The following is a 72089-nucleotide window of genomic DNA, read 5'->3' on the forward strand; positions in this document are numbered from 1 at the left end:
CAGTCGGAAAGGTGTCCTCATAGTTTTAGCTTTTCTTTTTGTTAAAAAAATCCTCTCTGCCTTTTCTCCAAATCTGAATGCTAAATTTCAGACAGTAAAATGGAGTTCCCGCAAAAGGTACCTTGAGCCTGTAAGACTAGAAGGGCGGCCTGGGGACAGCAGGCAACTCCCAGCCCCAGGTCTTCATAAACATGAATAGCACAGACGACAGAGAAGGGAAGGAAGGGGGGTGGAAGAGGAAAAGTGAAGGCTCTCAGTGAACAGGGAGGATTGGAAGTTCACAAAGAAACCTTCAGTCTTCCCCCATTGAAATTGATCTCTGGTTTGGTTGCCGTTGAATTGGCATTTCATTTTTCTTGAAATAAATTTTAAATGAATTATTTTTTTACTGAATAAAACCAAAATTTTTACCATTGCAAGTACTCAAGGAGATGACATTTCCTGTAGTCTTGTTCAGCCATAGTTGTTTTCTCAGTGAGCATTCTGATGGACCCAGCCTGGGGGGAAACTGCATTAAGGAAAAGTTGTCATTTTTGGTTATGCGTTGCAAACACTGCCCACTGTACCTTCAGTATTTTATCATCGAGGCTTCTGAAACTTGATAAACACTGACTTTTTTGGTGTCACAGCACTGAAGGCACTTCTGTTGTAATGCAGAGATGTCTTTGGTCTCCTCCCCTTTTCTGCCTGCAGTCCTTCTTCTACCAATGGGAGCTCTGCCTATGTCAGCAATCACATGAACATGCAATTTGCGCTGACAACCAAGCCGTGTTGCTTTGTTAATTAGTAGAAATTACCCTGTGGTATTTATGGTAGTGGAACACTCCTGACTACAAAGCCCAATTGCTGATCAGAGACTATTGGGGGGGGGGCACAAGCCCCCAAAATGCAAATTCAAAGCGGGTGGCAAGCTAGGATTGAGGAGGAAGAGAAGTCATAGAGCACAGCAACAATTTTAAATGGGGGGGGGGAGGCAGTGGGCACAGCTGCAGAGCAGAAAAACTCAAAATTGAAAGAGACAAAACTTGTTCCCTCCCTTGTGCTGCGTCAAGAATGCCCACTGCAAACCAAGAGAGACACAATGGAGCTGCAATGGAGAATTCAGCATCTCTGCTTAACTCCTATTAGTATCTCTGCTTAACTCCTATTTCTCATCAGTCTTCTCGTGAGGGAAAGAGTGCTTAGTGTGGCAAAAACGAAACACAACATGGGGGCCTGGAATGGTGGCCTGGATCACTGTTGGAGTAGTCCACAAACACCTAGTTTCTTTAAATGAAACAAAGTCTTCTGGGCCAGATGAACTGCACCCAAGGGTACTAAAGAACTTGCAGATGTCATCTCTGAACCTCTGTCCATTATTTTTGACACTTCTTGGAGAACAGGTGAGGTGCCAGACGATTGGAGGTGAGCAAAAGTTGTCCCCATCTTCAAGAAAGGGGAAAAGGAGGATGTCAGCTTGACATCTGTAGCTGGCAAAATTTTGGAACAAATCATCAAATAGTCGATCAAGCAGTTAGAACAGAGAGCTGTGATTTCTAAAACTCAGCATGGTTTTTGCAAGAACAAGTCATGTCAGACCAAATGTATCTCTTTTTTTTGAGAAAGTGACTACCTTGCTGGATCAGGGGAATGCTGCAGACATAGTTTATCTGGATTTCATTAAAGCTTTTGTTAAGGTTCCTCATGATAGTCTTGTTGACAAGTTGGTAAAATGAGATACGAATCCTAATTCTGACAGGTAGATAGACAACTGGTTGACAGATCATACCTAAAGTGTCCTTGTTAATGGTTCAGCATCCTCTTGGAGAAGAGTAACAAGTGGAGTGTCCCAGGATCTGTCCTGGGGCCTGTGTTGTTCAATATATTTATAAATTAGAATTAAAGCCCGTTGTGGCTGATACAACAAGTGCTAGCGGGGGGGGGGAGGAGAGAAATAGCAAAGAGGGAGGTAGAAAAGAAGAGAGTGATTAAGACAGAGAGAACTTGGCATTGGGAAGAGTGAGAGGGGGGGTTGTCCAGTCTGTAAGGTTGAATATATGTGTTGGGGGGGGGTTGTGATGGTGTGGTGAGAAATGAGGGTGTGGGTGTGAAGAGATGGGTGTCAAGAACTTGTGGTTTGAAATGTTAGTTGAGTGTGGGAGAGGACTGACCTTTGGGAATTATGGCATAGTGGATACAGATGAGCTTTCAAAAGCCATGTCTTCATATATGTGAAGGGAAAATCAGACTGGAGACTATTCTTTGGGGGAGATTACATGGCAACCAATTCCTCCCAGTTCTGCGTTCAACCTCATTTCTCTTCTTGTGTGAATTAGGCCACAGACACCTAAATGTTCCCCTGCCCTTATTCACAGTACACAGGTGCCCACCCCGCTCCTTCTGTCTCAATTTTTTTACTGTTGATATAATGCTATGTGCCCACTAGCTTATTTCATGGTTGCTCCTTAGAAGAAGAAGAGATGGATTTTTGTATCCTCCTGTTTATTACCAAAAGGAGTCTCAAAGTGGTTTACAAATACCTTTTCCCTTTGTTACCCATCTTCCCACAATAGACAACCTGTGAGGGATGTGGGGCTGTGAGTGTCAGGATCAGTGCCTGCTCGCTGCCATGAATAGTCCATGAACAAGGGTCCCTCCATCTTGTCAGTATTCTTGTACTAACTCCGGGCTTTTTGTGTAACCCAAGCCCACTATTTTCCTCTATTTGCTTGTAACCAAAGCCTGTCTGCTGTTCCCATGTTATCATGATTTGTAGTGCCCGCTCTGAACTGTTTGTCTTTTGATCCCTGTAAGCTAGCTCTGCTTTGTGTAACAATAACATTGTATCTTGTCAATAGGCGCCAGGCAGTCCAAAGACGCGCTAAATGTAACACCCCTGGCCGGATGCCTGGGCTGGCACCTGGGAAGGAGGGAATCCTCCCCCTGGGAACATTCAAGTTTTGGGCAGGAGATTGTATTGAAAAGGACTTGCATTTTCATTGTAGGTTAGATTTGACTTCGCTAGTTATAGTGACTGAAGTAAACTTCCATTAAAACTTTCTTACTATAGAAGTTTTGTTGTGAGTTCTTTTAGCGCTTGACATTAAGTCAAATCTCACAACGCTTTTCCTCCTGCACAATGGCTGAGCGGGGAGAAGGCACACTTTTTAGCAATCAGGAGGACAAGGGAGATGAATACTCAAGCGACATCGGGGACAACCTTGTGGCGATGGGTTCCCTCGGCCTCAGTGGTGCCTCCGGGGTGTCGAAAGCTTTGGGAAGCTTTACACCGGGGCACGCAGACTTTTTGGAGCGGCACGTCACTGAGCGGCGGCGGCTGGCCAAATATGACAAACCCAGGGGGGACAAATACTGGCCAGAGGTCCTGCCCAAGGGTGTTCCGGACCGTGGAACCGCAACAGCATTTGAGGTGCTGGAGCTCCAGGACCAGATGAGTCATGTGGGAGAGTGGCTGAACTCGGTGGCCGGGGAACTGAAGCCGGAGTCTCAGAGACTCAGAGCACGACGCCTGCTCCGGGATTTACAGGCAACCTCCGGGCAACCTGGAGTCAAGCAACCTCCTGCTCTCATGGCCCGTTCGACGTGTGGAGCACAGATGGCTGCAGCGGGGACCTCCATGGGAGCGGGAGTGGGACCTGGTGCTGGCGGAGCCAGGGGAACGGCTAGTTCGTCGGACTCCGAAGACGAGGTGCAGCAAGGCGCGGGTGCAGCCGGCGCGGGTGCAGCCGGAGGCCAACCAGAACCGTGACCCAATGGCCAATGCAGCGGCACAGGTGGCGACGGGGATGGTCCCAGTAATGGTGGTGACAGAGACGGCCAAGGTGGCGGAGTAGGTGACAGCGCAGGGGCTGGAGATGGAGCCGGACCTGATGCCGGACGGGGAAGAAGGCACAGAGGAGCACGTCCCCGACCCCGTGGGCAAGACCGTGACTTGGCGAATGCCCCACCGGGGAGGCTGCCCCCGCAGCTGAGAGGAGCAGAGATCCGGCGCCTCTACCGTTTCAAGACTCGCTTCACCGGGGACCCCGGAACCTTTCCTGGTTTCCTCGTTCACCTCCAGGCGTACATGGTGGATGTGGGCTTCACCTTCCAGGATGATGCAGACTGCATTCGCTTTGTGGGAGATTGCATGGATAGAGAGGCGGCCAAATGGTTCATCAACCTTTACCGCTACAATCCCAGGGCGGTCCGAAGCTATGACCGGTTCATGCGAGCCATGCGCGAGATGTTTGTGGACCTGTTCGAGTGCGAGACGGCAGAAAACCAACTGAAGGCAATCAAGCAAGGCTCGAAAACGGTGGCCCAATATTCGTGGGAGTTCAGAAAATTATCTGCGTCAGTACCTGACTGGACTGGACCGCAGAGGGTGCACACTTTCCGGGATGGACTGAACGAGAATTTGGCCCGCAAGTGCTTGCACCTCGACGACCCGAAAACGACCCTGGACATCTCCAGTCCTTAAAGAGGTCCCGAAGATGATTGACAAGGGTCCTTAAAGAGGTCCCAAAGACGATGGACAAGGTCATATTGCAACATAGCACAGAATTAAGCAAAAGAAAGGCAAAAAAAACTGGATGAAATGCAATCCTTCTATCCCTCTGCTAAAACATGTCCTATCTGATGTTAAATACTAGCAGTGGATCCTTTTGCACTTTCCCTTCTTATATTGTACTTTTATATGCTATTAAAGGCTTGTTGTTGTCTATCTGATGTTAAATACAGGTCAGGGGACTTTGTTTAAGAGGTTCTAAGTTCTCATCTTGAGCCTCTTGTGGCGCAGAGTGGTAAGGCAGCGATATGCTGTCTGGAGCTTTCTGCCCATGAGGTTGGGAGTTTGATCCCAGCAGCCGGCTCAAGGTTGACTCAGCCTTCCATCCTTCCGAGGTCGGTAAAATGAGTACCCAGCTTGCTGGGGGGTAAACGGTCATGACTGGGGAAGGCACTGGCAAACCACCCCGTATTGAGTCTGCCATGAAAACGCTAGAGGGCGTCACCCCAAGGGTCAGACATGACTCGGTGCTTGCACAGGGGATACCTTTACCTTTACCTTTTAAGTTCTCATCGCATTATCAGCTCACATTTCCAAGATGTCTGCTCACCTCTTCTCCTCTTCCCATGGTCAGCAGGCATAAGATCCCTCTTCCTCTGGTCAGCAGCAAAAATATCCTCCTGTCCCCTCCCATAGGAAGCCCATCTCCTTGGAATACTGGGAAGAAAACTCTCTCCCCCCTCCAATGCTCCAGGTGTCTCCTTCCTGGCCAGGCCAATTAACGTTTGGAAGGGAGGCGAGCAAAGGATTAGCTGCCCCTTCCTTCTCTCCACAGCACAGAGGGAAAAAACTGTGTCCTTTTGAAATAGCAGGGGGGCATTTCAACACCCCCCTTTCAAAGATTCCATCTTTTCCCTAAAGGATGACCTGTAGCAAATCTCTCCAACCTAACGTAAGAAACCCCCAAGATACCATTTTCCAACACACACACAAAACATAACAGTAGAACCCCACACTTAGGAAAGAGTCCATTTCAAGTCTTTCTGACTTTCCTGGAAAGACAATCTGCAACCACCTTGTTGCTGCCTGATAGAGGCTGATGCCCTTGGGGTTCCCAGCCTTGATGCCACCTCCCAGTAGCCTAGCTGGCCAGGGGACTTGGGGATCCAGGCAGGGGCTGCTGGACGGATCCCTGTGGTTGCAGTCTGTGGGCTGTGAGCTTCCTTGTGGTCCGCTGGCCACAAGAGGGCAGAATCCACCTATGCAGCACCTACACTGCATTACCTCAATCAAAGCCGTGACCAGTTTATGCCAAAAGAAATTCAACGGTGCAGATGTCCTCCTTTTGGTGAAGGCAAGTGTCACCCTGCCATGAAGATGCGATAATCACAGAGGACTGGAACATGAAGGTAGGAAAGAAAGCAAACTCAAATATTGTTGGAGGATTTGAGATAGGAGCATAAAATGAAGCAGGAGAGAGACTCATAGAATTATGTATATAGTTTTTTCATTACAAAAACATATTTCAGGTAACCCCTTCCTCTCCACCTCCCTACTATCTGAAGACAAATGTAACACCAATGCCTGAATCTCTCTGACACATGTGGCCAGAATCAGAGCACTATATTGGGGAGTTTAGTTTAAATTTTATACTCCTGTTTTGTAAATGTTTTTATATCTACTTTGTATCTGTTTTATCGTTGTCAGCCACCCCGAGCCTGTCACCAGGAAGGGATGGCAAATAAATCTTAATAATAATAATAATAATAATAATAATAATAATAATAATAATAATAATATAGAATCATAGAATACTAGAGTTGGAAGGGACCTCATGGGTCCGGTTTGTCTACATCCCTCTTCAACTGGGGTGCCCAAAACTGAACACAGTACTCCAAGTGAGGCTGAACCAGAGCAGAGTAAAGCGGTACCATCACCTCCCATGATCTGGACATGATACTCCGTTTGATATATCCCAAAATCCCATTTGCCTTTTTTAGCCACTGAGTCACACTGCTGACTCATGTTCAGTGTATGGTCTACTAAGACTCCTAGATCCTTTTTGCACATGCTACTGCCAAGATCTTATATTAGTGTATTTGGTTTTTCCTACCTAAATGCAGAACTTTACATTTGTCCCTATTGAACTTCGTTTTATTCACTTCTCAAGCCTATCAAGATCATCCTGTATTCTGTTGCTGTCTTCAGTTGTGTTTGCTACCCCTCCCAGTTTAGTATCGTCTGCAAATTTAATAAGTATCCCATCTAATCCCTCATCCAAATCATTTATAAATATGTTGAACAACACAGGGCCCAGGAAAGATCCTTGGGGCACTCCACTTGTCACTCTTGTCCAAGAAGATGCTGAACCATTAACAAGTACCCTCTCGGTACGATTTATCAACCAGTTATTGATTCACCTGACAGAACTAGGATCCATACTGCATTTTACCAACTTGTGAACAAGAATATCATGTGGAACCTTATCAAAAGCTTTACAGAAATCCAGATAAATTATGTCCACGGCATTCCCCCTAGTCACTTTCTCAAAAAAAGAGATAAGGTTGGTCTGACATGACTTATTCTTGCAAAATCTGTGCTGAGTCTTAGAAATCACAGCTCTCAGTTCCAGCTGCTCAAGGACCGAGTGTTTTATTATCTGTTCCACAATTTTGCCAGCAACAGATATCAAGGTGACGGGTCGATAATTAATGAGATCCTCCTTTTTCCCTTTCTTGAAGATGGAGACAACATTTGCTCACCTCCAATCGTCTGGCACCTCACCTGTTCTCCAAAAGTATCAAAATAATGGACAGAGGTCCAGAGATGACATCTGCATGCTCTTTTAGTAACCTTGGATGCAGTTCATCAGGCCCATAAGACTTTGTTTCATTTAAAGAAACTAGGTGTTTGTGGACTGGTCCAACAGTGATCCTAGGCCATCATTCCTGTCCCCCGTGTTGTGTTACGTTTTGCCACATTGATCACTATTTCCCTCACAAGAGAAGACCGAGGAGAAATAGGAGTTAAGCAGTTCAGCCTTCTCTTCATCATCATCTGTTATAATTTCACTTTCTTGTCCCTGCAGTGGTCCTAGGGTGTCCCTATTATTTTTCTTGCTTGAAATATAACGAAAGAAGCCTTTTTTTGTTATGTTTAGCATTTCTTGCTAGCCTAAGCTCATATTAAGCTTTAGCTTTTCGAACACTCCCCCTACAATTATTGGTTATTTGTTTATACTCATCCTTGGTAATAAGGCCTTCCGTTTCCTAAATGACTTTTTTTTTTATTCCTCAAATCTTCTGACAAATGCTTATGGAGCCAACTTGGCTTCCTTAGGCTCCTTCCACCTTTTCTTCTCAAGGGAATTGTTTGTGATTGAGCCTTCTGTATTTCACTCTTAAGAAACTCCCAGCCCTCTTGGACTCCCATCTCTTTAAGTCTTTCTGACCACTGGACTCTATCCAACATACCTTTAAGTCTGTGAAAATCAGCTTTCCTGAAGTCCAGTCTATATGTACGACTACGTAAATGTTTTCTATTTCCTATAAAAGCACATGGTCACTACTACCAAGTGTGCTCACTACTTCCACCTCATCTATCAGTTCTTCCATATTGATGAGAATCAAGTCTAAAATAGCAGAGCCCCTGGTTCCCCTCTCTACTTTCTGGGGAATGAAGCTGTCGGCAAGACAAGTTAAGAATTTAACGGAGTATGCATATTTAGCAGAGTTGGTCTTCCAACAGATTGAAGTCACCCATGACCATTGTTTCCCCCTTTTTTGAAAATTGTGTAATTTGGTCTAGCAGTATCTCATTCAAGTCCTCTGACTGGCTTGGTGGTCTATAGCAGACCCCCACAATAATACCACTCTCATTTCCTACTCCTTTCATATTTACCCAAATATACTCAACTGAACTTTCATGCTCGGGTACCTCTTCACAAGTATAAAGATTCCAAACATATATTGCTACACCTCTCCCCTTCTTTTCTTGTCTGTCCCTTCTGAATAGATTGTACCCCTCAATTTTAGTATTCCAATTGTGAGTATTATCCCACCAAGTTTCTGTGATTCCTATTAGGTCATAGCCCCCTTCCTCTATTTTGACTACTAGTTCCTCCTGCTTGTTTCCCATACTCTGTGCATTAGTGTAGAGACATCGTAATCCATCCTTTGTGTGCCTCATGGCTTTGGTTTTTGAATTTCTTTGTAAACTAGTAGTTCCTTGCTTATGTAACATTCCCTGTAGATTTGAGATCTTCTCATGTTCAGATCTTGCCATCACTCAAAGTGCTGAATTTACGTCTCACTTCCCCGTTGTGTATAGTTAAAAGCCCTCTTGACCAGGTGTGCAAGGGTTCTCCCAAAAATACTTCTTCCATCCCTTGTGAGGTGCACACTGTCTCCTGATAATAGCCCCTTGTATTGACATCGTTGACCATGATCCAGAAATCCAAATTGTTCCCGTCAACACCACTGACGTAGCCAGTCATTTATTGCATAATTTTTCTCTCTCGTCCTATGCCTTGGCCACTTACAGGAAGGACTGATGAAAACACAACCTGTTATAATAGTAATAGTAATAGTAATAGTAATAGTAATAGTAATAGTAATAGTAATAGTAATAGTAATAGTAATAGTAATAGTAATAGTAATAGTAATAGTAATAGTAATAGTAATAGTAATAGATATCTGTTAGACATTGTCTCTTAGCAAGAGCCAGCCACAGACTGTCAGTCAAAGGGTTAAACTGTTTGTTTACACTTGTTGCTAGTAGGGACAGGCAGAGTGGGTCTGTTCATAGATATGCAGATTTGTTTATCAGGAGCCATTGCCTCATGCTTGTTTACTACATCCACAAGATTAGCAGGAAGAGGAGAATTCTCCTTCCTCCCTTTGTTTGAGAAGAGATCTGCTTTAGGTAGAGAGTCAGTTCCATCTTGAATCTTCACCATGTAACAGCTAAGGTGTAGAGCTCCTGAATGAGCTATAGGAAGCTATACATTTTCCTGTTTTGTCTTCCAGTTTCCCCCTATCCTGTTTAGCTAGTGAAATTGTTCTTTTTATATACAGTATACCTGCCTTGTCTGGTCTCATCATCACTGCCAGATACATTATCACTGCCAGATATATTTTTTCAACAATATCACCAAATACAGAAATTAAATAGATTGCATAATTTGAAACAGGAAATGGAGAAGCTCTATTCTTGCTAAAGATAGATGTCAATCAAAAACAAAAGGGGACAGAAATAGAATCAGAAGTTTAAATGCATTGTTTCAGTAACCTGCACATCAAGATAGAGAATTACTACAAACAGAAGGGGACAACAAAAAAGGAAGAAAAAGAAAACTGCTTCATAGGGTCCAAGAAATCAAAGGGAGCTTTAAAGCATGGCTAGGTTAGCTGAAAGAATAACATGGAAAGACATTAACTGAACAGGGCAAAATAAAGAAAAGTTGGGAACAATACACTGAAAAACTATACAAAAGAGATGAAAGGATTCCAAAAGGAATCTTTTGAAGAATAACAAATTTTAGAAAGTGAAACGAAAGTTGTTTCGAGAATGAGAGAAATATCACCAAGGGGTGGACCGATCAACAGACCTATTCCACAGAAACAGACTCTTTCAAATCTTATCAAGACTATTTCAACAATATGGAAAACAAGCAAAAGGCCCACAATCTGGAAATGCTCAATTTAGATTCTGATTCTAGAAAAAAGCAGACATCAAGGATTGCAGCAAATATTGGATCATTTCATTAATTCCTCACACAGCTGAAATGAAACTCAAAATTTTACAATGACTATTCCCACATATGTAATGAGAAATACCAGATGCTTAAGTGGATTTAGAAAAAGAGTTATTTTAATTTTATAACAGTCTCAGTTTTTCACATTCTATCACTTGTATAATTGTCAGGCAACTGAGAATGTATTAGAGACTGCCTTCGTGTTAGAGATATAATTGAAATTTTATCTCATTTTGTATTTAGTTGTTTGCATTCATCTGTAAGAGCTAAATTAATACTACATTTATTGAGTGAGTTTCTTCACATCAGTTCACATGATGTCCATTTGTTATAAGTTTTGGCTGGTAATGAAAGATGTGTTACATTGTCTGGTAAATTGTATATATTTATGCTCTTAGAATTAGACAGGGACATGTCAAAATATTTCTTTTGTTGTTATTTTATTAATTTTGCTAGGGTGTTTGGGGGCAAGTAAGTTTTCAGATTTTTAATATTGCCAATCTGTGTTGTTTACTGGAGCATATGAGAGAATTTCAGGGGGATGAAACCAGCTTGTGTGTCACAGATGATAGAAAAGATTTTGAAAAAAAATTGAGTCCAGTGGCACTTTTAAGACTAACAAAGTTTAGTTATGGATATAAATGGTCATGTGCATGCACCTTGCTTCAGTTTTCAACTGCGTGGATCATAAAAAATTCTGGCTGGTTTTAAAAGAAATTGATGTACCACAGGCTCTGGTTGGTTTGATGTGCAACGCATTGAACAGAATATGGAGCAACAGAATGATTTCCAATTTGCAAAGGCATCAGAAAAGGATACATTTTGTCCCCCTAACTCTTCAGTCTGTATGCAGAACATATCATATGGTCCTATCATACATGACTTAACTTTAGATGAAGGTGGACATCCTGAATAAGTAAGTACATATCATAGATTGGGGGGAGGGGTTACATAAATATCCACAAACTTGATCTTTGGTTTAGCCTAATTTTTTCCTTCATGGTTGTCAGTTTGCCCCAGCAAGACCCCCTGGATTTTTAACCCCCTGAGCCTGGCAGCCCCTGTTTAGACTCTGTGACATTATTTTAAGCTATAGACTCACTGAGTCAAAAATATAGATATTCTTGAGAATTCATTGGTTGCACCCTGGACCTGAAATAGACCAGCAGTATTGTCTCCATATGGGCTTTGAGGGTTCAGGGCTGAGAGGAATCACTTGCCTAAAGTTGCCTGCTAAATGGTGGAAAGAGGTTTGTTGTCAGCTACAGGACTACACTATTGAAACTGCAACACTGCAAGATCCCCACCAGATCCAGTCAGCTCCTCCAGCAATGAAAAATAAGAACTGAACGGCCCCTGGGTGTGGGATGCCTACGTACCTAGTTGCACCAGAAGGCTTTCAGTGGCACTGTGACATAATGCTCCACCACTAAACCCACCATGAGCCATTTGCTGACTTGGCTCCCACCAGTGGCAGATGCCTTTGAAGTCTGGGGTAGGGTTTGGATGCAGACTGTGAGGGGGAAAATAGCAGGGGGGAAAGTGCTGGAGTGCCGGATGCCCCTTGGTTTCCAGTTTGATTTGGGGAAGACATCCATCTCTGCCTGAACTGCCTGCTGAACAGGGCTGCTCCTGCTCCCAGCAGCACCCGAAGAAAAGGAGGTGGACCAATATGGTAGGTGCGGCAGCCCTTACAAAGGTACTGTGGGGCACCAAGAACGTAATGAAGGGACCATGGAATGCTTTGTGCATGGTGGACCTTGAAGTGTGTGCTCCAACAAATGTGATACTGTGGGCTGTATTCAGTTCTGAAATGTCGCTGTGCATTTTGAAACTGCTCACAAACAAGATTGCTTTTCTCCTCTATTCTTCCTCCTCCTTCCCAGACTTCATAACACTTTTGCAACACAAGCTGTCATTGTGTGCCATGGAAGTGAGTTTCCAAAGGTCTCTTGATGAATTCTTCTGGCATGTCTCTTAAAACCCAACTGATGACAGCCTATACTTGCCCTGGTGCTTTACATTTGGTCCTCCTAAATATCTTGCTGAGTTAATGCATCAGTTTTGTGAACTCTGAGTCCACTTGTCAAGGGGGGAAATGATTTCTTTTTTGACATCTGGTAATGATGGAACATTTGACTCAAACATTCTTAAGTCCGTAAACCCCTGTTCACGCAAGTGCATCATATCGTTGGGAAACGTCCATCTGCTCGGGTGGAAGAAGCAGAGCAAAGCAGAAATCTCTTTGCCTACCTGCTGTTCAGGGATCACACTGCACTGGTCCAGGGCACTGATTATTCATCTTTTTTTAAAAAATTGTCTTATTGGTCATTTTAATTCAGCAAGAAATACAGTAATTTCTTTCTCTTTTTAAACTTGTGATGTTACCTGACCAGATAAATCTGGCATATTTGGGATTATTCATTCAATGCAATTCCATTTAAAATCCATATCGTCTGACTGACAGTAGCTGAGGCATCCCACTATAAAACAAGATTTTCAGTCATTTCAAATGCTCATTAATACTTTGTTTCCTTTGTCCTCATTTTCCAAATTCTGTTGAAAACCTTGCTTCTGAGAAAGAACTGGAAAGAAATGAGATGAACCACAACCTGGGTATCATTCCGGATGGTGCTTACAGGATGTTGAGGAAACAGCTTTGCAACCTCTTGAAGCCATTTCTTTTTAGACAGCTACAAACACTCAGACTTGTACACATTTATAACTAGTCAGTCCTGGGACACAAGAAGCAGATGCGAAATACTGAGGGGAATTGTGGAAGAAGTAGACCAGGGGTAGTCAAACTGCAGCCCTCCAGATGTCCATGGACTACAATTCCCAGGAGCCCCTGCCAGCATTCGCTGGCATGGGCTCCTGGGAATTGTAGTCCATGGACATCTGGAGGGCCGCAGTTTGACTACCCCTGAAGTAGACCATCGCTAGCAAAGCAGTATAAAAAATGCAACCCCAGTAGCCCATTTTTAAAATGTTGTTCACTAAATATTATAATAAATCAGAAATGATAAGTGCCTGGGGGGTCAAGTGGTGCAAACTGTGTGGCTCAGCCTCCTCACCAGCACTTGAAGAGGGCGGCAGCCTGTGAGCTTCTCCTCAGCTCCTGTCGCTGGGCAAGCTGAGCATCTGGGTGTGGCACACTGGAGCAGGATGCGCATGATGTTACCTGTCTCTGCAGTGCTTTTCAAAACCTCCCCTGTGCATTCCTCACAGATCTTGCAGATCTGGGGGGACCGGATGTTCTCTTTTCTTCTTCTTGGTGCCAGTCAGTCCTCTTTTTAACCTGCACACATTGTATTGGATGGTTTTTAAGACTTGTTGTTACCCGCCCTGAGCCATCCAGAGGAGAACAGGTTATGAGAATAGCATTATTAGGACTAGGACTATGACGGGCATCTTTTAAAGAGTGATGAAAATGTTCTCTTTTGGATTCCGAGCTAATATCCATGTCAGGCCTTAACAAGCAGATTATATAAAAATGAGAATGGCCATAATGGTCACTTGTTTGAAGTCAGGAAATATGTCCTCTTTTTTGATTTCCAGAATGTGGTCACCCTAGGCAGATCGTTTTGCAGGACTTGCCCCCGTGTCCACTTTGAAATCTGCTATTGATGGGCTGAGAAGCCAAAACTCTTTATGAAATGATCTTAAGAATTCTTGTATTTTGTTGGACACTTCTTAACATGTACACTTTTGTGACTGACTGCATCTTGACTGGACCCAAATCTTACTTGAATGAATTCTAATTTTGTTTTTGTTTCTGAAGATCGTACACACCCAAGTGCTCCCTTTCATTCATAGTTTTCTCTCCAATAATGATAACTTCTGCAGAAGTTTTTAAAAAATCCTGTGTTAAAAAGGCAATCCATTTGTCAATCTTAAATTACTACATTGAGTGCATTTCTTTTTTTATTAATCAAAGATGGACAAAAAGTATATTTCAGATGGATCAAAATTATCAATCAAAACAACATATACATTCCTTTTAAATAAAAAGAAAGACTAAACATATGCATTCAATTATATCCTATTCATGTATTTTCTTGTTCTTTTTTTTTAATTTAAATATTATTTTGTAGAAATAAAATGCCCAGAGACATAACCACTCGTGCTTATTCACTTACAGACTTACTTTACTGATTTACACCAAATGTTGCACTCTGTGATACACCTATACAAGTTAATGAAAAACATTTTTTAAATGTCACATAGCCAAATGTTTTGTTTCCCTTAAATGTCCCCCAAAGGGGGGTCATTTAAAACTACTTAGCCAGGACAGTGTGTGATGGGTGGGGGACAGCACGTTCCCTGCAGCTTTTGTCTTGTATTTCCCTACAAAAAAGGTCTAGTGACTAACAACTTCAAAAAAAAAACAAAACCCAAGTCAATCCATATCTGTACTGGTGGACAAGGGGCCTCCAACCGCAAATAATCTGTGGATCCAGATGTTTACTTTTTACAGGATTTTCTACTCGGTAGAACTTTGGGCTTCTTTAAAAACAATAATCACATGAAGTAATTGAGAGAACAAATTGCAGCTGGCAAGTATTTAATTAAGTGACCTTAATCCATGCTTGAATTTCAAACTTTTGGAATTTCATCTAAATAAACTATCGGGTACAATCTGTGAGGTTTTTTTTTAAGCATCCACTTTTATTCAACTTGTATACAGCTAACAAATTGCTATTGGCAGTTGGGAAGAGGGATAAAAGCTCCTAATCCATGCATGGACTGGGTTTCTGTGGATTCTCCCAAACTCCCCAGCCCAGGTTTCCTTGGTTGCATTGCAACATGCTTGTTCAACATCCCAGAGTGTAAAAATGAGCAGTACTGGAAGGGAGAGGGGAAACACAACAGTCAGGAGAAGGCAGATATGAATAAGTGCACAAATGACATATGCACTCCTCCTATTGTGGCCATTAACTAGAGATCAGTCCTTTGGAGAACAAACTCCATTCTGCTGTAAAGCCCCCAATCTGACATCAGGGACTCGTGCATGCAAATCGGTTTCTGCTAATGGTGCTACAAGATTTTAAGCCACAGCTGGAGGTATCTGATCAAGGAAAGCATGAAGAATTCTAGAAAGATTAGAGAAATTGTTCCTGGAGGCTGAGTGTATCCCTGTGCCTGTTCTTTCCTCCAGATTTCCTTCTGAACACATACAGAAGAGTCCTTTGGAGGGGGGAAATCTCCTATCTTCAGCTCCAAAGTGTGTGGTGTGCTGTTGGCTGCTCTGTCAGCTCTGATACTAATTACTGGCTTGGAGGGTAGAGGAATAGGTCCAAGTATGCATAGATACACACATTACAGTTTTATTATTATTATTGTTGTTGTTGTTGTTGTTGTATTTATACCCTGCCTCCCCCCGAAGGCTCGAGGCGGCTTACATAACCCCGTCCCCTAAAACCATAAAATAACAATAAGATCCGATAAATTTCGATAAATTTACAATAGTGGCAACAATGATGGCTTAATCAACTCATTTAGTCTCCGCATCCCCAACTGCAGGAGGGGGGTGACACTCTCTACCGCCAGTTTGTGAGGGGGGGGCTGATCTTCTTTCCGCCCGGCCTCAGTTATAAGCCTGGCGGAAGAGCTCCGTCTTACAGGCCCTACGGAATGCTGGTAATTCCCGCAGGGCCCTCAGCTCTTCCGGGAGCTCATTCCACCAGGTTGGGGCCAGGACCAAAAAGGCCCTGGCCCTGGTCCTGGCCCCAACCTGGTGGAATGAACTCCCTTGCTTCTCCCGCCAATCACAGAACTCCACACTCCATTGCAGCCCAGTTCCAGTCCGTGTGGGGTAGTGGCTACAACACCAGACTAGGATCTTTCCTCAGCCATGCAAGATTGCTGGGTGACCTTGGGATACTCACACACTCACAGCCTATCATTCCCCACAAGGTTGCTGCACAGAGAAAATGGCAAAGGGGGAAACCTTGTGAACCTCAGTGGGTCCACTTGGGGGTGAAAGGTGAAGCGTAAATTTTTTAAATTGCTTTCACAAATACATGCTGGTATTCGGCAAAGGCTGAGGCGGGGAGGTTTGCAGCAAAATGGTGGGACAGTGAAGATGATACCGGGCTGCCTTTGCCCACCTCTCTGCTGGGGCGGGTAGCCTCTTCCCCAGTGTGCCTTTTCCTGCAAGAGGCAGCTTGTCCAAATATGCACATTCTAACATTCAGTTTGGGGCTGTTTTGGGGTCCCGGAGTGAAGACGGCTGCTGGTTTTAGTTGGGAAAACGAGTGTCCCCCTGCTGCCAGAAGTCTGACCTACATCAATTGAATGCCAACAAATGTCCTCTAGACATCAGACCTGAGTTCTGTTTTATGAAAAAATACCTCCAGGCCTGCTAATGAAGATCTCCTTGAACGATGCCTGGGCCCATATGGATGCCATTTGGAATGAGCACTGAGAACGCCCAGGTCAGCTTGCACTTTAGTGTCTGTCGATCCATCTGTTTTCACATTACTTGCAAATTATAGAATCCTCCAGACCCAAATGATCATAAATCAGGGCTATGAGCATGTACGTTTTCCCCATCTGTCATAAAACAATGAATTAAATTCAGGGCTGTCAAAATAACGGGGCTGCAGTTTTGCCTTCTTCTGAGCAGAAGGAATACAAAGCTCCATCTCATTGCTGTAATTTATTGCCTCCTTGGGAGATGTGGGCGATTAGGGCTTGGCCCACCAACACACAGAAAAACAGTAGGAACTCCAATAACTCCAAATGGAAATCTTGGGTCAAATTTATCAAACCAATCAGAGAGAAATCTATTTCTGTTTGGAGAAGGAGGAGATATATTGCATGTTTAGCATACGAGGAGAGCTTTGGAACATTTGGCTATTCGGTATTTGTGAGTTTTGGAATTCTTAGCTTAAATAGTATCACCAAAGGGCCATGTGATGTATTAGACATAGGCACCTTTTTTAGCCAAATAAAATATACAACGGCAAGCAAAGAGGTTTTTCAATGTTAACAACAACATATTTGTGCAAATGATGTAACTGAAAATTTTCTAGGTAGAACTTAAAAAAAAAACCCACTGGAAAAACACACCAGTCCCCCCCCCAAAAAAAATGAAATAAGAAAAGATCAGCAGCAACGGAGCCCCCAAATAGGCAAATATGTCACGTCGTTTTGCCACCCAAAGAAATGCATAGCTCCTTGTAAGTGTAATTTACACCATAGAGATGGGAGGAAAATAAATATTTTTCTTTTCATTTTTAAAAGATCAATGTCAACCCCCCCCCAAAAAAAAAAACACTTGAGCTTCCATTCCCCCTGTGTTTCCGAGCTCTGCTCCATCCTTATGCTGGGCAGCTGGACATGGTCCTTGCTGCTTCTCTCAGGCCCAACCTGGCTTCTGCACCATCAGAGACCCGGGTGGCAGGCCCCTTTGCAGCTGGGTGTCTTCAGTGTTGCCAGGGTGATGCTTCTTGTGTGCTGTCCTGAAGCTCCCATGTCACTTGCGTCTGGTTGCTGGACTGGAAGGCTCAGCTGGCAGTCTTCTGGGCTGCGGGACTTCTTGGGATCTTTGGGATGGGGATGTTTGGGAAAATCACGCAGAAGATATTGTTACGAGGCGTTAGTGATGGGCCTTTGTCCTTTCTCATATCATATAGCTTTGTCCCTTCCCTTTTGTATGGGTCCAGAAGCAGGCCTTGCTTTTAGTTTTCTTGCTAAAACGCAGCTTTAAGCAGCAAGTATTGTTCATATGTAAACATATTTATCTCAACCTTTTGAACCTGGACACAGGAAGCTGGGAGAAGTTTCACATGATCTCAGCTCGTTAACAACAGGTGGTGCGTTATAATTGGGAGACATCATGGGCCTTTGTTTTCCTTATGAAAAATATTCCTAATATGACTACTGGGAAGTAAGAGGACCCCCCTCCCCCCGTTTGGGGCTTTTAGTTGTAGTTTAAAAACTAGTTGTTAGCTGAACACTGGGAGCTCTGTGTAGGTCAGGCCCAGACGCTGCACATCCCTGGCCAGGGGTCACAATTCCTGCTGCTGATGGGGCTCCCAGTGGCTGATTAGAAACTAGAGACTGCTTATTAGGTGAGTATGAAAGGGTGGGGTTGGATTTGATGTCGATTGATGCAACTGTGAAACTTGATGCAACTGCATTGCAATTGCCTGCTAATTATACTAAATTATACTAAACTATATATTAAGCCCGCTGTAGTCAAAATACAGCGGGCGCTAGGAAGGTGGGTGGGCGGAGGGGTAGAAGGAAGGGGGAAATAGAGCCAGAAAGATAGAAAGGAAGAAAGCGAGGAAGAGAAAAAGAGATGAAGGAAGAGTGAGAGAAAAAGAGTAAGGAAGTAACGAAGGAGGTAGGAAGGAAGGGAGGACCAAGGGAACAGCGGGAGGAAGGAAGGCAGGAAGGGAGGGGGTGAGGTGCAGTGAACGGTGGGGGGCCAGGGGTGCGAGAGGGGAGGCTTGGGAGGGGGAGGAGACAGTAGCGAAGAGTGGGTGGGTGCGGGAAAGCGGCGGCGTGTTCGGGGAGGAGAAAGCGGGTGGGGGAAGGAGTCCCCCCCTGCCTGCTCAGTGCACCAGCGACCCATCTACGAGGACCTACACCACTGTGGGCTGCACGCGTCGTCTGGTTTGGCTGGCGTGCATTCCGGGTGCAGCCAGCGACGCTGGGGTGGGGAGGGGGCGAGGGCAGGGTGAGCGGCGGCGGTGGGCATGATGACACAGGCATGGAACTCCGCGCCTGTGTGCTTGTAGCCGCCATAGGGGTGCGGGGCGCATTTTAGAGGTGGCTTTGTAGGCGTGCGGCGGCAGCAGCACTCCCAGGGCCACATGGGAGGGTAAGCCGGCCAGCTGGCTACCTGCCTCGGTAGCTGGCTGGCTTGAAATGGCGGGTGGCAAGCGAAGGCAGGCTACGTCGGGAGGTGGGCGGTTCGGGAGGCAGGGTGACCAGGCTTCACGGCAGTCGATTGGCTCCTCTGCTGGTCAGTTCGGGGGAAGGTGTCGTGGTTCGGTCCTTGGTGGCTTGGGAACCGGACCGAACCCCGCCATCAGAGGCGCCCGCGATCACGGAGGTAGGGCATGGTGATCATAGGCAAGCCGGCAGCTGGGCGCCCCACCCGATCGTTGAGGTGGCAATGGCCGCTAAAGAACCTCAATGTCCCCCTCCACCTTTTGACAAGGGCCCGGAGATGGCCCTTTGTTCCAGGAAAATGGGCCATCAGGAACCCCGGAAAACCTCGCATATGTGCATGAGTCATGATTGTATCAGCATGTTCCCTCCGCAAGTACTGGGTGGGGCAATACAGCCTAAGGAGGTGGGTTTTGTATAAAAGGGAGCTTCCACCTGGAGTTCGGTGGAAGCTCTTACTCCATACCAGCGGACTCCACGTTGCTGAAATAAAGCTTGTTCCTGTTGTATCGTTCACCAGGCCTGGCGTGACGTTTTCTTCAAAAGGGCACCCTGTTTTTTCAGTTAGCAAGCGGGTCCCGACAGAAGGAGGCGAATCATCTCCCTTCCCCATCCCGGACTGACTCCTCCGAGGGAGCCCTTACTTTTTTATTTTTAATGCGGAGCGGTTAAATATTATACTTTGGGACCTCTTTAAGGACTGCAGATGTCCCGGAGGACTGGAAGAAAGCAAATGTTATTCCGATCTTCAAAAAAGGGAGGAAGGATGACCCGGGAAAGTACAGACCAGTGAGTCTGACCTGTGTTGTGGGGAAGATAATGGAACAGATATTAAAGGGAGTGACCTGCAAATATCTGGAGGACAATTTGGTGATCCAAGGAAGTCAGCATGGATTTGTCTCCCACAGGTCCTGCCAGACCAACCTGGTTTCCTTTACTGACCAAGTAACAGGTTTGCTGGATCGTGGAAATTCGGTTGATGTTGTTTACTTGGATTTTAGTAAAGCTTTTGATAAGATTCCCCATGATGTTCTGATGGATAAATTGAAGGACTGCAATCTGGACTTTCAGATAGTTAGGTGGATAGGGAATTGGTTAGAGAACCGCACTCAAAGAGTTGTTGTCAATGGTGTTTCATCAGACTGGAGAGAGGTGAGTAGCGGGGTACCTCAGGGCTCGGGGCTCGGTCCAGTACTTTTTAACATATTTATTAATGATCTAGATGAGGGGGTGGAAGGACTACTCATCAAGTTTGCAGATGACACTAAATTGGGAGGACTGGCAAATACTCCAGAAGATAGAGACAGAGTTCAACGAGATCTGAACACAATGGAAAAATGGGCAAATGAGAACAAGATGCAATTTAATAAAGATAAGTGTAAAGTTCTGCATCTGGGTCAGAAAAATGAAAAGCATGCCTACTGGATGGGGGATACGCTTCTAGGTAACACTGTGTGTGAACGAGACCTTGGGGTACTTGTGGATTGTAAGCTAAACATGAGCAGGCAGTGTGATGCAGCGGTAAAAAAGGCAAATGCCATTTTGGGCTGTATCAACAGGGGCATCACATCAAAATCACAAGATGGCATAGTCCCATATGTATACGGCACTGGTCAGACCACACCTGGAGTACTGTGTGCAGTTCTGGAGGCCTCACTTCAAGAAGAATGTAGATAAAATTGAAAGGGTACAGAGGAGAGTGATGAGGATGATCTGGGGCCAAGGGACCAAGCCCTATGAAAATAGGTTGAGGGACTTGGGAATGTTCAGCCAGGAGAAAAGGAGGTTGAGAGGAGACATGATAGCCCTCTTTAAGTATTTGAAAGGTTGTCATTTGGAGGAGGGCAGGATGCTGTTCCCATTGGCTGCAGAGGAAAGGACACGCAGTAATGACTTTAAACTACAAGTACAACGATATAGGCTAGACATCAGGAAAAACTTTTTCACAGTCAGAATAGTTCAGCAGTGGAATAGGCTGCCTAAGGAGGTGGTGAGCTCCCCCTCACTGGCAGTCTTCAAGCAAAGGTTGGATACACACTTTTCTTGGATGCTTTAGGATGCTTTGAGCTGATCCTCCATTGAGAAGGGGGTTGGACTAGATGGCCTGTATGGCCCCTTCCTACTCTATGATTCTATGATTCTATGATTCTATATCTGCTCTGACAATGGGGATTGCAGCATCGCTCCTGGTGGCAGAAAACCCACCCACCAAAGGGTCAAAGAAGGCCTGCCCCAGTTGCTGAACAATGGCTCAGGAGGACCAATGGGGAGCAACACAACCTTGGTCAGGTGGCTTCAGAGGGTTTCCACTCGAGGCCCAAGCCACCTGCAAGAATCTTTGAAGGCCAGGAACCCACCAAGGAAGGGAACAAGGGGGTGAAGTCCTCAATGGGCCAGCTACGCTATTTAAAGGCTAAAGGTTGTCTGGGCATCCCAGACTGCCCAAAGAGAAGCCAAGAAAGTCTAGAGTAGGATGCAGAAAGATTTGGGAAGCCTGAGGTGATGTGAACTCTTCTCCCTCCCATTCTGAGGCCCACGGAAGTGGGGCAATGTTTGAACCCAACCATTTCCTAACCGCACCTGAGGACCAAGGACAGTTGTTTCCAGGTATGTGGAGCGGGCCCCTTTCACATCCATTCAGAGTAAAACACTGCTGAAAACATGATGAAAGATGTTAAGTGAAAGCAATGATATTTAAAAAAAAAAATCCAGGAGTGACCTGTACACAATACACATGTCTGTTCCATATATCTAACTTCTATATCAAGGGCAGACCGAAACTATTGCTTAAAGTCAAGTCAAATGTCCATTTTTCAGATTTAATTAAGACATCATTTTGAAGAAGGCCAAGCTAACATAAACAAGTTAGGGAAAGGGGGAGATGAAAAATGAACTGAAGGCAAAACCTGGAATGAGTTTGTATGCCTGAGCTGCATGACTGGAGCAGAAAATGATACGAGCCCCAGCATTCACTCACAAAGGAGTCTTGTGGGGGGAAATATAAAAAATCTTTGGCAAATTCCCATGAGAAATGAACTTGTAGAAGTCAGACTAAGATCCCTTCGGGCAGTGAGTTTCAAACTGTCAACCTTCAGGAGTCCTCCATGCCAATTCAATTGCAATGGGACTCCTGCAAAGGATTCTGGGGAAGGACCTCAGATACGCATCCAGTCCTTGCCGGGATCCTGTCAGGCCTATGTTGGCTCCACCATAGGAGAAGATGATTCGAACCATCTTCAAATTGGTCCGGATCAATTGGACTTAATCGATTCATTCGAATCACCTATAGTGTACTTTTGATGCAGCCAGATCGATTCAGCGCTATTGCCACTAATAGCTCCATTCAAGCCTTTCCCCTAGAGATATAATATTTTGCCTAGGATAGAACAACACCTGGTTGTGAAAAATATATAATAATATCTGAAATTGTGCTCTGCATTTATAATGTATTTTTGACCACTGAGGAAGGCTGCAACCTGTCTGGTTTCGTGTGGTTCAAGGGCATCCTTCTCCACCAGGAATGCTTGTAAATTGTACACTCTGATATTCAGGCTCCTAATGTTTTTAATTTTACATATGTTCAGACTATATAATAAGTACTTAATTTGTTATTTCATTTGTTGGAACCTGACCCTCTTGACAAACTGGCATTGGGAATCAAGTACTAAAGGGAGCAAAACACATGAAGAACTGAAAGGAAAACTCTGGAGGAATAGAAACACGGAAGCAATGAAAATTAGAATTTTGAAAAGCCCAGGGTGCTTGTCTGGTGCTTCATAAAGGCCTTGGGGACTCCTGGAATTGTCTTGTCCATCCATCCGTCCGTCCGTCCGTCCGTTCGTTCGTTTGTTCATTCATCCGTTCATTCATATCCAACAGCAGAACGCTGTATTAGACCAGGGTTTCTCAACCGTGGTACTGAGGTAAAGGGATCTCAATAGTACAATGGAATGTGGTTTTTCTAAATGATGGCAGGGAGAGAGCACTTCCCACTCTATGGAAGAAAAAGGGTTTTATTTTTTTTAAAAAAAGCCTACTCTTATTTGGGCTGGTTGTGGCCAATGATGGCTTGGAGAGGGTGGGAATGGGAGTGGCCCCAGCCATTTAAACCTGCCCAAGGCTTCTCCCTTCCAGGGGGTGTGGCAGGAAGACTTCATCAGCTGATATCACTTCCTGATACTTTGAAGCATTAAAAATATCTCAGTGATATTTGTGTTAGAGCATTGTTGCCCTTTCTGATGTTTCTTGGAAGGGACATCCCAGATCTGGTGGTTGCCTTGCCAAGTCAAAGTGGCAAATGGTTCTTTTATTGGGATTTGGAAGCAATAAGCACACTGGTGTACAGGTAGATGTGATTTATTTAGAATTACAGAATCACAGAATCATAGAGTTGGAAGGGGCCATACAGGCCATCTAGTCCAACCCCCTGCTCAACGCAGGATCAGCCCTAAGCATCCTAAAGCATCCAAGAAAAGTGTGTATCCAACCTTTGCTTGAAGACTGCCAGTGAGGGGGAGCTCACCACCTCCTTAGGCAGCCTATTCCACTGCTGAACTACTCTGACTGTGAAAAACTTTTTCCTGATATCTAGCCTATATCGTTGTACTTGCAGTTTAAACCCATTACTGCGTGTCCTTTCCTCTGCAGCCAACGGAAACAGTCCCTCAACCTATCTTCATAGGGCTTCATCCCTTGGTCCCAGATCATCCTTGTCGCTCTCCTCTGTACCCTTTCAATTTTATCTACGTCCTTCTTGAAGTGATCTTCCTGGGTGTAAACTGCACGGATCTTTTATTCGAATCCCAGGTCTATTCAGTCGCTGCTGTCTACATAGAATGCGATTTCCGTTTTGATTTGGAGTGATTTAAATTTTCCTTCTACAGCAAGGACTGATCCGGAGTGATCCTACCTTTATTGTGCGATATCTTAAATTGCTTTTAATCCTCAATATTTCAAAATTCGGATTAGAGAAAGCCAGGCTGTTTTGAATCTGGGCTCTCTTCCGTTATAGAGACACCCTGATTGGCCAAAGGGGGCCATGTGACAAGTTTGCCTTAAAGGAGAAGCCCCTAATTTCTCTCAACTTCTGTCGGTCTTGGATTTTTTCTCCCTTTTCTGCCTTCTTCGATCCTCTCCCCCCCCCCCATGAAAAGAAAGAGGCTCCCTGCTTGGCTCCTCTCTCCCCCCTTTAAGAACAGAAAGAAAGCAGCTTGGCTCCCCCCCCTTCTGAACTACCCTAACCACGTGCAGAACACTTTCCTGTTTCAATGGGGGAGGGGGAGGGGGAGAGGAAGACCCGAGTTCAAATCGATCTGAATTCAACAGGATTGACAATGGAATAAACAAAGTAAGTGCAGACTCTGCCCTGGATTCACTGTGCTTCCAGTTCCAGCTCCACCCACAGTCAGATTGTGCACAACCCCCCCCCCTTCAGATTAGGCTTGACACTCACCCTGTGTGTGTGGGGGGGATTCTCTTGACTTGCTTTTGCTTCCACCCCCACCCCCCACCCCCGGGCATCCTGAGGAGCTGGTGGGAAAAGGGGGAGGGAACAATGTGCACAGCAAGATCACTTTGACAGAAACCCAAAAGTGACATCACAACTTACTGCATGTGATTTGCTTCTTCTAGGAGTCACTTTGGTATTTAATCACTGTATCACCAGTTCATTCCTGAGCACTTTAAAAGTGTAGGGAAATAAGATGCAGTTATGAAATATCAATGCAATATCAATGCAATGCAAAACATGTGGAGCAGAAAAAACAGGGCATGTGGGCATGCAAGCAACAAAAAAAAGAGGTGTGGGAAAGCCCTTGATAAGAACTTAGGGCAGTGAACAGGAAAGAGGTACAGCTAGATTTTAATCTACTTGAACCTTTGGAGATCAACCAGATTTTTGGGTATAAACCTCCTTATCTGGCCACATCTCAACCACCGTACTTCAGCAGGGGTTTCGGCTGGGTTCACTGAACTTTTAGAATTCCCCTTTCCCTATTGCAGGGGTGACCTAACTGTGGGTCTCCATGTGCTGGCAGAGGTTCATGGTAATTGTAGTCCATGGAGAACCACAGCTTGGCTATCCCTGCCCTATTGGTTTGCTTTTACTTAGTGCAATTTTTGATGGGTGTCTGCAAACCCTGAAGTCTTTTCTGCTTCCACATTTCTCCATCCCTGAATTAGGAGCTACAAATGCAATGAATCCTTCCTACACCTTGTCAGAAGAGGACATTTTGCACGGGTTTCCATGACAAGGACAGCAGTGTTGGATTGTTGCTAATGGCCCTATTCCCAGCCTTGTTCCTTTTCACCTGATCTTCTTACCTGCCCAGACAGTCTCAACTTCTTCCACCTCCCTTGGAAGCCAGCCACAAAATGCTACATCACACATTCACTCTTTGACATGGAATTCCAAATACCACATTCTGGCCAATGCCAGAAACCTCTGCTGGATTTAGCTAGTTCACATTGCTGCTGCTCATATATTTTGTCGATTCTTGTATGGCTGGTCAAGTTTAGCTGCTTTTCATTTGCCCTCTCACTTTTGACTAGAAGAGTAAAGCATGCATGATGACACTACTGAAGATCTGTTCACCAGAACTACATTTGCAAATATTATTAACCAGTGGTGGGGAATTATTTTACGATAAATAAAAGCATCTATAAAATCCAAAGGATCAATGATGAATATAGCCATTCAGCATTGTGGAATAATTATATATGACACAAAATAATACAAAATACAAGCACTGAGTTAGCCATAAGCAAAGCCACATCTGTACAGATGTCACTCAATTAGACTTGAATGTCTGCCTCATTTGCTGAACATGTAATCACTAATTTTTTTCTAATATCTAATGCAGTTTCACATTCAGTTTGATTCTGCCTAGCTTCAAGAGAAGGGGCTTTCCCACATTTTCATTTTCCTCACTTGTGAGTTTCTGTGGGTTTTTTCTCCTGTTCCTCATGCCTTTTCCTCCCTCTAGTGGCTGATTCAATATTACATTGATGTTTGATTGCCATAAAAAACTTGCAAGGAGATATGCTGGGCATAAAGCACTGTAATATTGAATTGACCACTAGAGGGAGCAGAATATATGTGGCACAGAACCCCTCCCCAAAGAAATAGGAACTCACAGTTGAAGGAAAAGAGAATGCAGAAAATCCTCAAGTAAAAGGCTATATCAAGTTTGGCATAGAGAAATTTCTCTGCTTAAGTTTAACACTGACTCAGACTTGCTTAACACCTTCATTTTTAAGTATTCCTCTCCAATGTGAAGTGTGGTGGTTGCTAATTTTGGGACTAGGGGGGCATACCTTGACCTATTTGCATGCATCCAGAATGGCTGGACTTGATGCAGGGCATTTGCCATTAGCACAGAAATGAGACCAAGCAAAGAGGATAGCAAGTGGAGAAGGGGGCAACCTGTCACATGAGCCCACAATGCTGAGGGTTCTAGGTGCATTAGTTCATGTGGCCTAAGGTTAGTGAATAAACAAGAAAGTGCTCACCAAACCTTTCACCTTTGATTTTCAAGACATACAGAAACAAAAAGAAAGACTGTTTTCCTGTCTAGTAAACCCACACTCTCCATTATAATTATTCAACTGTACATATCAGGAATTTGCACTGCACATGATCTTCCCCAATATGTACTGTTGCCACTGTAAGTGAATAGGACAAAACATTTTCCAGCTTTAGTATGTGTGCTCAGAATCCCAGTGTGTGATCATGTCTATCAAAGCTGAAAAATATAAGCATTACCCCATTCACACAAAATGACAACTCAGCAGACTGGGAGGCTTGCAGGCAGCACAATTCTCTCCCCCTCCCATGCCCCCAACAAGAATGCATCACCAAAGTAATCACGAGTGAACAGGGCCATTGACTCAATACTATCTACTGATGGCATTTTCAGGGGTACAAAATGGGAGCCCCAAGCTCTGTGCTGCCTCTTTCCTGCTCTTACCATGCATCTGTGTCTTTTTCAAAACTCTGATTCATCTTTACCTACCTCACAGGGTTGTTGCTGTGAGGCTAAATGGGGGAAGAGAGACTGATGCTAGCCATTTTGGGTGCCCGTTGAGGAGGAAAACAGGCTATTAACAGGTGTAAAAAGTAAAAATATTCAGCCAAAATAGTTCACCTCCATATAGGGCCTAGTGTGGTGTGCTTTCTGGAAAAAAATCCAACAAATGGCTGACAGATTTTTGATCCAGACCATCCTCTCAAGCCGTGGCCTTCCCCATTTTTGGATCAGGGACTCACCTGTAATCTGTAGGGCTTGATACACTGAAAGCATGTGACAGGAAGTGATAACATATCATAGTCCCGTGACAAGAAGAGGGAGAACCACAGTTATGAGGACATAGTCTAGTCATGTGACTAACATGTGTGTTATGGTGTCAAGGTCAGGACCATGGACAGCAAACCAAGCAAGTTGACCACAGGAGACAAAACTACCAGGTCACTCATGATTGAACCATAGTTAGGAATAGATAAGGCTGGTGTCCAGAGCCATGGGGGAATTCTCTTCACCCCCTCAGAGGGAACAGTTGTGGCTCCCTTGCCCTCTCCGCGTTTGCATAGTCAGCTGACTCTTCCAAGAAAACTCAACAGAAGGGCTCTGCAACCAGGGCATGAAGAGCACTGCTCTAGCGGCCTAGAATGGTATAGAGGTCAGTGCTGAAATAAGATGGAGGGGCCCAAGTTGAACTCCCCCCCAGCCATGGAGGACAAACAGGAGGCAAACTGGGATTACTAGCCTGAACCATCTGATGAAACGGCAAGAGAAAAATGAGAGAGAGAGACAACAATGTCAGTTCTCCAGTGAGTCTGGTCCTGAGGCCCCAAGTCAAAGCAGCAGGAGGAGGGAGAGATGTTGAGCCTTCCCTCTCTGGCCTAGTCTCCTCCTGCTGCATTCCCAAATGGTAATTTGCTACTTTGCAAGGAGAAGCTGAGCTGACCTAGACCTGCCCCTGCCAAATTCTCATTCCTCACCAGTCTGGGCATATTTTTCCTTGCCATAGAGCAGCCATGCCCTTGGAATGCTCTGTGCTTGGAAAAGCATCACCTGGTGATCCTTGAACGAGGCATGGCAAGAGGAGCCACTCTGCAGGAGGTGCAGGTGAGCACTCAGGATGTGACAGCCAGTTGGACAGGCCTCTTGTAGAAGGGAAGGTCAAGTCCAGATTAAAAATGCACACCTCTCCCCCACCTTGTAGCAGGAAGTGCCACACAAAATCCCAGATGTGTCAACAGCTTTTCTAGCCAGCCCAGAGCCATGAAAGGCTGCTGTATCAGCCCACATGAGCATCAGAATTGCACCAAGACTTACAAGACTTACAACCTCAGTGGTTCTTCTGAGAGCAAAGTTTCTGTGATTAAACATGTCAGAATTCATGAGTAAACAAATCTGAGTCCACACAATGTCCTGTGAGGGGAAAGCAATTGCTCTTTCTCCAAGATAAAAGGGGAGAGGGCTGCTTGGGGGCAACGTGGAATAGAGCTGGCAACTGTTCCACATTAGCCACCACATTCTTCTCTCCGACCACCCCATTTTCATCTCTTTCCTTGTCTGATTTCATTCCCTAGTGAAGGGTTTCGGCTCTGTAGAGCATGTTGGAAATCTCCAAACTGGAAATAATTAAAATACAGATTTCATTTAGAATAGACCTTGTGTGAGCCAAAGGAAAGACTGCCAAGGTTTCCCAAGTAGATGGTTTGAGTTCTGCATTTCCTGAAATTTCCACATTTAAAAGGCCTTTTTGTTTGGTTTAAAGAAGGAGGAAAGGCTAGAACCTTTAAGAGCTAGCTGAGAATTTCAGTTGTATGTGGACAGGGAAAGTGGGGCAACTTGTAAATCTGATATTTGAACTCTTCATTTCTCTGTTGAGGGGCTAAAAAACAGACATAGGTTGACAAAGGAGCTCTGGGCAGGGATCATCCACAGCAGACATTGGTGACATCTGCCTGATCTAGATCTTCAGGACTTTCACGACTCATCTTCTTCCAAACCAGGCAAAACCTGAGAGTGGCATTTCCAAGAAGAAGGGGGAAATTTCCCTGAGAGTCACAATAACAGACAAGGAATACCACTAAACAGGAGAAAGAGGTGCTAACCTGACTGGCCAATCTGTCTCCCTGCTGCCCCCTGCAGGGACTTCTTTTGACTTACAGGAGGGAAGATTCACACTCAATGAAGACGTAACCGTTGTTGGCATAACAAGGCCACAGCTTTAATATATTGCCAGGAGTGTTGGCATGGCCGGGGGCTAGCAGCTACCCCATGCTCACAGTGGCCCCCAAGAGACCGCACTCGCTGCTGGGAATGTGGGCCCATATGCCGCTGAAGTTCCTACCAAGGTAAGGTGACCAGATTTTAACACTGGTAAAGCGGGACACCATTGACCAGGGGGGGGGGGGTCTTGATTTAAAATCTGGTCTATATAGAGCAACAAAAAGTTTCATAGAACGTACAGAACGCAAAAATAGTATTGTAATATATATTTTTTAATTTCAACATACGTAAAATTTGCCAGGTGCCTCCAGATGTCCCTCCAAAAGTGGGACAATCTGGTCACCTTATACCAAGGGAGGTGCCCACCTGGGATGTCAGAGGGGGCGCAAACCTCCATCTGGTCCCATCCCAGGCCACCCGGCACTGCAAGCCCCCTTGCCTGCCCATCCAGCACCTACTTGTAGGCCATTTGCCTCTTTAAGGAGGCCCCTTCCTGGGGAGCTTTGCCTTGCAGGACAAACTCCCCCCAGAATTGACTCTGCCCCTGCCAACCCGCAAGCTGTAACAAAATTATAAGAAAACACAGCATGTAACCCAAAAGGCTAAAGACCCTAACTCCACCACTGTGGCCGGTAACATAACTGGCAACCCAAAGCCACAACTGTGGGAAACTGTTCTGGTGCCACCCAGCAAACAGGCCGAGCGGAGCACACAGAGCCTATTCAAGCATCACCGCTCCCACCTCTCTCCCAATCCTGGGGCGCCACGTCATCACGGCGACCAGCTATGCGCACCCCAGGCCCCTCCTACCGGATGCATCTTCATCCACTTGTGACTCCGCTGCATCAATTGGCAGCTTGCTGGTGACTCTGCGCCACTATTCTTCTTTGTACCAGACGTTGCCTTTTCAAACATTTTCATGGGCCAGGTCATAAGTCTCAAATCCCAAAAGTTTTCCGCTGACAACCGTAGAAGTCAAATGGAGAGGTCAGTGACAAAACATAGCCTGAGAAGGTGTGCTTGGAGCGGGAGGCAGGAGTGCAGCTTCCCAGATTTCCTGCAGGGGGACAAAATGGATTCTGAGGGAGCCATCCCTGTTGCAAATATGAAACCTGCCAAATTTCTCTTTCTGGTGGTCCCTCCCCCTTGCCAACCTGTTTACTCTTATAGATCACTTTGGAATAATTCCAGATTCATGGCTCAATTCAATCATCATCCCAATTTTTAAAAAAGGTAATCCAAGCCTTCCTGAAAATTTTTGCCCAATTAGTCTACTTTCTATAGTGGGCAAACTTTATGCAAAACACCTCGAACGGCAGCTTAGTACATGGATGCATTCTTCGGGAATTATTGGCCCAGAACAAATTGGTTTTTCCAATCATTGTTTGCTTTTAGCTTCTTTAGCCACAAAATACATGAGTCTCGGAACAAAAAACTATTCATTGCATTCATGGATCTGAAAAATGCCTTTGACTCAGTACCAAGGGAGGCCCTTTGGGAAAAACTGAAGCATCTTAATATTGACCCACGCTTACTGTTTCTACTTAGGGAACTCCATACTGGCACTGCATGTCAAGTTAAATATTCTGCTCAGGGCCATTTAACTGCCAAAGTGCCTGTTACGAAAGGAGTGAAACAAGGCTGTGTTCTTGCCCCACATCTTTTTAATTTGTATTTGTCTGACTTAGTCCAGAAGTTTGATCAGATCAATGGGCACCCTCCAAAGGCTGGCTCCCGTGCAATACCCCTGTTATTATATGCAGATGACACAGCCATCCTCTCGTACTCAAGAGTTGGTCTTATAAGATTTCTTAAGTGTTTTTACTTATATTATCAGCGCAACTCTTTACTGATCAATTTCTCGAAATCTAAAATTCTAGTTTTTTCTAAGAGTTGGACTCCAAGGAAATGGATGTTGGGTAGCAAGACAATTGACCAAGTAAAAAAATTTAGTTATTTAGGCATTACATTCAATTATAACCTTAAATGGTCTATCCACCGGGACCGGTCTTTGAATTTAGCTAAGTGTTCCTCAGCTCAAATTAAACGTTTTTATTTTTTGGAAGGCAACCAATTTGTCCCAGCGGCCATAAGAATCTTTAATGCTAAAACTTTATCCCAGTTGTTTTATGGTATTCCAATTTGGGCAAAGGCTTTCAATAGGAAGATAGAAGGGATTCAGGGAACCTTCTTTCGCCAAATTCTTGGTGCTCCCATGTGTGTGCCCTATAGTGTGCTGTGTGCTGAGCTTGGTCAATATTTTTTAGAAACCAAGGGTTGGCTGATAATTTTGAAATTTTGGCTTAAAATACTTTTCAGAGTAGAGTCACATAGCTTACTCTTTTACTTAAAGATGGCCACACAATGCAGCTCATGGTTTCTCAGTATTAAAGCTAAAATTGTAGAACTAGGATTTTCAACAGACTTTTTTCTTATGTTTAATGAGTCTGAAATTTTTAAATTTTTGAAACAAAGATTAGTGTCGGCCGAACAGTCCATAATGTTTCCAGCACAACCCTATGTATGTTCTCCTGCTGCTCTGGGGATTCGATTAAATCGAGGGGAAATTGTTAATTATTTTTATAATCTTACTAGTCCAGCCCTTCGTAGAGTTTTCATGCTGGCAAGAATGAGTTGTCTTCCCTCAAGTGTCCTTGCAGGAAGATACCAGCATGGCACAAGGAGGGAAAGATTGTGTCCCTGTTCTGCGAATTGCCCTGATTCAACCTCACATATTATTTTAGATAGTGAACTTCATGTGAGTCTTCGCAGAAAACTTCTGGATCCTCTACTTTGTCCCAGAGGTCTAGTAAATGATGAAGCTACACTCCAGTTTCTGCTTAACGATCTTTCTGCAGAGACCACATTGCGTGTAGCTGAATTTTTAATGGCTGTTTATCAAACTAGAATTAAGATGTTTTAATCAGTTGATTTTACTGTATTTTAGTCTATAATATTAGCTTATTTTATTATAATTTTACCCTGCTTGGCTGTACCCCTTATTGTTATGTCAATAAAGGTTTATATATATATATTTGAAACCTGCCAATTAGAATAACTCTTTTTTGTTTTAATCCTAAATATGCATTCCCAATAAATAATTCTAGTACCAGTAAGATTTCCATCTAGGTAAGGACAGCTGCAATCACATTTCTGGGAGGAAGCCCCATTGAAATACACAGGGTTTACTTCTGAGTAGATCTCCTTGGGCTTATGTAGAATTGCAGCATTAAGAAAAGTTCTAATTTAAGGATATTTATTTTTTGTAACTGAAATACAGAAGTACAGAAGCTACTAAAAGTGCACTTAAATTATTATTTTAAATAGTAGAAAAATAGTAGGAGACACTTTCTTGATCAGCATTATGAGAGCAGAACTTGAGCAGGGGAAAAGATTTACATTTAACAACAAACAGGAGATAATTCATCAGGGAAAGGTTTTCTCAGCATGAACACTGGAATATTTGAAAGGCAAACTACTGTGCAATTAAATGTATTCTCCTTTCTTTGCTTGCCTGAAATTTTGCAAATATGTACACTTGTTTCCAAAAGTTAATGTAAGTTTATTTGTGAACTGATCAATCTGTCAAAAGCTTATTTTTAATTATCTGATGAATGGTGGATGAGTAAAAATCAGTCCTTACAAAATGACAGTTTAAAATATTACAAAAAAAATTATATTGACTTTACCCCCTGGAATTATTATTTCAAAAGAAATATACAGCAGGTGGCTATGAATTACATCTTAAACAGTTGGCAAGCTCTGACTTGGAATTTTTTATACTTCCAACTTTCAAGGATATGTGACCACACAGTAGCTGTTTTATTGCAAAGGAACTTCAGGGAAATTACAGCTTTGTAAGTTGTTACAACACACAGAGCAATGGAACCCACAGGACTTAATAGGGATATTGGTTTCTTAGCTGACTACATAAAGGTAAAGGTAAAAGGTATCCCCTGTGCAAGTACCGGATAATGTCTGATCTCTAGCGTTTTCATGGAAGACTCAATACGGAGTGGTTTGCCAGTGCCTCCCCCAGTCATTACCGTTTAACCCCCAGCAAGCTGGGTACTCATTTTACCGACCTCGGAAGGATGGAAGGCTAAGTCAACCTTGAGCCGGCTGCTGGGATTGAACTCCTAGTCTCATGGGCAGAGCTTCAGACTGCATGCCTGCTGCTTTACCACTCTGCGCCACAAGAGGCTCTACATATGCTAACATAATTCAGTCCTTACATCCATATTCTCACCTGTCCCACAGAAGGGATATACATCCTCTTTATTTTATTTCTTTATTGAAATAGCAGATTAGAATAATAGGATGCAATGTAATTTGGAATGGTATGTTAGAATATATTTCTCCAGTCTTGGGGATATAGCCAATTGCCTGACTTCAAAGAAAAGATGCTGTAAGGTAGCCTCCCTGCTTGAGAGAGAGTTTATTGTTTTCCCATGTCCTACTTAAATGCCATCTGTAGGAATTTCCTCATTCAGCTTAAAGGAATTATTTAGCCAACTGAACTGTTCCCTGAGATATTTTCATGTTTATGTATTTCCCTGTGGCAAACAGTGCATTTCCTCAGCAGCCATAAAAGCAAGAGCCACATGAAGGATGATTTGCAAGAAACTAGCTCATTGATTTGTTTCATGGCATTTTTTTTCAGTAGACCACCAAACCTGGGATGGCCTGTCTTGTTTGGAGAAAGCTAAAGACATGCAGGGCAAGAATTAGGAAAATGGAAAAAATTCAGCTAAAAGAAGGCAAAAGAAACAGGAGACTGAGGGCCATAAGATCATAGAATCATAGAATTGGAAGGTATCTCCAGGGTCATCTAGTCCAACCCTCTGCACAATACAGGAACTCACAACTACCTGCCCACCCACAGTTACCCTAATTTCATGCCCAAGTGATCCCTCCACCAAACATCTCCAGAATTCAGCGTGGCCTAGCGGAAATCCACCTACCATCCCACAGCAGTAATTAGCAATTCCTTGGCTATGCAAGAAAGGGCCACCAGAATCAATCACTGGCACATCCCTTCCTTCCCACCCACTCACAATCTGCCTAACTTCATAAAATCAGTCTTTCTGTCAGTTGACTATCTAGCCTCTGCTTTAAAATCCTCCAAAGAAGGAGCTCTCACCACCTCCCGAGGAAGCCTGTTCCACTGAGAAACCGCTTTGTCAGGAACTTCTTCCAGATGTTTAGATGGGATTTCTTTTGAATTAATTTAATCCCATTCATTTTGGTCCGACTGTCTGGGGTAACAGAAATCAACTCTGCTCCATCTTCTATAATATGACAGCCCTTTATGTATTTGAAGATGGTTATCAGATCCCCTCTCAGTCGTCTCCTCTCCAGGCTAAACAGCCCAAGCTGCCTCAACCTTTCCTCCTACGTCTTGCTCTCCAACCCCCTCACCATCTTTGTAGCCCTCCTCTGGACACGCTCCAGTTTCTCTACTCGAAGTGAGGTTTTACCAGAGCGGAGGAAAGTGGTAACATCACCTCATGTGATCTGGACACTGTACTTCTTTTAATACAGCCCAAAATCCCATTTGTCTCTCTAGCTGTTGGCCAATTTGGATTTTATATAGTGGTCTTTCTTGTAATAATGTGGGTCTAAAACAGTATTCACAAAAATTGGCATTTCTAGAGAATATCCCCTTATGTGATAAGAGACTCATGAGTCATGATTGCTTTTAGAAGAACAAAAAAAAAAGAAAGAAAGAAAACCTGTGGAACTCACCAGAGATATAAGGCTGTTTTCTTCTGTCACTTTTCTTCCATCAGCAGATCTCAGCATCACCTCATTAGAACTCATCATTTATTAACGTATTTATTTATTACATTTATATGCCACCATCTCCTGAGGCTCATGGATCAAATATAGTATTAACAAGCACACTAATATGCCAGCAGGATGGCAATGATGTGAAACATGGGGGGGGGGGGGACTCAAACATAGGAAGCTACCAGCTGTGATAGCATCATAACAGGGCAAGAAGACAATCATTTTAAAAGGAATTCTTACAACATTATGAGAAATCTCAGCAAATCTTCCATGTTTACTTGCTCTTCTGAGTCCCTAAGATGGAGAAATAGCCAAGCTATTGCTCATTTCCTATCTTTATCTCTGTTGATCTCTGTTTAACCATATGGTATACATAAGCATATCTGTTACAAGAACAAGTCACCATGAAATATTATTAATTTGCCGCATTGTATCCTAGAGGCTTAGTGGGGGTAACAAGTTTATGAAAAACATTTTAAAAAGAACAGAATGCACAATGAAATTTTCTTTAAAAAGAAGAACTAAGAATCTAAGGGAATATCTAGCTGACAGTAGCACTCACAAATGGGTTAGTCATCAAAGAGCTTTACCAGGAACAAATGCTGTCCATAACATTTTGTATGTGGAGATTGCAATTGTTCTGTTAACATGCAAGTCCTTTAGATGGATTTAGATTATATATGTCATCAAATGACCCTATAAGAAATTTTATGTTGGAAAAGCATGAGGAAGAAGCCGCTTTTCTTTACCCGAAGGAGGCTCAAAGTGGCTTACAATTGCTGTCCCTTCCTCTCCCCACAACAGACACCCTGTGAGGGAGGTGAGGCTGAGAGAACCCTGATATTACTGAAGAAGAGTTGGTTCCTATATGCCGCTTTTCCCTAATTGAAGGAGACTCAAGGCAGCTTACAGTTGCCTTCCCTTTCATCTCCCCACAACAGACACCCTGTGAGGTGGGAGAGGATGAGAGAGCCCTGATATCACTGCCTGGTCAGAACAGTTTTATCAGTGCTGTGGCGAGCCCAAGGTCACCCAGCTGGCTGCATGTGGGGGAGTGCAGAATTGAACCCGGCATGCCAGATTAGAAGTCCACACTCCTAACCACTACACCAACCACTACACCAGGCAGAACATGAGAGTCATATTAATTTGAAACTAACAAGTGCTGCTTCGGCTCAGTGCTTTATTGGCAACCATCATGTCTTCACTTTGCTTTTTGAGCTGTTCTAAAACTGGCTTGCTGAGAAGAGAGCCTGCAGCAGAATAGATGCTGAGACTCCAAAAAGGTTAAATTAGTCTCTGTAATTTCATCAGCTTATTATGTTAACTAAGAGCCTCTTGTGACGCAGAGTGGTAAGGCAGCAGACATGCAGTCTGAAAGCTCTGCCCATGAGGCTGGGAATTCAATCCCAGCAGCCAGCTCAATGTTGACTCAGCCTTCCATCATTCCGAGGTCGGTAAAATGAGTACCCAGCTTGCTGGGGGGTAAACAGTAATGACTGGGGAAGGCACTGGCAAACCACCCCGTATTGAGTCTGCCATGAAAACGCTAGAGGGCGTCACCCCAAGGGTCAGACATGACCCGGTGCTTGCACAGGGGATACCTTTACCTTTACCTATTGTTTTAACTAGATACTAATATATACTAAATGGTCCTTCTGAGTTTGTACTCTTGTTGAAGGCAAATTATTTATATTGTATTATAAATTCCCCTGAAGAAAACTGTTGGAGAAACAAATAGGGAATTGTTTAGCGGAGTAATAAAATGGGTTACCCCCTTTAATTCTACCATTGGCCTTGGCTATTGCTCAGCCTTCACCGGCTTCAGCGCTCAGGGAAGAGCTCAGCATCCAAGGATGAGAAATTGTTTTGCAGTTGAATCCTCAGGGTCTACTTGGGCATCTGCAGGACAGACAGTGGTTTGCACAGCTGAAATTGAAGCAGCAACCATGTGGGGCAGGGGGAGGAAGACCTGAAAAATAAAACCCAAACAAAACAGACACCACCCTCAGGCACCAGGTGATGCCTACCAAGGCTGCTATGTCCCTTCAGTGATGCCCGCCTCAGGGCAACGATTAAGATTATGTTAATGTTTTAGCTCCTGTTCTCTGGCAAAAGTAACAATGCAACTCATTTTAGAAAATCCAGCACTCTTTGGATTGCTTTGTTGTGACAGGTGGCAGCAATGAAAAACATCTGGAAACCCTACAAAACGCCCGGATGTCTAGAGGAATGGGGGTGAAGCACAAACTTGACAGTTTATTGTGTGCATGTTGTTGATGCAAAAGGCAGTCATAACTATCTAGGGAAGGATTAGAGCAAATGTTGGGGACACTGTAGTCAGATTCTTTGTTGCAACCATGACAACTTTGAGGGTTTGTGAAGGGCTGACAGAACGTTCTAATATCCCATTTCTTATTTCATGGAGAAAGACACAAGAGACAAAAAATGGAATTACACCTCCCCCACGCCCAGCCCAGGATGCATAGAATCATAGAATCATAGAGTTGGAAGGAGCCATACGGGCCGTCTAGTCCAACCCTCTGCTCAACGCAGGATCAGGCCTAAGCATCCTAAAGCATCCAAGAAAAGTGTGTATCCAACCTTTGCTTGAAGACTGCCAGTGAGGGGGAACTCACCACCTCCTTAGGCAGCCTATTCCACTGCTGAACTACTCTGACTGTGGAAATGTTTTTCCTAATATCTAGCCTATATCGTTGTAAGGTAAAGGTAAAGGTATCCCCTGTGCAAGCACTGAGTCATGTCTGAACCTTGGGGTGACGCCCTCTAGCATTTTCATGGCAGACTCAATACGGGGTGGTTTGCCAGTTGTACTTGAAGTCTAAACCCATTACTGCGTGTCCTCTCCTCTGTAGCCAACAGAAACAGCATCCTGCCCTCCTCCAAATGACCACCTTTCAAATACTTAAAGAGGGCTATCATGTCCCCTCTCAACCTCCTTTTCTCCAGGCTGAACATTCCCAAGTCCCTCAACCTATTTTCATAGGGCTTGGTCCCTTGGCCCCAGATCATCCTCGTCACTCTCCTCTGTACCCTTTCAATTTTATCTACATCCTTCTTGAAGTGAGGCCTCCAGAACTGCACACAGTACTTCAGGTGTGGTCTGACCAGTGACGTATACAATGAGACTATGACATCTTGTGATTTTGATGTGATGCCCCTGTTGATACAGCCCAAAATGGCATTCACCTTTTTTACCGCTGCATCACACTGCCTGCTCATGTTTAGTTTACAATCCACAAGTACCCCAAGGTCTCGTTCACACACAGTGTTACCTAGAAGCGTATCCCCCATCCAGTAGGCATGCTTTTTATTTTTCTGACCCAGATGCAGAACTTTACACTTATCTTTATTAAATTGCATCTTGTTCTCATTTGCCCATTTTTCCATTGTGTTCAGATCTCGTTGAACTCTGTCTCTATCTTCCGAAGTATTTGCCAGTCCTCTCAATTTGGTGTCATCTGCAAACTTGATGAGTAGTCCCTCCACCCCCTCATCTAGATCATTAATAAATATGTTAAAAAGTACCGGGCCGAGCACCAAGCCCTGAGGTACCCCGCTACTCACCTCTCTCCAGTCTGATGAAACACCACTGACAACAACTCTTTGAGTGCGGTTCTCTAACCAATTCCCTATCCACTTAACTATCTGAAAATCCAGATTGCAGTCAGAACATCATGGGGAAACTTGTCAAAAGCTTTACTAAAATCCAAGTAAATGATATCAACTGAATTTCCACGATCCAGCAAACCTGTTACTTGGTCAAAAAAGGAAACCAGGTTCGTCTGGCAGGACCTGTTGGAGACAAATCCATGCTGACTTCCTTGGATCACCAAATTGTCATCCAGATGTTTGCAGATCGCTCCCTTTAATATCTGCTCCATTATTTTCCCCACAACAGAGGTCAGACTCACTGGTCTGTAGTTTCCCGGGTTATCCTTCCTCCCTTTTTTGAAGATCGGAATAACGTTTGCTCTCTTCCAGTCCTCCGGGACATCTCCAGTCCTTAAAGAGGTCCCGAAGATGATGGACAAGGGCTGTGCAAGTTCTCTGGAAAGTTCTTTGAGCACTCTCGGGTACATTTCATCCGGACCAGGGGATTTGAACTCATCCAGTGCAGCTAAATGCCTCTCGACAATCTCTCTATCCATGTTAACCTGCCACCCAGACACTGTCCTTTGGCTATGGCCATCTCTAGATGTGCCTAAACACTTTTACCTGTGGGGAAAAACAGATGTAAAATAGGCACTAAGCCTTTCTGATTTCTCTGCATCTTCCGTTAGAGGTTGTCCATCCGCACCCAACAGTGGGCCTATTGCCTCCTTTACTTTACGTTTGCTCCTTACATAACTGAAAAATCTTTTCTTGTTACAATGGGTTTCCCTGGCCAATCTTAGCTCACTCTCAGCTTTGGCCTTTCTGATGATTGATCTACAGTGCCTAGTAACCTGTAGGTACTCTTCTTTAGAGCTCTCTCCTTCCCTAAATTTCCTGAACATTTTCCTTTTCTTTATTAGTTCCTCTTGAAATTCTCTGTTCATCCAAATAGGCTTCTTAGAGCTCCTGCAGTGTTTTCGTCTTTCTGGGATAGTCATGGATTGAGCATGCAATAGCTCTTGTTTGAGTAGCCCCCACCCTTCACATGCTCCCTTCCCTTCCAGCATTCTCATCCATGGTATGACACTCATCATGTTTGCCCTACGAAAATCCAACATCCGCGTCTGGCTACAAGCTTCCTTGGCTCCCCATCTCAAAAGGAATTCTATGAGGACATGGTCACTTCCCCCTAGGGTCCCCACCTCCTTCACCTCATCCACCAACTCTTGCCTGTTGGTCAGTATTAAGTCCAGTATCGCTGAACCTCATCTACCATTTGAGAAATGAAATTGTCAGCCAGGCAGGTCAGAAAGTTGCATGACTGAGGACGCTTCGCAGAGTTTGTTTCCCAGCACACATCTGGGAAATTGAAGTCACCCATGATGACAGGGTCCTGCCGCTTGGATATTTTCTCAAGCTCCTCACAAAGTGCAGCATCCACATCCTCTCGTTGGTCAGGCGGTTGGTAGCAGACACCAACCACCACACTGTTTGTTTTCCCCTCACTTATTTTCACCCAGATGCTTTCCACTGTAGATATGCTCTCCTTCACTAGAATTTCCTGACAGGTAAGCCCTTTCCTCACATACAGTGCCACTCCTCCACCTCTTCGATCTATTCTGTTTTTTCTGAACAGTTCATATCCATCCACCATTACATTCCAGTCATGAGAATCATTCCACCAAGTTTCTGTGATGCCTACTAGATCATACCTTTCCATCAGCATGAGAAGTTCTAGCTCTTCCTTCTTATTGGCCATGCTTCGGGCGTCAGTATAAAGACACCTGAATCCTTTTACTTTTGGTTCCCTATGAGCTGGCCTAGCCGGTTGGGCTGCCCCTGATCGTTCTCCTTCCATACACTCCCTATGTTGATCGTCTCCTTCCTCTTGTGGCTTCAGTTTAAATCTCTCCTGATGAATCTCCCCAGGTTCCTGCCAAACACATTCTTCCCCAGCTTCGATAAGTGCAGTCCATCAGGTGCTAGTAGGCCTTCCTCAAGAAAGCCTATCCCATGGTCCCAGAAACCAAATCTCTCCTGCCGGCACCAACTACGCAGCCACTGATTCACCTCCATTATCTTCCTCTCCCGACGCATTCCTCTTCCCTTGACAGGCAAGATTGAAGAGAATACCACTTGTGCCCCCATTTGCTTGAGCTTCATCACCAAATCTTGATAGTCTTTTTTAAATAGGAGCGATGGTATTCAGGGACATGTCATTCATTCCTACATGGACCATCACAAATGGGTAGCGATCCGTAGATTTGAGGAGTTTGGGCAGCCGTTCTGAAACATCTTTAATTTTCGCCCCTGGCAAGCAACACACCTCTCGGGTTAGGTGGTCGGGCCCAGCCACATAGCGATCCATTCCTCTTAGCAGGGAGTCTCCAATTACCAGTACTCTCCTTTTTTTCGTCTTCTCAACTCCATTTCCTTCTGTCCCCGTGGCCTCTTCCCTTTGTCTTGGACTTTGTTTTGGGACGTCTTCCCTCGTTGACCCTTGCACCTCCACTGCAAGGGCCTGAAATCTATTCTGGAGCTCCAAAGGCCCTGAGAACTGTCTCGCTCTTCGCCGTTGAGTCTTTTTCCGAACTGTCTGCAGAGGCTCCCTAGTGTGGTCAATCTCCTTATCCTCTTCAGGACTGGTTGTATCCTCTTTATTCCGAGTTGCAGGGCTCTGGTCTATGAACTCCTCCCCTTTCTTACTTTGGGTCAGAGTAATAATTCTGTTTTCTAATCCCCTAATCTTTTCCTCCAAAAGTCTTACCAGCTTACACTTGGGGCAGCTGTAGTCCATCTTGTCTTCGGGGAGGAAGGCAATCATGTCACACTCACAGCAGATGATGGGAAGAGTGTCCTGGAGGTCCATTGTTATTTCTACACGGGGCAAGTACTAGGGAAATATAATCTACTGATTCTAATTGCTCGGCCAATATCCCCAGGCCAAGAGCGCTTTGTCTCTCACCCTTCGGCTCATGCCTCTCCACGTAGCTCTCTCCACGTGTTCTCAGTTGTCTGAGCTCTGCCTCTGGCGAGGAGCAGCCCTTTTAATTCTCCCAGCAATTACCCAACAATCACCTCACCCAGTCAGCACAATAGCCTCACCTGGTCAGCAGCAACTCTCCCCAGTAGCTCTCTCCACGTGCTCTCAGTTGTCTGAGCTCAATGCAAGAAGACCAAACTATGCTGTTTTGACTTCTTGGCAGCTGCAGGCTTACTTGCTGGAGACTGAACTGCTCCATGTCTTTTGCAGGAACAGAAGAAAGCTTTGCCTCTTGCACATGTTGGGGAGAGGGAAGGCAGGACCACAGTGGGAGCAGTCCATACCCAACCTCGGCTCCCTCATTAGGCACAGGCTCTTCTTTAACACGCAGGATGGAGCAGGTGGGTGCCAGGCTGATGCTGGCAGAACATGATCAGGGTCTCCTTAGAGAGGAGGCATGCAAAATTAAGAGCTACAGCAGCATTTGAGAAACGATAGATCTGATGGAATTTGCAGAATCTGTCTCATTTAAGAGCCTCTTGTGGCGCAGAGTGGTAAGGCAGCAGACATGCAGTCTGAAATCTCTGCCCATGAGGCTGGGAGTTCAATCCCAGCAGCTGGCTCAAGGTTGACTCAGCCTTCCATCATTCCGAGGTCAGTAAAATGAGTACCCAGCTTGCTGGGGGGTAAACGGTAATGACTGGGGAAGGCACTGGCAAACCACCCCGTATTGAGTCTGCCATGAAAACGCTAGAGGGCGTCACCCCAAGGGTCAGACATGACTTGGTGCTTGCAGAGGGGATACCTTTACCTTTTACCTTATCTCAAATTACGAATATTCTTTAATCAATACTCCGAGTGAGGCCGAACCAGAGCAGAGTAAAGCGGTACCATCACCTCCCTATTGTGATCTGGACACGATACTCGTTTGATACAGCCCAAAACTCCATTCGCCTTTTAGCCACTGAGTCACACTGTTGACTCATGTTCAATGTATGGTCTACTAAGACTCCTAGATCCTTTTCATACATGCTCTGCCAAGACAAGTCTCCTACATCTTATATTGGTGTGTTTGGTTTTTCCTACCTAAATGCAGAATTTTACATTTGTCCCTATTGAACTTCGTTTTATTCAGTTTAGCCCAATTCTCAAGCCTATCAAGATCATCCTGTAGAACAATTTGTTTGTTAGAAAAATTATGTATGATGGTTTATTTCCATATGTGCAATCAGATAGTTTTGTTCGGTTATATTTTCTTGGTGTGATATTTGTTTATATGTCTACAATAACATAACAAAAAAATTAAAAGCTGAGTATGAAGCAAAAAGAACATCAAGGATTGACAGGTTCCAAGATGATGACCAGGGACAGCCACTGGGTGGCTCGAGTGGAGCCCTAACGATTAACATGAGAAAGAGAATTCAGGCCAAAGCACCATCCATGCCTTCTTTGCTCCACATTCAAGTTTAGTGGATATCAGGGCTGCAAGACAACTTACCGTTTCCTTCTATCAGATGGGTCACTGTGTTGGTCCGAAGCAACAGAACAAAGTCTGAGTCCAGTGTCATCCACAAAGTTTAATTCTGGGCAGAAGTTTTCATGTGCATGAACACTTCTTCAGATACATTGAAATCGGTTTCCTCAAGCCTAATGTAAGTTGTGAGAGGGTTGTGAGGTAGTTTCTAGGAAGAGCTAGTTAAAGTCAAGATGCATACATAACTGGATGATAAATATAGCTGAAATTGGACTGAAGGAGTTGGTTGGACCTGTCATCACGGAAGGTGATCACAGGAGGTGATGGTACCGCTTTACTCTGCTCTGGTTCGGCCTCACTTGGAGTACTGTGTTCAGTTTTGGGCACTCCAATTGAAGAGGGATGTAGACAAACCGGAGCATGTCCAGAGGAGGGCAACAAAGATGGTGAGAGGTTTAGAGACCAAGACGTATGAGGAAAGTTTGGGGGAGCTTGTTCTATTTAGCCTGGAGAGGAGACGATTGAGAGGGGATCTGATAGCCATCTTCAAATATTTAAAAGGCTGCCATAGGATGGAGCAGAGTTGTTCTCTCTTGCCCCGAAGGGACGGACCAAAACCAATGGGATGAAATTAATTCAAAAGAAATTCTTTCTAAACATCCGGAAGAAGTTCCTGACAGTCAGAGTGGTTTCTCAGTGGAACAGGCTTCCTTGGGAGGTGGTGGGTTCCCCATCTTTGGAAATTTTTAAACAGAGGCTGGGTAGCCAACTGACTGAGAGGCTGATTCTGTGAAGGTTCAAGGGGGTGGCAGGTGCCAGTGGATGAGCAAGAGGGTTGTGAGTATCCTGTGAGTATCCTGCATAGTGTAGGGGGTTGGACTAGACTAGATGACCCATGAGACCCCTTCCAACTTTAGATTCTGCGTGGCTGCGTTTGCATAGCAGGAGGGCATGGAGGAGGCCAATGAAGAGTACTCAAGCACTCTCTATGGAATAAATAAAGCCATCGCTTTATTATAACCCAAACTGGAGAATGGTTGACCAATACAAATGCTGCCCTCCTGCGGTCAGCAAACCAACAGGAAGCACAGATCCCAGTGGCAAGCTGTGCAGCTGAGGAATTCAGCCTGCCTAGAGCATAGCATAGCCCATCCCTCACTCGACCATACCACTCTGGGTGAAGACCCAGACAACAGAGACCAGCCCCGAACACCGAGATGAACTGAAAGCATGACAAACAGGTGCCATCCACATGGATCAGCAGCACATCTGGCACATCTGGGTGAATTGCCAGGTGGTCCACCAAGCAGTGCACTTGGAAGCAGGAGATGCTGTCAAGATGATGCATATTCCCCAGCTACTGATGCAGATTCCCCAGCTCTTAGACCTGCTCAGCAACACCCAAAACTCTTCCCTTGGCCACTGTGAGACTCACCCATGCAGACCAAGATGCTGCCAGAAGCTCAGCACCCCAGACGGTGCCATGGAATGCCAGCGAGTAGGCCGCCTGGGAAAGCACCGCCTCAAAGGCAGAGAGGCAAATTCAGTGCGGCTGGCACAGGGGGCAGGGGCAGAGTGAGAGGCTTGCAAGCATCCACCCTGCAAAGGGCCAGGGACCTTCATCCCTCCAGCACACCTCTGACTAGAAATGAAGATCTGGTGTCCCACTGGCTCAAGGCCTTGCTCGAGAAGGAATAGCTGGCCAGGCGAACAGCCATGGTCTTGGGGGCTGCCCACCTGAAACTCTGTTCATCAAGTGTTCTCAGCTGATCTGCAAATGTTTTGCATGTTTTCACTCTGCCACCTGCAAACAGTAGTTGGAACTGGAAAGTCTGAGGCTACCACCAAGAGGGTCGATGCCGCCTAACGATTAGCACCATTGACTGTACAGGCAGACACTCAAAAATGATGCCTGTGTTTCCATTGGAGAGCCTGTGGCACACGTCACCCAAGCAACCTAACAGACTGAGTTAACAGTGGTTGCCCAGCCAGCCCCACACTGCATGTTACCAATTGTGCAGAAAAACAGACTTATTCAGTTATTTATTTGAACTCTTTTTAGCCTGACTTTCTTCAAGGATCCCGATAGCCTCTCAAAGGAGGGAGGAAATTGAAAACTCCTAGGGCCATTCCGCACAGCGCTAATGTTGCCAAAGTGTTACCATTGTGTAACGCTATTTATTTTGCGTTATTCACGATGTCTTATACAATCTGCAACACTCCTGCAACACTCCCGCAAAAATCGCTTCGTTGTAGTGATTTTCGGGGAATCCATAAAAGTGGATTCCCTCTAAAAAAACGCTTGACTCTTGAGAACAACCTGCAACACATCCGAAAAAGACATGTGCTTTCTCAAAACAGCAGTAGCAAGCATGTCCCTCCCTAATCTCTCGCACCCAAGCTTCCGGCGTCCCGATCGCCATTTTTTCCCCTTAAACTGGCCAAAGCAACAAATCAGCGATGCTTCTATGGCTGAAATCCCTCCACAAGCAATTGTCTGTAAAGTTTTCGAGCACAATATCGCCCCCTGTTCGCCACTGCACTAATTTCGGCCAGAAATAGCACTGGGGGGGTTAATTTCAGAACGTGTAAACGAATAAGCGCCAGCTCCTAAGCCAGCAAAAAAAGGTCTTTCTGATACATCGAATGAACGAATATGTGTTGCTACTGGTCTTTTTGTGTTTTTAAAAAACGTTTTTAAAGGGAAACACGAAAACAACAGTTAATTGGCTGCTCTCTTTGATTGACGGCCAGGGGAGGGAGGAAGCACGGGAAAATATCGCCTTCTTTGTTGAGATTTTGGCAAGAACGGAAACTTGTGCGTTACGATAGCAGCGCTAGTGGGAGAGCCTTTTTACCGATTAAACTGGCTGTGTGCGTTACCGAGACCTGCCGCTTTTGATTCCAGCGCTTTTCAATAGCGCTCAGACTTAGCGAAATGGCCCATTGTGCGGAATTGCCCCTAAGTTCACGTAAAGCAGTAGCCCAGGCGCAAACTCATAAAATTCATATAAATTCATATAAATGTCCCCAGTGTTTATGGGAAGAACTCTTTCACATCTTCAAGAGGAACTTGTTCCATGCCTGTGGGTAAAGCTCAGCATTTGTCAACCAGCTTAATTAAAGTGAAATATGAATATAAATAAATCAATACATCTCCCCCTAAGCAGATTTTACTGCAAACCAAAAGGGGAACTCCATGTTAAAAGAGCCCAGAAAGAGCTCAGAAGAGCCCCATCTAGTGGCAGCAAAAACTATCAAGTTCAAAATATAAATGTTCTGCTGTTCATTTATGGCAAAACTTGGAGAAAAAAAGGTGTTCAAACTTTATTTAGTTATTCATACCGCCCTCCCCTCGGGGCTTCGGAGGGATTACAACATAAATAATAAAACATAGTCACAGTCCTAAAAAACAGTAGTTGCAATATGAAAATTATTTAAATTATTAAATTTATAACATCCCACTTTGTAATATTGGTGCATTCCTGGTGCTAGTTCGCATTTGCTTAGGAGCATAGGCCTTCCGCAGGAGTAAGGGTGGGAAGATGTAAATCCTTAGTGGCATACAGTGTTATAGTCTTATCTACCAATGTATATAAATGTGTATGTATAGGGAGGCCTGGTGTTTTATGGGCCTCAACTGTAGGCCTGGCAGAATAATTCTGCCTTGCAGGCCCCACGGAACTGTTTTAAGTCTCACAGGGCCCTTATCGCACTTGGGAGGTTGTTCCACCAGGCAGGTGCCAGGATTGAAAAAGCCCTGCCTCTGGCTGAGGCCATCTCCACCTCCCTGGGGCCAGCGACCTTCAGCAGATTTTGTGAGCTGGAGGAAAGGCTCCCTAGAGGGGCATGGGGAGAAGGCAGTCATGCAGGGACAAAGGTCCCAGACTGTTTACGGCCAGGGAGTCAGGCAGATGTCTGGCTGTTTTTATTACTCTTATGGCACTAGCCACATATTTTAATAGATCGATAATGTATGTTAATACTTTATATTTGTTTTATGCTGTTTTTACCTTACATCTGTAACCTCTCCTATTAAATAAAAGAGTAAGGCCACCTGGGGAGGAGTTAGGGCGGGCCCTGTCCAGGATAAAAACTCAGAGGGCCCAAAAACTCAGAGCAGCTCCTGATTGGGCCCTCCAAGTGTCCACCCAGGGCCAAGCAGCCAATGGGGAGGCGCGCAAAGTGCCTTCCTATTGGCCCCTCACCAGGACAGACCAAAATTCTATTCACCCAGCCCAGTCTGGCTGCCAGTCTGCTCCTGACCACCAAAGGGAGAGGAGATCAGTAGGGCTGCCAAGGGGGATGAGAACAGAGGCTGCGCCAGCCCTTTTTGCCCCAAGGCTGCCCTAACTGTCATGTCCAACTGCAAATTGCCTCAGAGCCCTGACAGAGCTGGCAGGAGGCTGGTGATTACGCTCCCTCCCCCCTCCCTTCAGGCCTGCTGTGAAGGAGCCTCTGACAGGCCCCGACTGAGGGGAGGGAGGCATTTTCCTTCAGAGAGCAACGCAGGGGAGCCTGAGGGCCTTCCTTTTGAGGGGGGGGGGGGCTTTCCCCTTCTGCCAAACAGTTGGCTGACAGGGAAGACACAGAAAAGCCCCTTCTCACTTAAAATACTGCTCTGGCCAGGGTTGGACACAGCCAAGCCATGTGTCTTTCTTCTTTGCAACTCTCTGCAGATTTGAGGCCACTGCACAGCGTTATTCTGCAGAGGAAACTGGCTCTTTTCTCTCCTGTTTCATCTGCGCAACAACCCTGTGCAGTAGGCCTCAAGTCTTTCAATTCAACAACAACCTGTGTGGGAAGCCTTAAATGTTTCTTCTCTACCATAACCCTGTCCAAACTGGCCCTTTCTGCCTGTGGAGCTGATCTTTATACTCTGCAAGTGGGCTGTAATTCCAGGAGCTCTCCATGCCACACCTGTAGGTTGGCTACCCCTGGGTTGGAAATATTCCTGGAGGTGGGACTTCAAAATTATACAATGCCTCAGAGTCCAGCCTTCAAATGAGCCATTTTTGCCTGCAGTTTGGAGGGAGTGGTGCAGGAGTGTCCCTGCTGGGCTATGGGCTATGGCCAGCCCTTACCAGCAACTGTTTGTATTCTGGGGCGCAGACAGGCAGACCAGCATCAGTCCTGTGAGTCTGCAAAGTGCAAGAAGATCTAAATAAATATTTACAGCCTGAAACTGTAAATAGAGAACAAGTAAATGTCTGGAGACACATAGTAACTGAAATAGTAACTGGCAAATAAACTTGGCCTGGCAAATAAAAAAAACAGTATAAAAAACCTTACTAAGGTCAAGACTGCTGTGCACAGACAGTCTTCCTCTTAGGGTTGCCAGCTTCCATGTGAGGCTTGCTACCCCACCTCCCTCATGGGGAGTCTGCTATGGGGAGAGAAGGGGAATACGATTGGAAAATGCTTTGAGACACCTGAAGCTTGCTAGGTCACTGCGGCCCATTCCCAGTTCTCTCAGATCTTTCACAGCCCCACATACCTCACAGGTTGACTATTGTGGGGAGACGAAGGGAAAAGGTGTTTGTAAACCGCTTTGAGACTCCTTTGGGTAGTAAGCAATAGGGTACAAAAATCCATTCTTCTAAGGACCAACCATGCAAGAAGCATGTGGGCACATAACATTTTACCAACAATGAAAATATGAGAGACAGAAGGAACAGGGTGGACACCTGTGTGCTGTGACTACCTCATGTGTATTAGGGCAGAGGGGCATTTTGGTGAATGTGGCCTAATTCACACAAGAAGGGAAATGACACAGAACTGGGGGGAATTGGTTGCCATGTAATCTTCCCCTAAGAAGAGTCTCCAGTCTGATTTTCCCTTCACATATCTGAAGACATGGCTCTGGAAAGCTCATCTGTAACCACTATGCCACAATTCCCAAAGGTCAGTCCTCTCCCACGCTCAACGAACATTCCAAACCACAGGTTCTTGACACCCATATCTCCACACCCATGGCCTCATTTGCCACCACACCACCACACCCTCCCACACAACACACACATTCAACCCCATGCCCTTACAGACTGGACAACTCCTCCCCTTCCTCTTCCCACTGCCAAGCTCTAGCGCCCGTTGTATTCTTGGAGACAACGGGCTTTGCCCCTAGTAATTTTAATAATATCATTAGTCACTGTGAGACTCTTTAGGTGAGTGGTGACTAAAAAAACCTAAGAAAGAAAGAAAGAAAGAAAGAAAGAAAGAAAGAAAGAAAGAAAGAAAGAAAGAAAGAAAGAAAGAAAGAAAGAAAGAAAGAAAGAAAGAAAGAAAGCCATTTCTGCAGTAGCGTTTCCCCCACATCTGCATGACGTTTCTTTTTCTTGACAAGGAGTCCAGTGGACTTGAACCGGGAGAGATGGGGTGAAGTCGTGCAGCCAGCTCTTCTTCAGAGCCACCCCTGGGAGGCCACGTAGAAGATCCTCTATTAAATGCTGGGAAATACCCAGGGCCATGCCGACGAGGAAGGCCGCTTGATGCGTTACAATGATTTGCGCATCAGCCTGCGCAGCATCAGCAGGAGGCTGTTGGTAGGCCTGGGCAAAGATCTTGCCACCAGAAAGGGATGCAAGCAGGAGGCTGAGGACTGGAACTGGACAGGCGTGTTATTGAAGAGTCTTGGTCAGGATGCACTTGTAATCTGTGCAGATGCGGGGGCTGCCATTGGCCTTCAGAGTGAGAAGCCGTAAAGAAGGGTCAGAATTAAAAATTGCCTGGTGCCCCCTTGATAAGTACAGTAAAGCAGGTCTTCTGCTGTGATGGGTGTGTGGACCTAATCCTTCCAACTGGGAGACGCTGGTTTCCGGCACTGGTCATGGAGAGTGCTGATCTGTTTGGAGGGGTCCCCCCCCGCCATTCCCCTTTGGTGGTGGGAACTGAGGCTTGAGTGTTTTGGGTTTGATTCTTGACCGGCAGGCATGGGTGATGTGGCCAAGCTGGCCTCTGGGCTTCCTGGAATCGGCAAGTCTTCTGGGGCTGAGACCCACCGCAGCTGGCACAGAGAATGAGGGGCTGATTGCAGTGACTTGTAGGCAACATGCGGAGCTTCTCGAACTCCTTGCCGGTCTCACCCTCATCACTCTGGAAGGGAAGCAGCAGCACTTCCCCGGAAGGGGGGTTCCCTCCTCAGCAGACGCTGCCTGCCAGCTCTGCAAGAGGCTGGAAAGGATCCCCCTGCCCCTTGCATTCTGGGAGAGGAGCCAACTTGGCGTCATGGTTGAAAGCAGTGGCTGCTAATCTGGTGAGCTGGGCTGGATTCCCTCCTGCTCCTCCTTGGCCTTGGGCTAGTCACAGCTCTTACTGAACTGCTCTGACCAAGCAGTCCTATTCAGAAGCTCTCTCAGCCTCACCTACCTCACAGGATGTCAGTTGTGGGGAGAAGAAGGGAAGGCGAAGGGAAGCCGCTTTGAGACTCCTTCGGGGAGAGAAAAGTGTGTTGTAAAAACCAATTTTTCTTCTTCTCTGCCATGTAGGTCGGGGAAATGGAAGAAAACAGTTCAGTAATCCTCACTTCCATTCCTCGTTTCCCTTTGTTTCTCCTGGGAGACATTGACCTTGTTTAAAAAAAAAAACCCAACTCACGGCATTAAAAGGCTAATGTAATCATAAGTGATGCTATGATTGTAGAAATGCCAATGGAAACGTTTGTTTCCTAAAAGACGGTTCCCGCCTGCCCCCCACCCATGCCTGCTTCCCTTCCATTTTCCAGGCTGTTTGTTTGTTGGGGGTGTGGAGTGTGGTCAATTGTCTGGAGGCCGTGGTCTTGGCCATGTCCAGCAGGGCTGGCAAAGAGGAAATAAATAGTCCTGGGATCTTTACTTCCATCCCTCACTTCTGCTGTGTTGGTAGGCAAACGAGCTTGGTTTTAAACCCCCTTCCCCTCCAGCCCTTGCTCACAGTTCACTTCCCCCCAATTAAAACGGAAGGTGCGTTTTACCTAACAACATGGTATTTGGAGATAGTGACTTTAATTTAATTTTGCGAACAGGTGGAGAGGTTTAAGATGGCAGATCCAAAAAAATGTCTGGAAATTGCAGCACAGTGAGGAGGGAACAAAGTGGCATTGGTAGCCATTTAATGCACATGCTCAGACAAAATAAACCAACTGAAAGGCAAGAAGAGAAGCGGCCTAAATTTTATGCAACTGTGGAACACATGAGGTGGGTTTCCTCCTAGGAAAACATCCTCCTGCAGAATGCCTGGAGCAAATCCAAAATATCCCATGGGAATACACACCGGATGTAAAAAAAGGTAACTCTGTACTGTGGGAAAGGTCAGCACATTCACCAGGACAGCCTGATAGGGGTCATCAGCTTTTTCATCAGTCAACACTGATGCGGACAAAGACATTTGGGAAATCATGAGTGATGAATGTCCTTTGGTGTGTCCAAGTGATGTTATGGTGCAAAACATATGCCACAAACATAATATAGTTATTTGGTGAACCTTTATAACAGCTGATGAAATCTGAGGGAGGACCTTATTTATATTTGCTTCCAGATCAAGGGGCAGATTCAAAATTCTTTACTCAAATCATTATCATGATAGATGGGGATAAATCTGTGACATTGCAAGAGCTGTTGTCCTGTTCTCTTTGTCCACTGAAGGAGTGTGTTTTTGAATGCTGTCTCAGTAGGGCCTGAAGAACACCTGCACATCCCAGCCAGAGCAATCACTTGCTTAATGCATGTCAGTTTCAAAATTTCCCAAATATTCTTTCAAGCTGGTTTGTAAAGGCCACGACCATTCTGCTATGGGTCCCGATAAATACCTTAGAGATGACTGACTCTCCATCTCCTCATATTTGAGCACAAAGTCAAAGTTCATGGAGAGCTGGTCTAGCTATCTCCAAAATCATCTTTAAAACGGTCCTCTGCAGAGGCTGCTAATGAATTTGATGGATGAATATTCAACCAGTACTTGATACTCAGCAGTGTCAACAAGTATTTCAATGGCTGCAAATTCCACGCAGCATCTGGCAACATCTTCCAGCAGTATTTTGTCTCATCCATTCTAGCATTAAGAGTGCGTCTGGTACATTTTTCTTCCAAAAGCTCAGAATCACAGAATGATAGAGTTGGAAGGGACCTCATGGATCACCTAGTCCAACTCCCTGAACTATGCAGGACACTCCCAACCCTATCGCTCATCCGCTGTCACCTGCCACCCCCTTAAGCCTTCACAGAATCAGCCTCTCTGTCAGTTGGCTACCCAGCCTCTGTTTAAAAATCTCCAAAGATGGCGAACCCACCACCTCCCGAGGAAGCCTGTTCCACTGAGAAACCACTCAAACTGTCAGGAACTTCTTCCAGATGTTTAGATGGAATTTCTTTTGAATTAATTTCATCCCATTCATTCTGGTCTGTCCCTCTGGGGCAAGAGAGAACAACTCTGCTCCATCCTCTATATGGCACCCTTTTAAATACTTTAAGATGGTTATCAGATCCCCTCTCAGTCGTCTCCTCTCTAGGCTAAACAGACCAAGATCCTCCAACCTTTCTTCATATGTCTTGGTCTTCAAACCCCTCACCATCTTTGTTGCCTTCCTCTGGACATGTTCCAGTTTGTCAACATTCCTCTTCAATTGGGGTGCCCAAAACTGAACATAGTACTCCAAGTGAGGCCAAACCAGAGCAGAGTAAAACGGTAGCATCACCTCTCGTGATCTGGACACGATACTCCGTTTGATCAGTCCAAAATCCCATTTGCCTTTTTAGCCACTGAGTCACACTGCTGACTCATGTTCAATGTATGGTCTACATATATGGACTCCGAGATCCTTTTCACACATGGTACTGCCAAGACAAGTCTCCCCCATTTTATATTGGTGTATTGGTATATTGGTTTTTCCTACCTAAATGCAGAACTTTACATTTGTTCCTACTGAACTTCATTTTATTCAGTTTAGCCCACTTCTCGAGCCTATCAAGATCATCCTGTATTCTGTTGCTGGTTTCAGTTGTGTTTGCTGCCCCTCCCAGTTTAGTATCATCTGCAAATTTAATAAGTATCCCCTGTAATCCCTCATCCAAATCATTTATAAATATTTTGAACAACACAGGCCCCAGGACAGATCCTTGGAGCACTCCACTTGTCACTCTTCTCCAAGAAGAAAAAGCACATACTGTGAGGTTTCTACTGATTGCCACAATAACAAACCTTGACTGGGTACAAAGCTTGATTTATTGGATTTATTACAAGTAGACCTGACCGATACGTTGCCAAGACTAAGAAACAAAAGCAACAGCTTGCTTAGGCCAGTTTCACCACGCCTGTCCCCATTTACTCCAATTTTTGGCGGGAAGTAGGCCCTGCAGAATGGAAGACATAACAACCCTCTATGAAGCAAGAATAAAGGTGAATCAATTACACACAGCTCAGCCCATGTCACCCACCCACACACGCTTAGCGTGACAATGGGGACCTGGTACTGGGCTAGATCAAGGGCTACCAAGTAGGGTTGTGTGCGGGGGCATCTAAATCGCCCATTCCAGGCCACCGCAGCCAGCACCGCACTGTGGGGGGGAGGGGAGTGTGCACATCCCCTCCCACCGCTGAGCAACACTGGCTGTGGTGGCCTGGAACAGCTGATTCGGACGCCGCAGTGCACAACCCTAGTGCCAAGTGGCGACGTGCAGCCAAAAGGGAACGGAAAGGAAACCATAAATGTATGCATAAGGCTGAAAGAATGACAGTCGAAAGAATGGATGGCAAGAGTTGACCTCTTCTGACCCTTACTGAGGGTCTGAGGAAGTGAGTTTGCACACAAAAGCTTATGCCTTGAATAAAACTTCATTGGTCAATGTGCTACTGGGCTCACATTTTATTCTATCCCTATCCAATACTTTCCTCACAAACAGGGGCCTATTAGTGATTTCATATACAGGGAGATGTCCTAGTAGGCCACTGCACTGATGGCTACCTCAAGCAAAGCCAAGCTCCAATAACCATGTCTCAGGGGCCATTTGGCAATGGTCATGCCTCAGGAACCACTCAGCTTAGCTTGTGCTACAGCAGGGGGGCCCAAATTGTGGCTCTCCAGATGTCCATGCACTACAAGCATGTGCTGGCAGGGGCTCATGGGAATTGGAGGCCATGAAATTGAGATAGAATCATAGAATCATAGAGTTGGAAGGGGCCATACAGGCCATCTAGTCTAACCCCCTGCTCAACGCAAGATCAGCCCTAAGCATCCTAAAGCATCCAAGAAAAGTGTACATCCAACCTTTGCTTGAAGACTGCCAGTGAGGGGGAGCTCACCACCTCCTTAGGCAGCCTATTCCACTGCTGAACTACTCTGACTGTGAAATTTTTTTCCTGATATCTATCCTATATCGTTGTACCTGAAGTTTAAACCCATTACTGCGTGTCCTTTCATAGGGCTTGGTCCCTTGGCCCCAGATCATCCTTGTCACTCTCCTCTGTACCCTTTCAATTTTATCTATGTCCTTCTTGAAGTGAGGCCCCCAGAACTACACACAGTACTCCAGGTGTGGTCTGACCAGTGCCGTATACAATGGGACTATGACATCTTGTGATTTTGATGTGATGCCCCTGTTGATACAGCCCAAAATGGCATTCGCCTTTTTTATCGCTGCATCACACAGCCTGCTCATGTTTAGTTTACAATCCACAAGTACCCCAAGGTCTCGTTCATACACAGTGTTACCTAGAAGCGTATCTCCCATCCAGTAGGCATGCTTTTCATTTTTCTGACCCAGATGCAGAACTTTACACTTATCTTTATTAAATTGCATCTTGTTCTCATTTGCCAATTTTTCCATTGTGTTCAGATCTCGTTGAACTCTGTCTCTATCTTCCGAAGTATCTGCCAGTCCTCCCAATTTGGTGTCATCTGCAAACTTGATGAGTAGTCCCTCCACCCCCTCATCTAGATCATTAATAAATATGTTAAAAAGTACCGGACCGAGCACCGAGCCCTGAGGTACCCCGCTACTCACCTCTCTCCAGTCTGATGAAACACCATTGACAACAACTCTTTGAGTGCGGTTCTCTAACCAATTCCCTATCCACCTAACTATCAGAAAATCCAGATTGCAGTCCTTCAACTTATCCATCAGAACATCATGGGGAACCTTGTCAAAGCTTTACTAAAATCCAAGTAAATGACATCAACCGAATTTCAACCAGAAAGACGAAACCAGAAAGACAAAAACACTGCAGGAGCTCTAAGAAGCCTATTTGGATGAACAGAGAACTTCAAGAGGAACTAAGAAAGAAAAGGAAAATGTTCAGGAAATGGAGGGAAGGACAGAGCTCTAAAGAAGAGTACCTACAGGTTACTAGGCACTGTAGATCAATCATCAGAAAGGCCAAAGCTGAGAGTGAGCTAAGATTGGCCAGGGAAGCCCATTGTAACAAGAAAAGATTTTTCAGTTATGTGAGGAGCAAACGTAAAGTAAAGGAGGCAATAGGCCCACTGTTGGGTGCGGATGGACAAACTCTAACGAAAGATGCAGAGAAAGCAGAAAGGCTTAGCACCTATTTTACATCTGTTTTTTACCCACAGGTCAAAGTGTTTAGGCACATCTAGAGATGGCTGTAGCCAAAGGATAGTGTCTGGGTGGCAGGTTAACATGGATAGAGAGGTTGTCGAGAGGCATTTAGCTGCACTGGATGAGTTCAAATCCCCTGGTCCGGATGAAATGCACCCGAGAGTACTCAAAGAACTTTCCAGAGAACTTGCACAGCCCTTGTCCATCATCTTTGGAACCTCTTTAAGGACTGGAGATGTCCCAGAGGACTGGAAGAGAGCAAACGTTATTCCGATCTTCAAAAAAGGGAGGAAGGATGACCCAGGAAACTACAGACCAGTGAGTCTGACCTCTGTTGTGGGGAAGATAATGGAGCAGATATTAAAGGGAGCGATCTGCAAACATCTGGAGGACAATTTGGTGATCCAAGGAAGTCAGCATGGATTTGTCTCCAACAGGTCCTGCCAGACCAACCTAGTTTCCTTTTTTGACCAAGTAACAGGTTTGCTGGATCAGGGAAACTCGGTTGATGTCATTTACTTGGATTTTAGTAAAGCTTTTGACAAGGTTCCCCATGATGTTCTGATGGATAAGTTGAAGGACTGCAATCTGGATTTTCAGATAGTTAGGTGGATAGGAAATTGGTTAGAGAACCGCACTCAAAGAGTTGTTGTCAATGGTGTTTCATCAGACTGGAGAGAGGTGAGTAGGGGGTACCTCAGGGCTCGGTGCTCAGTCCGGTACTTTTTAACATATTTATTAATGATCTAGATGAGGGGGTGGAGGGACTACTCATCAAGTTTGCAGATGACACCAAATTGGGAGGACTGGCAAATACTCCGGAAGATAGAGACAGAGTTCAAAGAGATCTGAATACAATGGTAAAATTGGCAAATGAGAACAAGATGCAATTTAATAAAGATAAGTGTAAAGTTCTGCATCTGGGTCAGAAAAATGAAAAGCATGCGTACTGGATGGGGGATACGCTTCTAGGTAGCACTGTGTGTGAACGAGACCTTGGGGTACTTGTGGATTGTAAACTAAACATGAGCAGGCAGTGTGATGCAGCGGTAGAAAAGGCAAATGCCATTTTTGGCTGTATCAACAGAGGCATCACTTCAAAATCACAAGATGTCATAGTCCCATTGTATACGGCACTGGTCAGACCACACCTGGAGTACTGTGTGCAGTTCTGGAGGCCTCACTTCAAGAAGGACGTAGATAAAATTGAAAAGGTACAGAGGAGAGCGACGAAGATGATCTGGGGCGAAGGGACCAAGCCCTATGAAGATAGGTTGAGGGACTTGGGAATGTTCAGCCTGGAGAAAAGGAGGTTGAGAGGGGACATGATAGCCCTCTTTAAGTATTTGAAAGGTTGTCACTTGGAGGAGGGCAGGATGCTGTTTCTGCTGGCTGCAGAGGAGAGGACACGCAGTAATGGGTTTAAACTTCAAGTACAACGATATAGGCTAGATATCAGGAAAAAGGTTTTCACAGTCAGAGTAGTTCAGCAGTGGAATAGGCTGCCTAAGGAGGTGGTGAGCTCCCCCTCACTGGAAGTCTTCAAGCAAAGGTTGGATACACGCTTTTCTTGGATGCTTTAGGATGCTTAGGGCTAATCCTGCGTTGAGCAGGGGGTTGGTCTAGATGGCCTGTATGGCCCCTTCCAACTCTATGATTCTATGATTCTATGATTAATAAATATGATAAAAAGTACCAGGCCGAGCACCGAGCCCTGAGGTACCCCACTACTCACCTCCCTCCAGTCTGATGAAACACCATTGACAACAACTCTTTGAGTGTGGTTCTCTAACCAATTCCCTATCTACCTAACTCTCTGAAAAAACAGATTGCAGCCCTTCAATTTATCCATCAGAACCTCATGGGGAACCTTATCAAAAGTTTTATTAAAATCCAAGTAAACGACATCAACTGAATTTCCACGATCCAGCAAATCTGTTACTTGGTCAAAAAAGGAAACCAGGTTGGTCTAACAGGACCTGTTGGATACAAATCCATGCTCACTACCTTGGATCACCAAATTGTCCTCCAGATGTTTGCAGATCGCTCCCTTTAATATCTGCTCCATTATCCTCCCTGCAACAGAGGTCAGACTCACTGGTCTGCAGTTTCCCGGGTCTTCCTTCCTCCCTTTTTTGAAGATCAGAATAACATTTGCTCTCTTCCAATCCTCCGGTACATCTACAGTCAAAGAGGTCCCGAAGATGATGGACAAGGGTTCTGCAAGTTCTCCCCTTGGTAGACACCAACCACCACACTTCTCCTCGCTTATTTTCACCCAGATGCTTTCCACTGTAGATATACTCTCCTTAGAATTTCCTGACAGGTAAGCCCTTTCCTCACATACAGTGCCACTCCTCCACCTCTTCGATCTATTCTGTTTTGTTTTGTTTTTTGTCCCTTGGATGCAGCGGTAAAAAAGGCGAATGCCATTTTGGGCTGTATCAACAGGGGCATCACATCAAAATCACAAGATGTCATAGTCCCATTGTATACGGCACTGGTCAGACCACACCTGGAGTACTGTGTGCAGTTTTGGAGGCCTCACTTCAAGAAGGACATAGATAACATTGAAAGGGTACTGAGTAGAGCGACGAAGATGATCTGGGGCGAAGGGACCAAGCCATAGGTTGAGGGACTTGGGAATGTTCAGCCTGGAGAAAAGGAGGTTGAGAGGGGACATGATAGCCCTCTTTAAGTATTTGAAAGGTTGTCACTTGGAGGTGGGCAGGATGCTGTTTCTGTTGGCTGCAGAGGACACGCAGTAATGGGTTTAAACTTCAAGTACAACGATATAGGCTAGATATCAGGAAAAAGTTTTTCACAGTCAGAGTAGTTCAGCAGTGGAATAGGTTGCCTAAGGAGGTGGTGAGCTCCCCCTCACTGGCAGTCTTCAAGCAAAGGTTGGACACACACTTTTCTTGGATGCTTTAGGATGCTTAGGGCTGATCCTGCGTAGAGCAGGGGGTTGGACTAGATGGCCTGTATGGCCCCTTCCAACTCTATGATTCTATGATTCTACTCAATTAACATATAATATAATATAAAAATTAAAAATTCTGAATGTTTGCAATCCCCAGAATATATAGCCCACGCAACTTGCCTTCATTTAGAATATGTGAGAGCTGAGGTGTGAAGGATGCAGTTATACTGATTTCATATCACCTTTGCTCAGGCTGCTGTATTTTTAAAAAATTAGTCATTTAAAAAAAATTCCCACTATTCTTTCTGTCTTCTGCTTCCCCCTTTAATGGAAGGCACTTTTCCTTAACGAAGGTGGATGTTTCTGTTATCATTAGCATGAAGAGAGTAATTTGGTCCCAAAACAATAATTCACACAATTCAGTTCCTTCTTGAATGGCAGCTTTAGCTCTGCAGTTATGTTTACTGTTTCTCTTTTTGATGTGGAACATCTACTGGCACAGTCCCCCAATGGGTCTCGCCCCCATGGTCCGCGCCAATAGATGGGCAGTGGCACCAGAGCACTGAGATGTGTTCAGTGCTCTGGTGTTGCTGCTGCTGGGGCTGGTCTTCCAAGGCTGCTCCCACCCTCCAGAGAATGGGTGCAGCCTTGGGAGACTGGCGGGATCAGGACCAGCCCAGTGAGACACAGAGCTGTGTCTCGCTGGGTTGGCCTTGCCCCTGTAATGCGAAGGCCACTCCTGTCCTCTGGAGGGCAGGGGCAGCCTCGGGAGACTGGCAGGGCAGGGCTGGCCCCGTCCCTGCCAGAAGACATGCCAGCAGGTAAGGTGGGGGAGGGGGGGAGGGAGCAAGGACTCTTGTCCTTTATAAGGATGTTCCACACAAGGGGCGAGAATCCTCGTTGGCTGATTTTCCCCCCTTTGTCTTGGCCCAAGACATTTTGCTACCTGCTATAATGCATTAATCTTACACTTGTTTTAGAGTCAGGCAGTAAATGACCCATGGAAAACATCAGCTCTTTTGAAGTAGAATAAAACCTAGCTCTTATTCTCACACACAAGTTTACAAATATCCCATTAAAATAAGTTCAGGGTACATTTGAAGTCTGTTGAACTTCAGACAGACAGTGTATTTGGTCAGGTCTTTAGGTCTGAAAAGTCCTGGAGGTTTGGGAGAGGGGAGGAGCCTGGAGAGAAGAGGGCCCAGTGGGATATAATGCCATAGAGTTTACCTTTTTAAGTAGCCATTTTCTCCAGAGGAACTGATCTCTGTTACCTGGAGACCATTTGTAATTCTGAGAGATCTCCAGCTACCACCTGGAGGTTGAAAGCTACTGAAAACTGTGAAGGGCTGTGTTATATGATCACTCAACCAAAGAACCTATTCCTGAAAGCCTCCAGGTACAGAGGAGAGTGACGCCACCAGCAGGTTTGCACTGAGGCCAAGGTCCTGGGCGTGTGCCTTAATGCCTTCCTCTGCAAGACGGACATGCAGTTGCCAGAATGTCCATTTCTGAACTCTCCTTCTTCATGCAACCAGCAACTGACTGGCTCATGAGTAGGACTGTCTCCTGATGTTGGATGGAGATCCCCTCGGATTACAACTGATCTCCAAGTGACAGAGAACTGTCCAGGTGAGAATCAAAGCTCTTGAGGGACACCAAAGTTTCAAAACATGTATTATACTTAGGAGTCCATTTCCACCACTCTCTGAAATAAACCCTACATTGGAACCAAATATTGACCTGCACAAATTTCAAGGCAAATGCAATAGCGAAAACCTCCCTGCCGCTATTAAGATTTTTCAGGCTATGCTGATTCCAAAACTTTTCTTTGGTTTACCAGTATGGGGCATAGACCTTCCTGCAGGAGTAGCGAGGCTGCAATCCGCCTTTCTTCGCCAATTATTGGGCCTCCCCAAATGCATCTCTGCCCTCACAATATGCTTGGAGACCGGTGTCACCCAATTGGCCTCTGTAGCCTGGCTCTGTATCTTTAAATACTGGCTCCGTCTGAACTTTAGAGGCCAACCTGGGAGCCTCGTCTACCTTATGCTGCCTGATAAGTATCACCCTGGTTCATGAAGATTAATACCAAACTAAAGTCTATAGGCCTGTCTATTGAGCTCTTGGAAAACCTTGAAGAGAACCAAGCTTACAACACCACCAAGCAACGAATCTTGGATATTGACTATCAGAACACTATTGCCGGAGAATGCAGAACATGCTCTCCCATCTTTTTTGATATCTATCCCCCAGCAAGAAGGATCCTGGAGTACCTGACATCTTTAAAATTGCCTTCCTGTCAGGATCCCGACAGGATCCCTTCCTGTCAGGATCCCTTAAGCGATTTTTTATGCTAGCAAGGCTAAACCTTTCACCAACGGTAGTGACTAAAGGTCGATATGCTAAAATCCGATTTGCCGACAGACTCTGCTCATGTCCCGCCAAGAAACCTGAGTCAGTGGAACACGTTCTCCTCCTTTGTGAGCAACACAACCCTCCACAGTAGTGCCCTCTCTTTTCCTGGATCACAATCCTCAAGTAACCGAAGGCATCGCAAAATTCCTCCACAGGATTTTCTCCAAGCGTGCTGGGCTCTGAATTGCCTTGTAGAGATGTTTTGCTATGATTATGCCAATAAAGGTATTTGAATTCTAATTTGAATATGAATTTAATACAATTTGAATATGAATTTAACAATTTATTAAACAGAGCTCTAGGAAATTTAAGATCTATCAGCATCCCTGGGAATTTGACCCTTGAGGTGCTAGGGTGAGGGGTGGGTGAAAGAGGATATGGGGTGGACTTTTAGTTCTCACTGCTGGAGTGTTACCAGATTGGATCCCTCAAAGGGAATCATGGGGAATCATGAATATATCAAGGGGCTGGGTAATGCAAGATCTTTTCTACCAATTTTTATGGAATCTGTTCCCTGGGAGAAACTGTTCTTAAATGAAGAAGACAACAATGAAGCTTACACTCAAGGGAATTTATTTGGGGAAATATCGGGGTACATTCAAAACACACAAGCAAAACCATACATACACTACAGGGGGAAAAGGTTAGGGCAGTGGTTCTCAACCTTCCTAATGCCGCGACCCTTTAATACAGTTCCTCATGTTGTGCTGACCCCCAACCATAAAATTATGCAAGGGTTCTTTCACAGAAATTAAACCAAAACTGACCCATGGCATGAAGATCCATTGTTCATGATTATATAAAATTGGGGTTTTTTTTCTGGGGTTTCTCAGTTTAGTTCTGCCTCTTGTCCCACCATGACGATCTCAGTTGGGCAAGCAGGAAATGGAAAATGAGGTTCTTGTCCAGCTCAAACCAGATGGAACTCTGGCCTGGCTTTTCTAGGCAAGACAAGAAATCTAGTGAAGCCAAATAAGATGGAGACCTGGCCTGGCTTCCTAGCTTTCTTGAGGGGCCCTACTGACTCCATAGTCGGTCTCTGACAGGCTGGTTTCTGCGTGTGCCACCTGCTCAGAGTCCAGTCCTGGGCTTCTGTGCGGGAAGGTCTGAGGCACCCTTCCATCATGGGCTACCTTTAGGGTAGTATGTTGGTTTTTTAATAATGATTAGTGACTTTTAATGTTTTATGTGTTTGGGGTTTTCATTTTTTATTATAACCTGCTGCAAGATGATTTTTTCTGATAGCGATAGGTAAGAAAACAACAAATGAACAACTAAATGCCATAAAAGGGAAATGCAGACATCAGTTCCTGGGAGAAAATGCCGCATAGAAGGGGGGTCTGTGAAATTATCCTCCCTGGAAAGCCGCCTGTGCCTCCAGCCCTGCTCTCCTTACACTCCAGCTCCAAAGTCTCCAGCTGTTTCCCAACCTGGAGCTGGCAGCCCTTCCCCGCAGCTTGCCACTAGAGCCCCCCCCCCCCCATTCCTTGGAGTGGGGCCCGGCCAGCATCTGGGCCAGGAGTGAATGCCATTACGGTGGCAGGAGCCTTCACCGGATCACGGCCCATTCTCTCCTCAGACTGACTTTTCTCTGGTTTGAAAAAAGGGTGCAGTCGACTGGGAGCCTCCTTCGTACTGATATTCTGCTTATCACGAGGTGTGTCTCTAGTTTCTTAAAGCACTCATACTTCCCCCAAGCCTTTGTTTAAAATGTCATTGATGTTAAACGTAAAACTGCGTGTCATTCTTGAATTTGAGAAGTTTAGCAATATGGGGCATAAACTGTTACATTTCCCACTGATTGAGGTCAAACACCAGTAAACAGTAAGGTCGATGCTTTCAAAATGCCTTTGAAGTTTGTGCCCACCATTTTTGCAAGAAACCCTCAGTGAATTTAAATTATATACTTAATTTTACCCTCCGATGATGTAGATGCTGGGCGTATGTTATAATTTATATCTGTCTCTTTGCACTCTCAATTGACTGCAGATGCAAAACTCAAGGCCAAGTTGAGGCCACGTTAAAAAATTTAGCTCTTTCCATTTATTTTGTTTATAAGTCTATGTTGGTTGTGATCCTTTTTAAAAAATTGATATAAGGATATATATATATTTATCACTTTTTCTGTTGATATTATGATTTTACAATCTGTGTAAATGTGTCTCACTTAACATTAACCTGAACTGAAATGAGCAATTTGGCAAAATTAGGGAAAAAATTCTTGGAAGATACATTGCTAAATGGCAATATTGAAAACTGTCTTAATGCTGAGCATATGTGGTAGAGATCAGTAGTTCTCAACTACTTGCGGACCAGGAAGGAACCCCTGGTGAGGCACAGAATTACTGCCAAGAAACCACAATTCCAGTCTAGATTGGAAATATAGTATTGAAAAGAATTCTGACTTTTCAAAACACTGCATTTCTTTTCAGGAGAGGACAGTGTTTCAAACACAATGTCACTGAATTACAAATGCAGACATCGTGAAGCAAAGGGATCCAGTGGCCCTGAACGAGCAAGCTTCATGTCAAAAATATACCAGATTCCCCCTCCCAACTCTCCGCCACCCCAAAACTGATTGATTTAAGCCCTTTTTGTGGCACTTTCCCAAACAAAAACATTTGCTCAAAGCCCCTGTTATTTTCCCAACAAGCAGCACTGTCCTTTGATCGCCTCGTGGGGAGGGGGAACGAGTGGCCAGATCCAGCTCTTCCCTCCAAAACAACCTTCCATAAAACAAGCATGAAGCCAGTGGGAGGCTGATTATTATTAGCTACTTGTCAGGTGGCAACAGTAGCAAATATGTCTATAGCTGTAATAGTAGCACTATTTGTATTTCTACACTACAATTTCTACACTAATTGTTTTTTTCTTTATTTTCCACAACAACCCTGTGATGTTGGTTTAGGCTGAGAGAGTGCAAACTGCTAACCCAGCGGGCTTCCATGACAGAATTTAGATTTGAGCCTAGGTCTCACAGATGCTGCTGGTACAGCACTGTAACTGCAGGCTTTTCAGCATCAGGTTTTTGATACAGCTCAGCTTAAAGGCATTGGTTCCCCCCTCCCTTACCTACAGGGCTTTCCCCCAGTCTTATTTTCCTCATTTGAAACTTCATGTTTCTTGGGGGGGGGGGGGAGGATCTGAAATGCAATTGTTTTGCTCCCTCCAGTGGCCAACTTGAAGCTACGCTGTTTTTGTCTGATATCAAAATCTGCAGGAAAGACATGCTGAATAATCAAATCAACTACTTAAGGAAGTAAAATATGTGCATAACAGCCCCCCCCCCCGCCCAAGCAACAGGCACTGAGGAAAATAAGAACATGGAGAGCCCACAGTATCATTGCTCCCAGTTCCTCTTTTTTTCCTTTGCTCTCTCAGACCACCAGGGCTTTTAAAACTTGGGGGAAACTTGTGTTGATGCCGCCCAGGGGTTCATCTCACTCCTTGTAGCCAATCATTATTGCTAAATTAATTTCAAAGATACCTATGCTGCCTCTCCAGAAAACACGTGGCTTACAAAATAAAACATAATCGTAACATCTCCCGTGGCGCCACGGGCGCCGCGGACTAAATAATGCCGTAAGGGCTGGGTGGGAGGAGTTAGGGCGGGCTGTTTTCAGGATGAGGAAGGGTGCCAATTGGCCCCTCCTCTGGACTGACAATCAGAGGGCCCAATTGGCAGGCGCTTCGCCCTCTGATTGGCCTGCCGCCACCAAGGCAGCAATTGCGAGCCGCACACAGCGCGGCTCATACTTGGTCCCTTGCCGGTGGCCTGACGTCCTCCCTGGCCGATGCCCTGCCGCCTCGGGGGCCCCGCACTGCCCCGATAGCGCTGCTACCTCTGGAAGGAACCGCCCGCCCTCCAAAATGGCCGCGGCCAACAAAAACCCGCCGAGGAGCCACCGCCCGCGGTGCACATCATGAGACCGCCAGGGAGCTGCCGCAGGAAGCCACGGCCTCCCTTCTCACCTCCTTTCCCTGCCCGCTGCCACGACAAGGAGCCACCACCCGCCCTCGAAAATGCCTGCTCTTAACGGTAAGCTTCCTGCCCTCGCCTCTCCCTCGCTCTGCCCCCGGGACCCCTGCCATACTGCGCGACGCGGACCATGCCGCACATCTCCCACCCCTCTCCCTTCCTACCCACTCTCAGGGAACACGGCTGCTTCCACGCACCCCTGCCCACACCCCCAGGAAAGCTGGAGCGCCTGCTGTATTTTGGATACAATAGGCTTTATTCCTAGTAAAAACATAACCCAATAACAACAGCACAACACATAAGAAGAGTCTCAAGGCAGTTCCCAGGTGGAAAAGCAGAAGATCAAAGAGAGAAGGGTAGGTACAAGTTGAGCCTCAAGGGGGGGGGGGATTCCAAAGCAAGGGGAAAACAGTGGAGGAGTCCTGTCCCTGGTTGTTGCCTGCTGCTCCTTTGAAGGTGAGGGCACAAAGCACAGGGCTGTGAGGAAGATCCTGGCTGGCTGCCTGAGCTGCCTGGGAGATGGCTGAGATCTCTTCTGGGGCCTATTATTATTGCTGGCTGGGCCCCGCCCTTGCGGCAAACCTACCAGGCAGGCACCAGCCTGAGGCCTGGGCTGGGGGGGCGTGCCTTGCTTGAGATGGCCCAATACCTTGACTGGCCTCTCTGGATCTTCACGCATCACATGTGTCCTACCTTCTCTGGCCTTTCCCCTCCCTTCTGCTGCCTTCCTATGCATCAGATTTCATGGCTGTACTTGCCCAGGGCTGCCCGGGGCTTCATTAAAAGCTACTCTGAGGAGGAGGAGGAGGATAAATCAGTGGTGCTGATGTTGAAGAAGGCAAGGATAATTTTACTTTGGACATCCCTTTGACGTAGAAGAGGAGGCTATTTTTAAAAGCCATTCCGCAAAAACAAATAGAGCCAAGGAGAGAAACCATTTCATTGGCTTGCACAGTTTTACAAAGAATATAACATTTTGGCAGGAGGTGGATGTCAGGACAAAAAGAGCCGGGGAGATTTATAAGGGCTAATTTATATCTCTAACCGATAGAAGCCTGTTTCTGGGTAGCCATGCTCACCACGGGCAGCATTTCCCTCCCTGCTCCTTCATATTGTTCCAGTGTGTTGCAGCAGCACGTCTTCTGAGCTCATTCACGGCCAGGCATGGAGGTGGGTCCTCCCCGATTTATTATATATTGAGCTCAACACCCAGCCCAAAACGACTGGCGGCCCTCTGGATGAGCACACGTTGGGTGATGAAATCATCTGTTTATCTACACCTTATTAGATGCATCTGATTGACTCGGGCTCCATTTTGTTCTTTTGCCAACTGTGCAGGTGACTGGCAAGGGAGCTTCTGGGTTGTTTCAAAAGAGCAGTTCAAATAATTACCAGAATATAGGGCCACTGGGTAGGTGTTTAGAGAGTTTCAAAGATTATGGCAGGAACCAAAAATATATAACATATGGGAATCTCATTCGACTCCGGCAAAAATCAAAATCCTGCTGATGTTCTGTTATAAATTGAGACCTGTACAGTAAATGTTTGGGGTGGCCCAGGCCACCAGTAGGTCTTTCCTGCCCTCGGTGAACTTGTGACCTTATTTCCTCAGTGAGCTGTTAAAATGAAGTCAGAGGGCAGTCACATTATTTGCTAGCACCAGGTTCACTTGTGTGGTCTCAAAAGTTAACAGATTTTTTAAGCCCTGGGAAGACAACTGATGGAAAATGAAAGGAGAAAGAGAGGCGTTCATCATGACAAAATCTGGGTTCAAACGTGAGAATCACAGTGACAGCAGAGCTTGACAGAATAACAACCAAACCTCCTTACAAGTATCACATGTGTGTCTTTTTCCTGGTAAGGGAGATCCAGTTGCCAGGGAATTCTACTGTAGGAAGGAAGCAGACTCTGGTGTTTTTATAGTGATGGAGGAAAAAAGAAGCAAGTCTCATGAAGCAGCCATAGTGTACCAAGGGAGAATCATAGCACTTTCAGCTTGCTGGAAAATACTGTCTCAGTAATACAAAATGCCTCCCTGTTCCTTCTTATCTTTATCTTTTGTAAACTAAGCCACTCCTGACCTATTTCATCAGCTCTCAGAAGCTAAACAGGGTCAGAGCTGCTTAATTTTTGGATGGGAGACCACGAAGGAGAACCAGGGGGCAGGCCATGGCAAACCACCTCTGAGCGTCTCTTGGCTTGAAAACCCTACAGCAGGGTAGTCATACTGTGGCCCTCCAGATGCCCATGGACTACAATTCCCATGAGCCCCTGCCAGCGAATGCCTGCCCTACAGGGTTGCTGTAAGTCCACTGGACTCGACAATCCTTTTCAGCACCCAAGCAAGCCTGCCACTGTGGCTCTGAAGAGGAAGGGAGGGGGGAGCCATCCGGGGGCCAGACGAGGGCCATTATGTATGCACATCCTACTGCAGGTTTTCCCAGCAGTTGAGCCTTTCGTCTTGATTTTGGGTTCTGGGCCCACCTTTCACACCATTCTTTGTTCTCCAGTGTATCTATTCTGCAGCTACAATTAAAAAAAACACACACAATTTTTAAAATCAGGGTGGAATGTCACTTAAGACGTGTGGAGGAAGCATCCACATTTTTAAAAAATGTGTGCAATTTCCCTATCACAGCCGCACAGTAGCATCCGGCAAGCACCTTCCATTTAAATCCTCAGAGTCCAAGTTATATGCCTGTATTTTAGCATTAGTTCAAAGGAAGCAGGAAGGATTGCAGGCAAAGGGAGGAAACTTGGGGCCTTTTTGCACGGGGATATTTGTTGCAAATTGGTCACTGAATGAAAAATCGCCATTTAAAATAGTGGAATTCGTCGTTATGCATACCTGCCTTTGTAGTGGAATCAGTTGCGTTTTTTAGCGTTTCCCACAGGCTTCCGGTCTCGGCAGAAATCGCTAGAAAGGAAGCGCTATTGCCAAGCTCGTCCCGCCCCTGGCCGTCAAGCAGCCAATGGGCAGCCGTTAGCATGCTCCCAAACAGCCCCTTTCCCTTTAAGGAAGGTTTTTTTTTTAAAAAAAAACAGACCCATTGTAACGAATCTGGGTAGATTCGTTGCAACGGAGAGACCCATCCAGCTGCCTGGGGTGTTTGAGCTGTCGTTTGATTGTTTGATCGTTAACACGCTGCCTCAGAGTGAAAAAAAAAAATCCCCCCCCCCTCTCACGGGCCCGATTTTCGGCTGAATGGAATGTGTGAAATGTGTGTGCTTAGTGACTGAAGGGGAGGGACTGAAGCCGGGGAAGCCTCTGTTTGAGCTGTCATTTGATCGTGGCCACGCTGCCTCCGAGTGGAAAAAAAAAATCCCCCCCTCCCCCCCCCCCTCACGGGCGCGATTTTCAGCCGAAACAGTGTGAAAAATAAAGGGAAAATACATCAGCAAACGGGCTTCTGCGGGCTTCTTGTGCTTAGTGACTGTAAACAGCTCTGAGGAGGGACTGCGGCCTGGGAAGCCTCACTGGCTAAACGGAGGCTCGCCGGTGCGTTGATCTCCACTCGCTCGGGGAAAAAAAAATGGCGATCGCTTCGCCGGAAGTTTGGAGGACAGGCTCAGGAGGAGGGACTTTGAAGAAACAGCAACAATGTTAACGCACAGGTCTTTATCGCTATTGTTGCAGATTGGTTGCAGGAGTGTATCGCTTTCCGGAGGGTGAATCCACTTTTTGGGATTCCCCTGAAAGCGCTACAACGAAGCGCTTTTTGCGGGTCGGTTTCAGGAGTGTTGCAGATTGTCTACGACGTCGTGGGTTATTCCAAATTAGTAGCGTTTTCAATTAGCAACCATTGTGCTATTTTGAAGCCGTGCGAAATGGCCCTTGATGTTGCAGCTGTGAAGCTTCATCTTGCCAAGCACTAGGGGATTTTCTGCTGTGTGAAAACTGCTGCTACATGGCACTGGGTTTGTAAGCTGGGCCCTTGGGCCCTTGTTCTGTCATCCTCGTGACTTCCCTCCCCCTCACTGTGCTGCAGTGCTGGTGAGCTGGCATTTGCCACCATGGAGCACTGGGTTCTGCTGCTGGGCACTAGATTCTCAGATGTGGACGGTTTGTTTTGGGTACTGCCACAGTGTCACTGATTCTGCTGGGCATAAGGCATTGGTCCTGCTGCTGGGCTGCCTTTGCAAAATTGCCCCTTCACTTTCACTGCAGAAATTCGCCAGGACATTCTGCCAGGCTTGTTATTTTCCCCCAATTGGAAACATTGAAGGAGGGGGGCATCTTGTTTGGGTGTCCATAAAATTGGACCAATCTTTTTGAAACTTGGGGTTCCATTTGAGCAGAGGCTCTACCAGCAGTGCTGCAAATGTGGTGCCTCTACCTCCAACTACCCTCACACACAAACACACACACAACCACTGAATAGAGTCTGGCTAAATTTGCTATGTCCCCTTAGGGTATAATGGAGCCAAAAAAAATATTATTTGGTATTGATCCTGCGTTGAGCAGGGGGTTGGACTAGATGGCCTGTACGGCCCGTCCAATTCTATGATTCTGTGAATATTGCCAGACCCAAATACTTTTACTGGGATTGGGAATATAAGTAAATATCGATATTTTTGAGGTCCTATATACCCAACCCCCCCAAATAATGATTTTTTTTAACACATGTCTAGACCAGACGTGCGATAGATTGATTCCACTAAGGAAGTTGCAACCTTGGGTTTGCAAGACATGAGTAAGGGTCAAAACAAGAGGATGTTTTGGGGTCCCCATAAATTGGAAGTGACTTGACAACATTTAATACACACACACATTTCTATGCCACCTTTCTCCCCGAAGAGAATCCCCCAGGCCGTGAGCATTAAACAATAGACTACTTTAAATATCTCATTGTATGATGCACAACAGAAACTTGTTCAGCAGCTCATAATGTTTGGGTGTATTATGGGCTGATCGTAATTTCTCCCACTGCTCTTCTCCAGCTCAGGATGTAAAACAGCAGTCCGAACATGCTCAGGAGAAATCATTATTGCAGAGTACAATACAATGAGAAGATTAGATTTTTTAAAAAACCTGGTTTCCTGCAGGTGAATTCTTTACTGTTAGCCTCTGACCTTTAGTGACATTCTCATGGATTGCTAGGAAGATGTAGCCAGTTCCTTTGTCAATACATGCATAGGACGTATGCTATCCAAGATAGGTAGCCAGCAGCTGAAATTAGGAGGGTGGGGGAGGGTACAGTTTTGAAACTATGCTTTAACAATGTTTTTGTCTTCGTTTTACGGCTGTAAACTTCTGCCAGCCCTCCTGATGGTTCCTGGGGCTGGCAGTTGCAGTTCCAAGGGAGGGGTCCAGTCATGGCCACACACATGGCTCCATCAGCCTGTACGAGGAAGCACTGCAAGCCCAAAGAGGATTTTTTAAAAGCTCTGTGTGTCTCCCCCTCCCCAACCCCATGTTTGCCAGGAAAGTTCATAAACTCTGAACTGATTCACCTATTGCCAACTGTGAAGATGATAATTAATGGCACTGTTTTTTATTTCAGACTAGTAGAAAAGCCTGTTGCACCCTTAAAGGCTATGGCTCAGTCCCACAAACCAGGTTTTATTAGGGGGGAGATGGGTGCACATGGCATGGCAGAGTCCCTGCCACAAGGTGGTTGTAATTCAAATTTAGACAGGGAGATGGTGGAGCGGAGGGGCAGAAAGAAAGAACAGGGCCATGGTCAGGGACTGATTAGGACCCAATTCTGAGTATGAGAAACAAGCAGGAGGAACTAGTAATCCTAATAGAGGAAGGGGGCTATGAACTAATAGAAATCACAGAAACTTGTTGTGATAATACAATTGGAATACTAGAATTGAGAGGTACAATCTAGGGTTGTGCAAGGGGTCCCCGATTTGGACCTATTTGGGTTCGTATTTGGCCGATTTGGACCGATTCGAGTTCATCCAAATCAATACGAATTAGTCCGAATCGATTCTGAGCCAATGGAAGCCAATGGAACAGGATACCCCTATCCCCTCCATTGGATAGAATGGAGAGTTGGAAATCTCTGGGGGCTTTTTGCACGCCTTCAAAATAGCACAATGGTTGCCAATTGAAAACGCTACTGATTTGCTGTTTTGCACAACGTCGTCGACAATCTGCCACACACCTGAAACCAATCTGCAAAAAGCGCTTCCTTGTAGCGCTTTCAGGGAAATCCCCAAAAGTGGATTCACCCTCCGGAAAGCGATACACTCCTGCAACCAATCTGCAACACTAGCGAAAAAGACCTGTGCGTTAACATTGTTGCGGTTTCTACAAAGTCCCTCCCCCTGGTTCTCTCCTCTGATCTTCCGGCGAAGCGATCGCCATTTTCTTTTCTCCGAGCGAGCGGGGATAAACGCACCAGCGAGCCTCTTTCTGTTTAGAGGCTTCCCTGGCTTCAGTCCCTCCCCTTTAGTCACTAAGCACAAACCACAGAAAAGCCCGTTTGCTGATGTATTTTCCCATTAATTTTTACACATTCAGTCAGCCGAAAATCGGGCCCGTGAGAGGGGGGGGGATTTTTTTTTTCACTCGGAGGAAGCGTGGCAACGATCAAACGATCAAACGACAGCTCAAACACATTAGGCAGCTGGATGGGTCTCTCCGTTGCAACGAATCTACACAGATTCGTTACAATGGGTCTGTTTTTCTTTTTTTTAAACCTTTCTTAAAGGGAAAGGGGCTGTTTGGGAGCATGCTAACGGCTGCCCATTGGCTGCTTGACGGCCAGGGGCGGGACGAGCATGGCAATAGCGCTTCCTTTCTAGCGATTTCTGCCGAGACCGGAAGCCTGTGGGAAACGCTACAAAACGCAACTAGATTCCACTACAAAGGCAGGTATGCATAACGACGAATTCCACTATTTTAAATGGCGATTTTTCATTCAGTGACCAATTTGCTACAAAGATCCCAATGCGTAAAGCCCCCTGGTTTTAACTTGATTCCCCATAGATTTCTATGGGAAATGGTCTTTGGGAGCCCCTAGGATGG

The sequence above is a fragment of the Paroedura picta genome, chromosome 14, assembly GCF_049243985.1.
Source record: "Paroedura picta isolate Pp20150507F chromosome 14, Ppicta_v3.0, whole genome shotgun sequence".
NCBI classification, from domain to species: domain Eukaryota; kingdom Metazoa; phylum Chordata; class Lepidosauria; order Squamata; family Gekkonidae; genus Paroedura; species Paroedura picta.